This window comes from Diadema antillarum, unplaced genomic scaffold (assembly GCF_040938485.1).
Source record: "Diadema antillarum isolate AM-2024a unplaced genomic scaffold, OU_Dant_1.0 scf00000146, whole genome shotgun sequence".
Lineage (NCBI taxonomy): Eukaryota > Metazoa > Echinodermata > Echinoidea > Diadematoida > Diadematidae > Diadema > Diadema antillarum.
In genome coordinates this window covers 2,276,416-2,348,504 of record NW_027271035.1, presented here as the reverse complement: position 1 = coordinate 2,348,504, position 72,089 = coordinate 2,276,416, and the positions used below count along the sequence as shown (strand labels likewise).

The 72,089-nt window shown below is 39.4% G+C and overlaps 2 protein-coding genes across 2 annotated transcripts in view; both read left to right on the top strand.

Moving 5' to 3' along the window:
* Positions 1-32,327: 32,327 nt before the first annotated feature.
* LOC139721604 (exocyst complex component 1-like) lies at positions 32,328-62,747 on the top strand. The gene is made up of 23 exons (XM_071632936.1): positions 32,328-32,549; positions 33,159-33,286; positions 34,002-34,097; positions 34,529-34,598; positions 35,359-35,546; positions 36,067-36,192; positions 37,135-37,369; positions 38,334-38,443; positions 38,946-39,095; positions 40,192-40,449; positions 41,182-41,280; positions 43,050-43,126; positions 46,354-46,389; positions 48,328-48,363; positions 54,490-54,570; positions 55,382-55,517; positions 55,931-56,014; positions 56,754-56,907; positions 58,316-58,336; positions 58,862-58,986; positions 60,467-60,589; positions 61,411-61,482; positions 62,044-62,747. The coding sequence occupies exons 1-23, from the start codon at positions 32,426-32,428 to the stop codon at positions 62,194-62,196; spliced, it is 2,682 nt and encodes an 893-aa protein (XP_071489037.1). The 5' UTR covers positions 32,328-32,425; the 3' UTR covers positions 62,197-62,747.
* Positions 62,748-70,838: 8,091 nt separating this feature from the next.
* Positions 70,839-72,089, top strand: part of LOC139721603 (G2/mitotic-specific cyclin-A-like) — an 8,415-nt gene continuing 7,164 nt past the window's right edge. The window contains exons 1-2 of the mRNA XM_071632934.1: positions 70,839-71,215; positions 71,397-71,724. Of these exons, the coding sequence (XP_071489035.1) occupies positions 71,015-71,215; positions 71,397-71,724 (529 nt within the window). The 5' untranslated portion in view covers positions 70,839-71,014. The remainder of the gene's footprint in view (positions 71,216-71,396; positions 71,725-72,089) is intronic.

Below are 72,089 nucleotides of genomic sequence, written 5' to 3'. Positions count from 1 at the left end.
TCCCCACCCCCCTCCCCTGGGTCCCAAGGGGGGCACCCCTGATTCCGCCATGAACAAACTTGAAACTGCAGTCATCAATGTACTAATTCATAGTATTAACTTGGCTCTATCACTTCTGGTTCTAGAGAAGAAGATTTTTTAAGATTCCTTCATTTTGGGGGGTTTGGGCCCCTCTAGGGGCCCCCAGGTGGGGTATGGTGCCCACTTGAACAAATTGAGATCCTATCCCCCTAGGGATGCTACCTGCCAAGTTTGGTGAAAATCGGTCAAGGGGTTCTCAAGAAGAGGATGAAAATGTAAAAAGTTTACGCACGACGCACGCCGGACGCCGGACGCCGGACGCCGGACGAAGAGCGATCGCAATAGCTCACTTGAGCCTTCGGCTCAGGTGAGCTAATAAAAGACAAAAAATTAAAGTTCTGGCACACATGATGTGCAATATCATCATACTATAATGTGATTAACATTTGTCTGTCTGTCTGTCTGTCTGTTTGTTCCTCTACTCCTCCCAGGTCCTTGGTCCGATCTCCATCAAACTTAGTGGGTGGATGCAGGTTCACCGCAAAATTGCTCTTGAGGGGTTCATTTTTGGAAAGGTCAAGGTCACTGGGGTCAAAGGTCAAATAACTGCTTTTCGCTACTCCTTGGGATTCCCCCAGAAATATCCTCAATGGGGATTTCCAAGGTGTAGGCCTACTTATATGGGGACTCCCCCAGAAATATCCTCAATGGGGATTTCCCAGGTGTAGGCCTACTTATGCTTCCAGCAAGTTTGGCCAAGATCGGACCAAGGAGTAGCGCAAAACAGTCATTTGACCTTCGTTGACCCAGTGACCTTGACCATTTCTGGGGGAGTTCTCACTTAAATTGTAAGTACATACCAAACTACTGCGATAACTTCATCATAGCCCCCCCTCCCCCCCATGCCCCACTTCGGCTGATTCAGCACTCCACGAGTACATTGACTAGTTTAGATGAAGTCAAGTATTACCATCCAACATCTTCACTACATCAGGGGCGGATCCAGGAATTACGTAAAGGGGAGGCGCCTTTACAATATTAAAAGAGGGCGCAGGCGCCTCCCCCCCCCCCCCCATTTTTTTTCTTTTTATTTCTTTTGTTGAACAAAAAAAAAAGGGGCACGCCAATGCGCCCCCCTCTGGATCCACCACTGCAACATTTTATGAAATGTTGACTCAGTCAAGCAAAAACATATGGAATGTATTTTATACAGGTTGGGCATATATCTGAATGCTAAGGCAACCAAAAACATGACCATTTAGGACTGATTTTAGCAATGTCCACTCGTACACTCACCATGCTGCTTTGCCTTCTCTATGGTTGCACACAGCTTTTTGTACTGTTGTTGACATACCCCTGGTGGGAAAGAAAAATCAAATGGCAACAATCATTAGGAAGCTACCATATTTGATTTGGAAGAAATATGCCTCATTGCAAATCACTGCAGGGGTGGAGGGGGGGGGGCATGATGCATAAGCTTATAGGAGTTGAGGACCTGCTAGCGTGAGGATTCATGGGTAGCTCGATTCATTCGCTGCCAACTTGGGTAAATTTGAAACCACAAAAAGCACCAGTCAGTGAATAGTTGCATCGAGGCATTTGCTCGTCGGTTAATGGTCAACTCCAGTAGAGATTCTTAGGCTGTGTATGCACTTTGATACACATAGATCAGTAATAAAGCTGTATTGACCGATTCTGTGACGCGCTATGTGTATTTTTGGCATGGGCAGCGCCATTACTCGGTGTCTTAGCCGACCCCCCCTTCCCACTCCCCACCCCTCTCCCTACATTAGCACGCGCGCAGAATGAAAAACTGCTTTAGCCAATGGGCGTCTCGTACTGAGTGCATGAATGCTTGCTTAGTGCGCGAACCTTTGTTACAAGTGCGTGATAAACATGTTGCCCGGGGTGGGGGAGAGCAGGGGGGGTCGGCTAAGACACCCACTATGGCTGCGCCCAGTGCCATGAAATGTCTGCTGCCCTCAACGAACCCGAATCGGTCAATACAATTCATTACAGTGATTCTCTCTCTAAAAAAAAAAAAGAAAAAAAATCTTAAGGGACAGCCTCCTAACTCCATGGTGTTCCCATACTATCCGGTCTTTTGAAATGTATGTGATTAGCTGAACACAAGATATGTTGTATTTGCTTTGCACATTACATAATCTTGTACAAGGCAAAGATATGTTCACTGCAATACAGTGAGAGAGAGATAAGAGAACAATGGGGTATTTGGCGTAAGCAGTTCGAGAACAATAGGAGTTAGAAGTTTTTGAGGGTATATCGAGGCAGAAAATAATCCTTATAACAATAGATTACGTAATGAGAACAATAGGAGGTACGGAAGTGAGGGTATACGGAGGAGCAATATTTGAGGGTATAATATGCTCTTAGGCCAAATGAGGTGAGGAAAATGATGGTATGTCGCCGAGAAGAAAAAAGTGAATCCAGTAAAAGATTAAATTGTGAGGATATAAAGAGGAGATAATGATGGTATAGAATAGTACGCAGGACCAATCCCATCATCAACACCAACTGAGGTAGAGGGATGGGGGATGGTTGGCAGTAATCACTCGAATAGCGATAATTAGATAATAGTTAGATGCAAACAATATGAGCTCAAGATTGAGGTGTATGATATTATGTCAAGCTATAATGGCATGTCCGTACTTGAAGGTGCCCATGAAGCTTCGCAGATAACTAAACCCATAGACCAATTATCCAATCACTAGTATCCACTACTTTCTAGCATTAGTTTGTCTGTATTCATCATGACCTCGTCAAATTATTCAATGATTATTAGTAACGCAGTATTTACCGATTCCATTCTGACCGCTCGATTTTTATTCTTGAAGACCTCTTCGTACGCGAACGACAGCGTTTATCGATTAGCTTCGGAGTTCTATTGTCCCGATAAGATTCTACTCCAAACTTGTCTGGGCTCGATCGTTGTCCCCTCCCCTCCCTCCCATCGCTTGGGTGGTTTTCGATGACGTATGTCATCAATGAAGCGCGATAGGGATGAGTCAACAACACAGGGGATGTCTATGTATATGTTAGATATAATGCATCCTATGTACTCTTGTATAGGTCACTTTTCCGTTCATATTTTAGTTGTAGATCGCTGCTGCTTGTTTCTAAGGTAAAATCAAACTCTCTAAGAGAACGAGTACACACAGACGTGCATGATCACTTCTCTTAAATTATATCATTTTCTGTCTATGTTTCTTCGTTTAATAATCATATAATGCAGTCTAAACAACGTTGTATATTGCGAAGACCGTGTTTTTCTTTTTAGTGTAGAATACAGTCATTCCTTTGATCGTTAATCCCGCTCGAATGAATATAGGAAATGGCGCATTTAATAGAGTAAAATATGTTTACAAAATGAACGCAAACGTATAGATTCTAACTCGTTTGATATTTGGACGTGTAAGTCATTCATTCCACTGATCATTCAATCGTTTCATCATTCCATCGTTTCATCATTCCATCGTTTCATCATTTCATCGTTTCATCATTCCATCGTTTCATCATTTCATCGTTTCATCATTTCATCGTTTCATCACTCCATCGTGTAATCATTTCGTCGTTTCATCATTTCATTTCGTCATCATGTCCATCGTTTCATCTCATTTGCATTATCTACAAGTGGGAAGTAACAGATTGTAGCGTTTTGTACGATAATTGCGGAGTCTTATGCTTTGCACAATAGTATACGAAAAGGTGATATTGCATTCAGGCATAATTATGTGTAAATGTGTAAACAAGTTGATCGTAAGGTAATGACCGAGTACCCAATGAGCAATAGAGAGTTCCAAGGTGTTGCATGATGCATGAATGAGTGCTCATTACAGATATGACTAAGATGTGTGAGTTCTCTGTCGTGGTTGAGTGATTGATGTAATCGACGTTTTGATATTCCCAATGTTCATGATACATCTTTTACTCTACTACAAGTCGCACCTAGCTTCAATAGTTTACAAAAATGTATCTTGTAATATCGTGTTATGTATATATAGTTGAACTTAAAAAAAAAAAAAAATCGGCAAACCACACGGTCATTAACATACGTTTCGAGACGTAAGCATATCAGACGTTACACAATGATATTGAAGTTGTAAAGTATCGTGACTATCATGTCGTCGTTTATTTGTTAATTTTGTTTAAGAATGTGTTGTACAACATTTTTTTTTTTCGTAATACATGTACCCGTTCGCACCTCGTGGAGCAGTGGAGCTGTGGAGCGGTGGAGCTCCACAGCTAATGAATATTAATGAGCTCATGAATAGTAATGATCATGAATATGTATGAATATGTATTTATGTAAATGTACATGCATTATGTATGAGTGTGAGATATAATAGTCTGTGAATGGGTGTGGCAATAGCAATAGTGAATTGTGGAGAAGAAATGAACATTATCAATAATGAATTGTGGAGTTGTGGAGCTTCAAATTGGCCTAACATATGAATATGAAAGAGCTTAAACCATGAATATGTATGATTATGTATTTATGTAAATATGATTTGTTTATGCGTGTGCGGAGGTGTGGATGGTGACTCTTTGCAACCGATGACATGGCTTGTGTGGAGTGTTTGTTGTGGAGTCGTGTGATTTTACACGATGAATATTTTATTAATTCTAGGTAAACAGACATTAAAAAAAAAAAGAAATTTGCATGCGTTACATGCACAGATTTAAAACAGCGAAATGACGAAATGACGAAATGACGAAATGACGAAATGACGAAATGACAAAATGACGAATCGACGAAACGTCGAAGTGGTGGATATATGTACAATATGACGGTCTTTATGGACACAGTCATTTCGTCATTTCGTCATTTCGTCATTTCGTCATTTCGTCATTTCGTCATTTCGCTGTTTTAAATCTGTGCATGTAACGCATGCAAATTTCTTTTTTTTTTTAATGTCTGTTTACCTAGAATTAATAAAATATTCATCGTGTAAAATCACACGACTCCACAACAAACACTCCACACAAGCCATGTCATCGGTTGCAAAGAGTCACCATCCACACCTCCGCACACGCATAAACAAATCATATTTACATAAATACATAATCATACATATTCATGGTTTAAGCTCTTTCATATTCATATGTTAGGCCAATTTGAAGCTCCACAACTCCACAATTCATTATTGATAATGTTCATTTCTTCTCCACAATTCACTATTGCTATTGCCACACCCATTCACAGACTATTATATCTCACACTCATACATAATGCATGTACATTTACATAAATACATATTCATACATATTCATGATCATTACTATTCATGAGCTCATTAATATTCATTAGCTGTGGAGCTCCACCGCTCCACAGCTCCACTGCTCCACGAGGTGCGAACGGGTACATGTATTACGAAAAAAAAAAATGTTGTACAACACATTCTTAAACAAAATTAACAAATAAACGACGACATGATAGTCACGATACTTTACAACTTCAATATCATTGTGTAACGTCTGATATGCTTACGTCTCGAAACGTATGTTAATGACCGTGTGGTTTGCCGATTTTTTTTTTTTTAAGTTCAACTATATATACATAACACGATATTACAAGATACATTTTTGTAAACTATTGAAGCTAGGTGCGACTTGTAGTAGAGTAAAAGATGTATCATGAACATTGGGAATATCAAAACGTCGATTACATCAATCACTCAACCACGACAGAGAACTCACACATCTTAGTCATATCTGTAATGAGCACTCATTCATGCATCATGCAACACCTTGGAACTCTCTATTGCTCATTGGGTACTCGGTCATTACCTTACGATCAACTTGTTTACACATTTACACATAATTATGCCTGAATGCAATATCACCTTTTCGTATACTATTGTGCAAAGCATAAGACTCCGCAATTATCGTACAAAACGCTACAATCTGTTACTTCCCACTTGTAGATAATGCAAATGAGATGAAACGATGGACATGATGACGAAATGAAATGATGAAACGACGAAATGATTACACGATGGAGTGATGAAACGATGAAATGATGAAACGATGAAATGATGAAACGATGGAATGATGAAACGATGAAATGATGAAACGATGGAATGATGAAACGATGGAATGATGAAACGATTGAATGATCAGTGGAATGAATGACTTACACGTCCAAATATCAAACGAGTTAGAATCTATACGTTTGCGTTCATTTTGTAAACATATTTTACTCTATTAAATGCGCCATTTCCTATATTCATTCGAGCGGGATTAACGATCAAAGGAATGACTGTATTCTACACTAAAAAGAAAAACACGGTCTTCGCAATATACAACGTTGTTTAGACTGCATTATATGATTATTAAACGAAGAAACATAGACAGAAAATGATATAATTTAAGAGAAGTGATCATGCACGTCTGTGTGTACTCGTTCTCTTAGAGAGTTTGATTTTACCTTAGAAACAAGCAGCAGCGATCTACAACTAAAATATGAACGGAAAAGTGACCTATACAAGAGTACATAGGATGCATTATATCTAACATATACATAGACATCCCCTGTGTTGTTGACTCATCCCTATCGCGCTTCATTGATGACATACGTCATCGAAAACCACCCAAGCGATGGGAGGGAGGGGAGGGGACAACGATCGAGCCCAGACAAGTTTGGAGTAGAATCTTATCGGGACAATAGAACTCCGAAGCTAATCGATAAACGCTGTCGTTCGCGTACGAAGAGGTCTTCAAGAATAAAAATCGAGCGGTCAGAATGGAATCGGTAAATACTGCGTTACTAATAATCATTGAAATAATTTGACGAGGTCATGATGAATACAGACAAACTAATGCTAGAAAGTAGTGGATACTAGTGATTGGATAATTGGTCTATGGGTTTAGTTATCTGCGAAGCTTCATGGGCACCCTTCAAGTACGGACATGCCATTATAGCTTGACATAATATCATACCCTCAATCTTGAGCTCATATTGTTTGCATCTAACTATTATCTAATTATCGCTATTCGAGTGATTACTGCCAACCATCCCCCATCCCTCTACCTCAGTTGGTGTTGATGATGGGATTGGTCCTGCGTACTATTCTATACCATCATTATCTCCTCTTTATATCCTCACAATTTAATCTTTTACTGGATTCACTTTTTTCTTCTCGGCGACATACCATCATTTTCCTCACCTCATTTGGCCTAAGAGCATATTATACCCTCAAATATTGCTCCTCCGTATACCCTCACTTCCGTACCTCCTATTGTTCTCATTACGTAATCTATTGTTATAAGGGATTATTTTCTGCCTCGATATACCCTCAAAACTTCTAACTCCTATTGTTCTCGAACTGCTTACGCAAATACCCCATTGTTCTCTTATCTCTCTCTATTGTTTGGGGGCATTAAATTATCGATTTTCGGCGATATACCCTCAATTTCTGCGCCTCAAACCTCCCGAAAATGGTACCTATATGACGAATCGACGAAACGTCGAAGTGGTGGATATATGTACAATATGACGGTCTTTATGGACACAGTCATTTCGTCATTTCGTCATTTCGTCATTTCGTCATTTCGTCATTTCGTCATTTCGTCATTTCGCTGTTTTAAATCTGTGCATGTAACGCATGCAAATTTCTTTTTTTTTTAATGTCTGTTTACCTAGAATTAATAAAATATTCATCGTGTAAAATCACACGACTCCACAACAAACACTCCACACAAGCCATGTCATCGGTTGCAAAGAGTCACCATCCACACCTCCGCACACGCATAAACAAATCATATTTACATAAATACATAATCATACATATTCATGGTTTAAGCTCTTTCATATTCATATGTTAGGCCAATTTGAAGCTCCACAACTCCACAATTCATTATTGATAATGTTCATTTCTTCTCCACAATTCACTATTGCTATTGCCACACCCATTCACAGACTATTATATCTCACACTCATACATAATGCATGTACATTTACATAAATACATATTCATACATATTCATGATCATTACTATTCATGAGCTCATTAATATTCATTAGCTGTGGAGCTCCACCGCTCCACAGCTCCACTGCTCCACGAGGTGCGAACGGGTACATGTATTACGAAAAAAAAAAATGTTGTACAACACATTCTTAAACAAAATTAACAAATAAACGACGACATGATAGTCACGATACTTTACAACTTCAATATCATTGTGTAACGTCTGATATGCTTACGTCTCGAAACGTATGTTAATGACCGTGTGGTTTGCCGATTTTTTTTTTTTTAAGTTCAACTATATATACATAACACGATATTACAAGATACATTTTTGTAAACTATTGAAGCTAGGTGCGACTTGTAGTAGAGTAAAAGATGTATCATGAACATTGGGAATATCAAAACGTCGATTACATCAATCACTCAACCACGACAGAGAACTCACACATCTTAGTCATATCTGTAATGAGCACTCATTCATGCATCATGCAACACCTTGGAACTCTCTATTGCTCATTGGGTACTCGGTCATTACCTTACGATCAACTTGTTTACACATTTACACATAATTATGCCTGAATGCAATATCACCTTTTCGTATACTATTGTGCAAAGCATAAGACTCCGCAATTATCGTACAAAACGCTACAATCTGTTACTTCCCACTTGTAGATAATGCAAATGAGATGAAACGATGGACATGATGACGAAATGAAATGATGAAACGACGAAATGATTACACGATGGAGTGATGAAACGATGAAATGATGAAACGATGAAATGATGAAACGATGGAATGATGAAACGATGAAATGATGAAACGATGGAATGATGAAACGATGGAATGATGAAACGATTGAATGATCAGTGGAATGAATGACTTACACGTCCAAATATCAAACGAGTTAGAATCTATACGTTTGCGTTCATTTTGTAAACATATTTTACTCTATTAAATGCGCCATTTCCTATATTCATTCGAGCGGGATTAACGATCAAAGGAATGACTGTATTCTACACTAAAAAGAAAAACACGGTCTTCGCAATATACAACGTTGTTTAGACTGCATTATATGATTATTAAACGAAGAAACATAGACAGAAAATGATATAATTTAAGAGAAGTGATCATGCACGTCTGTGTGTACTCGTTCTCTTAGAGAGTTTGATTTTACCTTAGAAACAAGCAGCAGCGATCTACAACTAAAATATGAACGGAAAAGTGACCTATACAAGAGTACATAGGATGCATTATATCTAACATATACATAGACATCCCCTGTGTTGTTGACTCATCCCTATCGCGCTTCATTGATGACATACGTCATCGAAAACCACCCAAGCGATGGGAGGGAGGGGAGGGGACAACGATCGAGCCCAGACAAGTTTGGAGTAGAATCTTATCGGGACAATAGAACTCCGAAGCTAATCGATAAACGCTGTCGTTCGCGTACGAAGAGGTCTTCAAGAATAAAAATCGAGCGGTCAGAATGGAATCGGTAAATACTGCGTTACTAATAATCATTGAAATAATTTGACGAGGTCATGATGAATACAGACAAACTAATGCTAGAAAGTAGTGGATACTAGTGATTGGATAATTGGTCTATGGGTTTAGTTATCTGCGAAGCTTCATGGGCACCCTTCAAGTACGGACATGCCATTATAGCTTGACATAATATCATACCCTCAATCTTGAGCTCATATTGTTTGCATCTAACTATTATCTAATTATCGCTATTCGAGTGATTACTGCCAACCATCCCCCATCCCTCTACCTCAGTTGGTGTTGATGATGGGATTGGTCCTGCGTACTATTCTATACCATCATTATCTCCTCTTTATATCCTCACAATTTAATCTTTTACTGGATTCACTTTTTTCTTCTCGGCGACATACCATCATTTTCCTCACCTCATTTGGCCTAAGAGCATATTATACCCTCAAATATTGCTCCTCCGTATACCCTCACTTCCGTACCTCCTATTGTTCTCATTACGTAATCTATTGTTATAAGGGATTATTTTCTGCCTCGATATACCCTCAAAACTTCTAACTCCTATTGTTCTCGAACTGCTTACGCAAATACCCCATTGTTCTCTTATCTCTCTCTATTGTTTGGGGGCATTAAATTATCGATTTTCGGCGATATACCCTCAATTTCTGCGCCTCAAACCTCCCATCCGACAAGTTCCTTCGTGAAATGCCCCCCATGCGTGCACGTAATTTGGTATGTGTAATCCTGTCTCTTGAGTACACTCAAAATCAAAGAATATATACTTGGTAGGAGATTTCTTAGCTTTTCTGTCTTGGGACTGCGAGTCACTTTCAGAACTTTCACACTTTTGATCTTGTTGAGGAGGGTTTGATTCACTTTTCTTGACGTTTTTTGAGTGGAAGGGACTCTCTTTCGTCACTTGCATGTAGCAATCGTGATACCTTCCGTCGACCACAAGCTTACAAACATTGCATTTCATTTCGTTGCAATTGTGTTTCTTGGAATCGCCATCAACAAGATCCGTGTCAAAGACCTTGTTGCATTTGTTACATTTGAAATTCCTCTGACAAGCTGTTTTACCGTTGAATAATTTCACAGTATGTGCTCGAAAGCATTTCACGGTTAGAAACGTCATGTTACATTTCTCGCATACTAGCGTGCGATCGGTTTCACCAAAGCTATCGCGATCACAATCGGTCGATTGACAATCGCGACACATGTGGCAACACTCGTGATATCTGGGATCGCGATATGTTTCGTGACATTCGTCGCAAACAAATTTGGAGCACAGGAACGCCGATGGATTGGCAACCACGTCGTAATGACGGTCTGACAGATAGAGATAAATGGTATCAGAAGCCTGAGGACCGCTGTAGATTAACGCTTCTTCATATCGTCCTCTATAAATGACCAGTTTGTACTTTGGAAGGAGCACTTTTTGAAAGGAGTCATACTGTGAATGATCTACTTCTCCCTCAGGTACCCCTGCCAACCTGTGTAATTCCCGCGCCTCATTTCGGAGTCTTGTCGTGGTATTACGGTCATTTCTTGACCACAGTCTGTATCTCCTATCGTTTTCTTTTCGCAGTTTTGCAATGACAATTGCCTTTGCAAAGCATAGGTTATCTTCGTCCCTCGGCACTGTGATTATCGACTTCTTCTTGAGGGCCGCGAGACGCGATGGAAGGCCGTCGAATTTCGACGCCCGTCCACCGGCGGGATTCACCACATGATGGAATCTTATAGTGAATCCCGGACTGATGAAAAAGTCTTGGTTGCTATTCAACACTTGCTCGATTCGTTCTAGAATCAGTTCTACGTCAAAATCTCTTACCAGGGCCCAAGGGAAAGCGATCGGAACGTTGAGTTGTTCCGAAACTAATACGAGACGCATGTAATCGCGCTCTGAAGTGTTAGACACGAGTAAGGATTTCAGTTCATCGAGCGATGAGCGAATGTAGTCAATCATATCCCGTATGTTAGAAATACCTTTTGTGTTTGCTTTGAAGTCATACCACACTTCCCTCACCCCAAATCTCTTAGACATTCTTTGATCTATGAATTCCCAAGTGGGGGATGAGGGAAGTGAAGCTGAAATGTCCGAAAACATGTCTTCTTCATTCTCTTCCACTGGAATGTGATTTTCTTTCGATTTTTTCTTTTTTGGGTTTCCCTCTTCATTTTTCTCGGAAGATCTCTTGACCCGTTTTTTACCCCTCTTTTGCACGTTCCCCCCTCTCTGATTCCCAATGCTTCCTGAACGTTTCCTATTTGAATTCTTTTTCGTTTCGGGAGAAGAAAACATTTCCTCATCGCTCGAAGAAAAGTAATTCACCGGCGGTGGCGGTGCATCGCGAGGATTTCTTTTGTAATTCGTGCCAGGGCCTTGGTGATGAGACGGGCCCGGAATATCTTGGTTGGCAGGGACATTCGGGGAACTCCCGCTCCTACTATTATCTAAACCCACATCTCTCGAATGATTAGTATTGCGTTCACTTACCGAGGATGACTTTTCTCGACCCTTTGGAGTGGCTGGAGAATGGAGATGGCCTTGTAGTTCGGCAACGGCCTTGTCGACGGTTGTCTGTACTTGCGAGCTAGTTAACGAATTATACGCTGAACTCAACAAACTCTTTAACTGTGAAATGAAATTAGAGGTTCTCTGAGAATGAGACTGTGACTCTTGAGAAGACATGGTTCTCAGCTATAAGAGCAACGGCATGACCACAATCCCTCGAGTTGGCTCTCGAAACTGCTTACCCAGGTAACATGCCCATATGGGACCCATATGGGCATACTCCGGGCCACGTGGGCCATCTGGGTTAGGGTGAATCCCATATGTATTTAGCATCAGACCCATATGGGATAACCCATATGGGTTTTTAAATGGGACTGCCCATGTGGGTATCATAATGGAAATGAACTGGGCAAACCCATCTGGGTAAGATTGTTAAATGCCCATATGGGTTACACATGCGAAAAAAATGGGTAAACCCATCTGGGCGAGATATGTAAATACCCATATGGGTTTCATGTGGGTATAAAATGGGCAAAGCTATCTGGGTAAGATATGCAATGCCCATATGCATACCATATGGGAATCTACTGGGTGAATCCATCTGGGTAATAAATGTAAATATCCATATGGGTTTCACATGGGAATGAGCTGGGCAAACCCATCTGGGTGAAATAAGTAAATGTCCATATGGGTTACACATGTGAACAAAATGGGTAAACCCATCTGGGTGAGATATGTAAATGCCCATATGGGTTTCATATAGGTATAAATTGGGCAAAGGTATCTGGGTAGAATATGCAAAGCCCATATGCATACCATATGGGAATCTACTGGGTGAATCCATCTGGGTAATAAATGTAAATATCCATATGGGCTTCATATGGGAATGAGCTGGGCATACCCATCTGGGTAAAATAAGTGAATGTCCATGTGGGTTTCGTGTGAGAAATAAATGGGCAAATCCATCTGGGTGAGATATGTAAATATCTATATGGGTTTCATGTGGGAATAAGCTGGGGAAACCCATCTGGGTAAAATAAGTAAATGTCTATATGGGTTACACATGTGAAATAAATGGGTAAACCCATCTGGGTGAGATATGTAAATATCTATATGGGTTTCATATGGGAATGAGCTGGGCAAACCCATCTGGGTAAAATAAGTAAATGCCCATACGGGTTTCACATGGGAAATGAATGGGGAAACCATCTGGGCAGTACATGTAAATGCCCATATGGACTCCAAATGGGAAGTAAATGGGTTAACCCACCCGTGTAATACATGTAGCCTATAGGCCTATGCCCGTATGGGCTCCATATGGGCATGGAATGAGCAAACCCATATGGATGAGATATACAAATGCCCATATGCATACCATATGGGATACAACTGGGCAAACCGATCTGTGTGAGATCTGTCAATATACATATGGGTTTCATATGGATATGAAGTGGGTAAACCCAGGTGGGTTAGAGGTGAACATAATTATCTCTGTGGGCAGCATATTAGAATGAACTGGGTAAACCCATCTGGGTAAGAGCTGATCATATCTATGTGGGTACCATATGGGAAAGAACTGGGCAAACCCATCTGGGTGACGGATGAACATATCTATGTGGGTATATGGGAATGAAGTTAGCAAACCCATCTGGGTAAGAGCTGATCATATCTTTTTGGGAACTTTATGGGAAAAAAACTAGGCAAACCCATCTGGGTAATAGATGAACATATCTATGTAGGTACCATATTAGAATGAACTGGGCAACCCATCTTGGAAAGAGATGAACATAATTAAGTGGGTACCATATGGGAATGAACTGAGCACAAATCCGGGTAGGAGATAAACATATTTATGTGGTATACCATGTTGGAATGAACTGGGCAAACCCATTTGAGTAAGAGCTGAACATAATCTTTTTGGCTATACCATTTGGGAAAGAACTGGGCAAAGCCATCTGGGTAATAGATTAACATATCTATGAGGGTATACCATATTATTGGAATGAACTGGGCAACCAATCTGGGTAAGAGATGAACATATCTATGTGGGTGCCATACGGGAATGAACTTGGTAAACCCATCTGGGTTAGAGATGGACATATCTATTTGGGTACGTTATGGGAATGAACTGGGCAAACCCATAAGGGCATGAGATGAACATATTTATGTGGGTAAAATATTGGAATGAACTGGGCAAACCCATTTGGGTAGGAGATGATGTGGGTACCATACTGGAATGAACTGGGCAAACCCATCTGGGTAAGAGATGAGCATATCTATTTGGGTATCATATGGGAATGACCTGGGCAAACCCACCTGGGGAATAGATGTAAATGCTTATATGGGTTTCATATGGGGTCAACCTGGGTAGAACCATCTGGGTAAGATATGCAAATGCCCATATGGGATTTACATGGGAATGAACTGGGTTAACCCACCTGCTCATCATAACACACCCCTACCTAAAAATGGAACTGACCCAGAATTTGAAAAGAGGGTCTGGTTCATGCCCGTTATGCAGTGCAGTATATGCATTGGCATTAGGACTGATTGATCTCCTTCAGTACAGTCAGAGCTTGATGATCATCTGTCTTCGCCTCATTTTAGGTAAGTAAATAAACTTATTTTTGTCAGCATGTTGTATTTCAGGTAAAGATGTTGATTGCGAGTTATTGAAAAAGCTAATCCCAAGTCGGCAAGCTATATAGGCAATATAACAAATATGTAAGTTGGGATGGTATGTGAGCATGTTGCCTCAATGGATCATCCATAGAATTATACACAAGTCATGTTGATAGAGAGGTGTATTCTAAGGTTATATGCCTGCTGTGTTATATGATTTTGTTTAATTCTTATGTCAATATTGCTTTATAGATTTGATTTGGGGTTTAATCTCGTACTCTGTGTATAGAAATCAATGCTGTATACCGCTCAACCTGTCTAGCATTATTGCATTTTCATTTCAATACTTCATACCATTGAGCTTCATTTAAAAAAAAAATGCAGTAACAGTATTTGAGAAAGCATTTACGCATACAAAATTTTACAAATAATTGCAATGAGGGAAAACACTAGCTGTGAGCTGTATTGAAACAAAGGGAGCTGCTGAAAGCACTCAGTGATTGCAATTGCAGTTCACTCATAGTTTCAAGTAAAGTATACATTATGGTGATATCAAATCAGAAATTACGTTTTTACATACATGTATTATAATGGAAACATTAAAAAACTAGACTCGCTATTTTCGGGTTCACCACGAAAGCCCAAGTGGAGAATAAGTTTATGCGCAGTACTGTGTAATGCATTGGTTTGAACACGTCCCACACAGTAGTGGTAGTACAGCTGTGTAGTATTCAATCCTGAACCATCTAAACACACCCACACCGTACGGTACTTAGTATGAGGAGCTGGCAAGGTCATTCAACTCCCCAACTCCACAGCATCTCTGCAGAAGGCTGTGGTCAGTTGTTTGGGTTATAATAAAGTCACAAAGGTCACATTCCACTGCAGGGAGACTCACCTCCCTGATTCCATAAGAAAACACCAATTCTCAAATGAGTGGAAGACATATGCATATTTAGCTTGGCTCTATTACTAGATTGACTGTATGTCCTGACAATTTTAACTGGAAAGCACAAGTATTTTGCAGTTACCAAATACTAAGCGTGTGAGAAAGAGGCTTAGCTTCAGAAATACTGCAATTAGTTTTACTGTGACATGCATAAAATGTATTTAGGAGGAGATCTGAGTGAAGCCTAACTGCGATTTCCATGCTCCTGTATTATCAGAGATGTGTATAACGTGTACGTAACACTTTAAACACAGTATATACGTTTCACAGTATAGTAATCAGTATAGCAGTGGCATTTGGAAATATATGAAAACAAGTATAGGCCTACTGATATTTGTGTCATCATAGCTCTATATAGTTGGCATATTTTTTTTCTATCTACTATAAATTATTTATGTTGTTTAAGTTGTATTACTCCTTCTCTAAAGAGGTAATTGATAACCATAATGCATTCCCTCTTATGATAGAAGTACAATTGTAAGATAGTTTGGGGGGTTTAAAGGCTATCTATAGTGTATTGTTATCTCAAATCCTTTCTAAGAAATAAGTCATATATAGGTTTATAAATCATACCAGATTATAAGCTTAAATAGATTTAATTTCAAAAGGCCCTACTGGTAGTCAATATCGAGTAAATAGCAATTAATTGTAGGTTTAACTTCATATCGTTTGTCCAAAATATTTATTGACCACTCGCAATCTTTTTTTATGTATACACATATTCCTTTGTCTGTGTCTGTCTTTCTGTTCACTTAATCAAATTATACTCAAAGTTTACTCAAATTATAGCTTCTCCTAAATCTTAATTGTCATTTACCATTTCATGGATAATCAAAACTTGTCCTTTGATCTTCCTGGGTTTGTTTTACAATCAAATGAATTAAAAGATTCATTCAAAAAAAAATCCTACGTAATGAGATGAGGTGTAAGTTGATATCTTTCTACTCACCCTCAAGCAGTAACTTATTATGCAATGTTCTAAGTCGTTTATCCTAATTCGTAATTGTTGTAATTTCCTTTGCTCTGCATGTATAACAACTATATTTATCCTTGGACTGATTTTGTATCTCTCAATAATTGAATCTAGCAATATTTCTGATGAATAACATGTGTAACACATTCTATATGAAGATTGTAATTTCGTGAATATATTTCTTCCTCTGTCCTTGCAGATCTGGCGAAGAGAAAAGATGGAAAAACACAGCAAGACTTCACGCAGCACACATTTTAAGGTCTACACAATATTTTATAAGAAATCAGAACAGTGGAATAAAATAGCAGGATGGACAAAAACAGAGGCGGTTTGCAGCACAGGTTCAGGGAGAATTAGATAGCAACACCAAAATTTCAAAAGTGCATAATTTTTGACAGAATTGTGCAATTTTCTTCAAACCTTACTGAACTGTTCTTTTCATATTGCTGCATTCACTCAATCAACATGTTTAGTTTGGGTATTTTCCCCTTACAGAAGCTGTTAAAAAGATCTCACCATTTATAGCTTTTACGCTTGTTTATCAAGTAATATTATATGAATGCCTATATCCAGCTGAGGGACACAGGTCAACAGTTTTCAATTAGAACAATGCACAAATACACTGTACTTGTATATTCACTTTGAGAATAAGATACTTGATCTATTGACTACATACATTCAAGAGTGAATTGAGGGGAATAATACTTCTCTATGTGTAGGTCATTGGTGGTGGTGGATGTACAGTGTATATACAGTATGTTTACATGGTATTTAGGTAGATTTCGAAGATGTGCCACCTTACTAGGGCTGTTCATCGAAGAAATAAACACAAAATCTACACAATAAGTGGACTGCTCATAACAGAGGTTTGGTGTCAGTTTTCCATCAACTCAACGTGCCAGTGTCTCCTGCCATTGCCGCTGGGCAAGCTGTGGTTAATCATAATGAGGTAGGCCTGTTCCATAGGTTAAAGACACGATATGGTAAACTCACCGTTTGCAAAAATGTTAGCCAAATTACCCAGATGGGACCCACGGTGTACCTATATGTAACATCTTGGATCCCCCATATGGGTCCCATGTAAATCTTGGGTGCAAATTCCTAGGGGCCCCATATATGCATACCCATGTGGGACCCATGGTGAAACCCCATCAAAAGCCCATATGGGGAACCCACATGGTGCCCACATATTTACCACATACATTACCAAGATGCGTCCCATTGGGAACCCATATGGGTCATTTTGGATTGCCCATATGGGTCCCATGTAAATCTAGGGTGCAAAATACTAGGGGCCCCATATGGGCATACCCATGTGGGACCCATGATGAAACCCCACCAAAAGCCCATATAGGATAACCCACATGGTGCCCACATATTTACCACATACGTTGCCCAGATGGGTCCCACAAGGAACCCATATGTGTCATTTGGGATCGCCCATATGGGTCCCATGTAAATCTTGGGTGCAAAATCCTAGGGGCCCCATATGGGCGAACCCATGTGGGACCCATGATGAAACCCCACACAAAGCCCATATGGGATAACCCACACAGTGCCCACATATTTACCACATACGTTGCCCAGATGGGTCCCACAAGGAACCCATATGTGTCATTTGGGATTGCCCATATGGGTCCCATGTAAATCTTGGGTGCAAAATCCTAGGGGCCCCATATGGGCATACCCATGTGGGACCCATGATGATTTCCCAGCTAAAGCCCATATGGGAAAACCCTCATAGTGCCCACATATTTACCACATACATTACCCACATGGGCCCCAGCGGGAACTCATATGGGCCATCTGGGATCGCCCATATGGGTCCCATGTAAATCTTGGGTGCAAAATCCTAGGGGTCCCATATGGGCATACCCATGTGGGACCCATATTCAAACCCATATTGGGCCCATATGCAACCCATATGGGCATGTTACCTGGGTAGTTGATGGTGATTTCCCTATTTATAGGCAAAACTTCAAAGGAATGAAGGATTACGTTTCATAATGGATAGTCCCTTCACATAATAAGGCTAGACGAAGTTGATGATGTTTGAAAGAAACAGTCTCGACGCATCAAAGGTCAAGTCCAGACACGTTGTGTTGTATGTAACGCTCACTGCCGGACAGTAGAAGGCGGTGTCCAAACTCTTTGAAAGCATTTGCACCTTCTTCGACGCATTCCCATTATGGATCTCTCTTAGTTGACGTTGAATCAGACGGTCTAGTTGACGGCTATCGGGACAATTTCAGCGTTGTTGGTAGCGTGCACGGTAGATAGCAGCGTTCAGGATCTTTGATATCATTTGCAGCTTTTTGAAATCGTCGACCGGTAGCGTTATGCCTTTTTTGGTTGGAAAATGCTTGCCTCCCAATGTGAAAAATTCTCGGATATCAACGTAGACATTTTCCTTGAAGACTTTGACCGTTACGTATCTGATTTTCTTCGGCGTTGTGTTAATGGGGAATTTGCATACGTCGTAGCCATCACAATTTGTACCCATTTTGCTCGTGTTCCAGACACCTGCCTCGTCGGTTCCAGACGCTGTCTTGTCTTTGTCAATTTGTCCATTTCCAGACGCGTTGATTGTATTGCCATCTCCCCTAAAATCACGATCGCGACGTTGTTCTTGTTCCATTATCCCGACTGGTTCGGAGTTGGCCATAGTGTCTATTTGAAGCTCACCTCTGCTGGCTTCGTTATCCATGCCTGGCAGTGCTGCCGTTGAACGAGTATCGTAGGCATTGCCGTAGTATGAGAACATGTTGACAGCTTTTCACGTAGCAATTCCTTCAGGGTATTCGAATGCTCCGTTCTTTTCGGAGCTGAGTTTTTATATCCCCATTCCGAAACTATTCTTAGTAACTGTACGTCGCTTTCCAAAGTTATGCGATGATGTCATACTTTTTAATATTTCTGTTGTCATTATGTATTTCTCCATTTTGTATACATTACCCTGTGATTGTGCAAGGATCGGTCAGAGAGCATGTCCGAACTCGTTACGGGCTCGAGTCCCATTTTTATGTATTTCTTTATTTTATAAGTTCTTTTGTCTTTGATTGCGCAAGCGGCGGTCAGAGGGCACGTCCGAACTCGTCACGGGCTCGAGTCCCATTTTTATGTATTTCTTTATTTTTAAAGTTCTTTTGTTATCGATCGGGCGAGCGTTGGTCAGAGGACAGGTCCGAACTTGTCGGAGTGACGTCATCAAACAAACAAATGTCATGAATACGATTGCAATCGTCATTATGACCATTTCGACCATTGCCTTCGAAAATATCTCTCGATGTGAGAACAAAAGAATATGATGAAACAATGACGCGGATTCTTAAAACAATAGCATATTTTTCATAATTCATTCTTCATATTTCATATCGATCCATAAATATTCATATTTCATAAGCATCATTCATCGTTCATATTTATAATTCATATCTCATGAATATTCATCTTTCATTTTTCATATTTCATACATTCTTTTGTTCTTTCCAATTTCTATTGTTATGCAAATATCCATAATTCATATCTATTATCATAATTCATCGATTTATCATAATTCATATCATAATCCATCTTTTTATCATAAATCATATCATAATTCATATTTTTATCATAAATCATGCCATAATCCTTCTTTTTATCATAAATCATATCATAATCCATATTTCATAATTCATAATTCTTTTGTCTTTTCATATTTCTTTTGTTCTAGAACAATAGAAATATGAATCATATTTTTATGACGCTATACGTACACCTATACTACTGTCCCCCCTCCCACGGTGAGAACTTTTTGCATTTTGATGTTGTAAATGGTGCAATTTGATGCATGTTTTTGCGCGTTATATCGACGTGAAACAGTCCCACTTGTTTAAGGTAGCAGTTTATTTTGATGTAGATTATTATTGAACAATTTGCCTATAAAATGCTATAAGTTAAATACACTTCTTGTATTAACTCTTTTCACTGAATATCATGAACGCCACTGAACCCGAGAGAGCGGAGCGAGCGAGGGGGAGGGGAGGGTGTGGGAGGGGGTGTCCCCCTCCCACGGTAAGAACTTTTTGCATTTTGATGTTGCAAATGGTGTAATTAGATGCATGTTTTTGCGCGTTTTATCGACGTGAAACAGTCCCACTTGTTTAAGGTAGCAGTAATTTTTAGTGTAGATTATTATTGAACAATTTGCCTATAAAATGCTATACGTTAAATACACTTCTTGTATTAATTCTTTTCACTGAATATCATGAACGCGACTGAACCCGAGAGAGCGGAGCGAGTGAAGGGGGGGGGGGGGGGAGGGTGTGGGAGGGGGGTGTCCCCCCTCCCACGGTGAGAACTTTTTGCATTTTGATGTTGCAAATGGTGCAATTTGATGCATGTTTTTGCGTGTTTTAACGAGTTGAAACAGTCCCACTTGTTTAAGGTTGCAGTATATTTTGATGTAGATTATCATTGAACAATTTGCCTATAATATGGTATAATTCAAATACACTTCTTGTATTACTTCTTTTCACTGAATATCATGAACGCGACTGAACCCGAGCGAGCGGAGCGAGCGAGGGGGAGGGGAGGGTGTGGGAGGGGTGTCCCCCTCCCACGGTAAGAACTTTTTGCATTTTGATGTTGCAAATGGTGCAATTAGATGCATGTTTTTGCGCCTTTTATCGACGTGAAACAGTCCCACTTGTTTAAGGTAGCAGTTTATTTTGATGTAGATTATTATTGAACAATTTGCCTATAAAATGCTATAAGTTAAATACACTTCTTGTATTAACTCTTTTCACTGAATATCATGAACGCCACTGAACCCGAGAGAGCGGAGCGAGTGAAGGGGGAGGGGAGGGTGTGGGAGGGGGGTGTCCCCCTCCCACGGTGAGAACTTTTTGCATTTTGATGTTGCAAATGGTGCAATTTGATGCATGTTTTTGCGTGTTTTAACGTGATGAAACAGTCCCACTTGTTTAAAGTTCACATAAGAAGCCGATCGCCAAAAACTGGACTGTTTGTGTTTTTGAAAGGCTTATTAACCATACTTTCCTATCTCACATCTTTCAAACCCCTAAAAAGGTTGGTTTTTGAGGAATATGCGTTCAAATTTCGTCAAAATATCGAAGCCTTATTCCCCGTTGAGTCAAGACCCCTAGATTATGATGTCACGTAAGGGTATTCCCTCTTATGTCCACGCAAATGCAGTGCTGTCAAAGCTTTAAAATTGCGTCATATCGCTCTCTTATGATGGATTTTATGTTCTAATTTGTTTAAGAATTATTAGAAAAAAATGTTCTAGTGAACGATTTTTTGATACATCACATAATATTCAGAAAATTTAGAATTTTGAGAGGACTTTTTTAGTTTTATTTTGGTTGGAAAAATAACGTCCCGCGTAAAAGATTAATCCGCGAGTGATGCGACTCTGTACGTGCCAGCGCGCGGTACGGTGCGGACGCCAGATGCTGCCAGCAAAGAGCTACCTCTGTGTGTGTGTGTCACTACGTGTGTGTGTGTATGTGTTGTGTATGATGTGCATATCGAGGCAGGAAACTGGGCTGGTGTCGCTTGCGATAGCTCCTATAGGCCTACAACACGCATCACAGCATAGCACGCACCCTGTACTGTACATATCGGATACAGTCACGCTCACAAATCACGTACGTCTTGCAAAACAACCAGACTAAATTTCTGTCTACTATTATTAGTTTACTTGTGGATTGGTTATGATCTTATCGTTGTTCATTTATATGGCATTTATATTTCGAAAGTGCACTCGCGATGCTCGAGTCACTGGCACTATAAAGCCGAGAAGTCGGTTGTGAATACAATCATGTCCGCTTAGCCAAAGTGCGAACGTAACCATGCTCGCCATGCCGGCTGCCCTGGCTTGCAATCGCGATGCTCTCTCGTCCGCTCGGCTCCCCGAATTTTACCGGCGGGGCTGCCTAGCTGCTGCTAGCTAGCTGCGCCTGCATACATACGCGGGGTTCGTACGTGTTGTAGGGCGCTCAATACGGTACATGTGAATCGAATGTAAACTGAATACCGAGCACGTACGTACGCACGCAGCGCACACAGGGTATGACAACACATAGGGGGAGTGGCTTCTGCGCTTGTTACGCGTATTTTCTAACCGCTGTACGCTCATTATCTGATCGCTGGAGATCCACACGCGAATGCAGCTTTTCGGCGTTGTTTGCAAACATGATTTGGGTCACATTTTCATGCGTGCTCGTAAAAAAATGGGGTGATATTGCTGTGATTTCAAAGTTAAATTTCTCAAGATAGAAACATCATTTCGCCATGAAATTTGAAATATGTCTTAATGAATATGTCTAAAATCGAGACGAGGAGCATCCCCGTCGTTTGCCATTCCATCTCCATCGAAAGGCAGCGGCTCATGACAATAGGGTTGCGGCACCCGTGGCCCTGCCGCTGCTTCCCCGGCTGGATTGACGTCGACAGCACCTTGCTCTCCCACTTCTCCATCGTCCTCTCCCCAGCTTACATCTTCCCAACTTCCATCGTCCTCGTCTATATTCTCGTCCCCTTCTCTGCTTTTGTCGCTTCATTCCTCTTCACTAACGTACTCCTCAAAGTCCATAAAAAGATCACTCTGATAACTCACTGTTCTCGGCCATTTTCGGAAGGAGTGAAAGCTCAAAATTGATCGACGCGAAATTTCGAAACGAACCGCTATGAAAAAGTTACGATGATACAAATGTGAACCGCACGTACGTACGTACAATGCATACGATACGAGCTGCGAGGTGATACGTCATACCGACCGACGGCCGACCGGATCTACTTTCGCACCAAAACTATGAGGAGAAAATTGTGATAATTGTGTGAAATTTGGGCTTGTTGCAGATCATAGTAATACAAAATAATTGTTTGAGAAGAAGCAGTTCATGATAATACTATTAAGTGTAGACAAACAGTAAAGAGTTGGTGTCAAAAGTATAAATAGCAGAGATTTCAGACTTTGAAAAAAAATTGACAGAAATTCTTTCCCGATGCCAAATGCTTTTCTACAGAGCATCCGGGGCCCGTGGCTCTAACTACCCTGGCGTGACGTCACAACTTTTGGAGTCCCGTACTGTGGCTGGTTTTCGAGGGGGAGGGAGGGGGATGTTTGGGACTTGCAAATAGCGGATATCTAGATGCTTGCGGGGATTTGAGCCAAACTTTTTGCATAATTGGTCAATTACCAACATATATTTCATCTACAAACGAATTTTACGAACATTTATTCCCTTCATATAGGATCTTTAAAGTTGCAGTATAATTTAGTGTATATTATTATTGAACAATTATTTGCCTATAGAATGGTATCATTTAAATAATCTTCTATTAATTCTTACACTGAACATCATGAACACCGTCTGTTCAGCAGTCAAACAGAAAAAGCATGCACACGAGGGTGTAGATAGGGGCATATCCCCTCCCACACGAAGGTGATTTTGCGTTTTCAGACCTGAAATTCAGCGATCTGTTGCAAATTTTTGGTGCAATACTTTTTCATCGAAGTGATAAAATCACGGAATTTAGCTCTTATTCCGAATGTGCACCATCTGTGTGTATGCATAAAGTCTAGTGATGTATATAGAGGAAGGGGGATTCCTCCTCCCGCTCGCGGAGCTTTTGCGTTTTTAGAATTGAAATAAAGCGATCTGGGTATAGCCACAGTCTATACTTCTATGCATGGTGGAAGGGGGGGGGGAGGGGCGGGGGAGCAGGGAGAAGGCGTGGGCGAGTGTTATCCCCACCCTTCCCTTCCGATCGAGCTTTTGCCTTTTTAAGGTTGAAATTGAGATATCTCATCTACGCATTTTTGATGGAATCAACATTTGGGAAATACACACACACACACACACGCACAAACTGATGGGGGGGGGGGCTGAGGGAGGAAAGGGTCGATTAAAAGGGGAAATTCCCCTTATACATGAGGGAACCTTGAGTTTTCGGAATATAAGTGATAAGTCTTGTGCACTCAGAATTATTCATAATTTTTTTGTAAATCTAAAAAGTGTACTAGGCTAGGGAAAGAGGCACAGAGGGGGAGGGTTTGGGAGGGGGTATCCCCCTCCCAAGCACGAGAGATTTTGCATATTTTGAATTGAAATTCAACGATCTGGTGCACACTTTGAGTGAAATATTCAAAAAATATCTTATTTGATGAAAGGTTGCAAAGGAGACCCGCTTCATGTGCATGCATACACAGTATACACGCATTTTTTTTTCCGCCTCCCAAATCCCCGGTCCAAATCTTAGGGGGGGCGATCGCCCCCATCGCCCCCCCCCCCTGGCTACGCCAGTGATGTATGCCCTATTTTTCTTGTTTTATGAATGGCGATTTTTTTTATCATACAATGATAGATTTAGAACCCTTTTTCGAGATTAATGAATTCTAATCTGGCTGATGCAACTCTTGCATCCTTGAGGGTTTTAAGATATTTAGAATTCAAGATATTATACTTGCCTCAGCTACTTGATTCGGATTCACCACCTTCGAAATACCTTTATTTACCCCCTTTTTTTTTTTTGGTCAGCTTTTTATATCATCTAAAAGGAAATATTAATATAGGCCCCTATGGGAATTTCACTTGGGCGACCGGCATCTTGAATATCTTAAAATCCTCAAGGATATAAAAGTTGCATCTAGATTCGGACTCAGGACTCTAGAAATAAGGTAAACTTTATGTTCAATTTTTCACCATTAGTTACAACGAAATATAAAAAGATTTCAGATTTGGCAGCCATATTTGGAGGCCAGCTTGAATATCTCAAACCCCTCAAGGATGCAAGAGTTGCATTATGTATCCAGATTCAAATTTCCTCAAAAGAAGGTAAAGCCATTAAAAAAAATCGCGCCTATAAACCCACCAGTGCAGATAAAAGCCATATTAATACTCATTTAAAGTCGTACAATTTGATAGAAAGAATACTCAGAGAGCTAGAGCCAAGCACAATACATGATCCTATATGACTGTTTACCCGGATCCTTCAAAAGATTTAAAAAAAAAGAATAGTGTGTATATTATTTTCACGTTCACGATTAAAAAAACATATTTCATTTTCAACTGTAACAAATGGAATGAAAGGCCCCTATAGCAAAGTGAAATGACACCACACACACACGCACACATACACACACGAATGGAAGTGTGTCCCTTTTCAGGGAAGTGATGGGGGGGGGGGGGAATACGTCGATCATTTAGTACGTATGACGATCCCAACCATATGACAGAATAATTACTAGCCCCCTCATTTTAGGTTTTGCCATAGGTTGTTGTCGTTGTTGCTGTTGTTGTTTGTTTGTTTGTTAGGTTTTGTTGTTGTTGCCTTGTTGTTTTTTTCTCATTACAGTGACTTATAGGGAAGATATAGTTTCGGTTGAAATGGGGCTTCAGGTTTCCAACTTCTTTTGATGATTTTATTTTTAAAGATAATGAGAAATCTTTTTTGAATAATTTTGAAAGAGCATATAATTCTAAGAGGAATTCAAAGGGTTTTTTTTTAATGAAAATTAAATATGGTTTTGAAATGGCTGAGATATCCAAAACAAGGTGAATTTAGGCGATCATAATAAAAGGTGGAACCCACCTTTTATTATAAGGATCGCTTTAAATTGTTTTATTTTTTTAATAGATATCTCAGCCATTTTGAAACCGATTTTCATCAAGTAAACTACAAATTCCTCTCAAAATTGTATACGCTTTATTTTCATGAAGTGGTTCTACGTATCTCACATAAAAAGTTAAAAGCTGAATCCTCACCTCAACAGCACTGTATAGGCCTATACTTATCCCTTTAACACTCTTTCCGTGCATTTTCAAGATTCAAGATTCAAATTTATCTTCACTTCCATCGAATAAACAAAGATATTATATACAATGCATATGTACAGGATATTTGTAATGATTGCAGAATGTGATTTAACAAAGTACATATGAAAATGAGTAGCAGATGAAAAAAAAAAAACCCGCAATTATTATCTTTGTTGATACAGTATATACATAAAGCGTATAATACAAGTTAACTAAGGATGGGGCTGGAAATGGAGGGTTCCACTAAGAAGCAAAGCTTGTACGATATATATGGGACCCTCAGAAAATACGCAAGACAGCAATATAAAACAAATAAAACGAACCGATGTCAACTGACATGAAATCAAAATAATTGGGAAGGGAAAAAGAAAGAAAAAAAAAAAGAACTACAGCACATGCCATCGTGGACGCAAGCAAACTGGATTCCATGATGTAAAAGTCGTGATAAAATACACCCTGGATTGAATATAATGCAACAAATTTTATACGTAATTATACCGGTAAGAGTGCAGGAGAAGGGGAGAGTAGACACATCGGTATATACGGAACACTAACAGGACATGTAAGGAGGACTTGTGTTAAAAAAACAAATAAATTCATAATTGTATAATGTTCAAAGAAATGATGACTTGACTGAGATGGTAAACGAACCTAACTCGGTTGGATGTTGACTAAGATTTCAATAAAAACAATTTTGATTTATTCTCGAAGGAGTTCAAAGACTGAGCTGTTGTAATATATTGTTCTTATGAAGTGAATTCCAATACTTTGGCCCACCGTAGATGAATGTGTTCTGAGCCAACAAAGTTTTCAGAAATGGCAAATGGAAATCATTCGATCGCCTTGATGAATAATTATGAACGGATTGATTTCTTTGAAACATTTGAAAACATTTGGTTTAACGGTACTGTAACGGGTACTGTCAACTCCCTAATTTGTTGTGTTTTTGTAATGCATTTGTTAAACATACATGTTTTCATGTTGTCACCCGACCAGCTATGTTTCATCTTCACGTTTCTAATTCATCCCTAATTTATGATGTTTGCCGAGATTAGAGTGTCGCCCCATATATTTGTTCTTGCTTTATTTTTGCAATTTTGTTTACAATGTTGTTTTTCTGTTTATTTGTTTTTGCCCAAAACATGCGTCACTTGAAGAGTGCATAGTCTAGGCGATTGAAAAACAAAAGTGCGGTATAACCAAAGTAGGGTATTGATGACTAAAATAACCACGATATCTTGCACTTTGAATGAATGTGTACGGAGATTGTGATAGAATCACCCTCCCACAAACCCACCCTGACGAGGCCTCCCCTCGCTAGGTACGAATGCAACACACTACACACACACACACACACACACGTAGTCGTACGCACACACAACACACACACAGCACCCACAAATACAAGACCTCCGCCTCCAAACGAATGAACGATGCGGAAGCAGGTATGGTTACTTTTTATCATGAAATTTATTTCGATCTACTAAGCGCAACTTTTTCATTGTCACTCCCGGCTTCCAACAAATGCTGAACACTTTGTGTCAAATATGTGATAAACGATGTTGTTTACTTTTTGGGGGGATAGCGACCACTTTGAAGAAGGTATGGTGTGTGTGGTCCCATATATATGCAAACATGTAGTGCTCAAGGTATGTACAGTCTCAATTAGACATGCATATGGCTTTGACCGAAAGATCGGTCTGTATCTGTCCGTCGGGGAATGTTCCGCGGAGACTGCGTCTGGCTTCACGGATCCCCTCCGTATACAGACCGAAGTCAATGATCCCAGCTCCTGTGTGGAGCAACGCGCACAGATCAAACGTTACGATAAACCAAATTTCAGACAGCTTTTTTACATTCAAACAAGTTTGACATGACATGACACATTATGCAGCAATATTTGGGGTTAATTTCTCACATTTTGCAATCGAAATACTCACAGTAACGCGGTTATAATGCAGAAATTTTATCCATATCGCAACATCGCCGTTCGCTAGCCGTAGGTCGCCATTTTGAATCTGTAAACCAATCACATGCGAGGTACTTTATTTAGTAAAAAAAAACACGTAGAAACTACCTCGCATGTGATTGGCTAATAGATTCATACTGTATGTCTCTGCAGTTTGAACGTGACGACGCGACAGGCTGGTTGATGTGTGTTTTGCGTTGAAAATTCTACCGAAATATTGGATTATTCACTAATCTGGTGAGTGTAGTCTATTCTTGAATAGTTGATTTAACTATTCAAGCTTAAATTTGCCGACCTAGGGCCGTGAATTAGACGCAATCGAGAAGCGTGAGGTACCTCACCCAATTTTCCATAGAGACAGTGGTTAAGAACATCCACACAGCAATGGGTACTACAACCTTCCGTCTGTCTACGGAGGACAGCGTTAATGGCAAAATACAAAAGAGTCCTCCGGACAGACGGATCTTTCTGTCTAAATATGGCTTAGCCTGACCAGACCGCTGTGCAAAGCATGCGCGCACAGTAGTCTGCATCTATTCTAGCATCTGACATGTACTAGTGTTTAAACATTGTAAACGACCGTCGCTTTTGACAGCAAGACCACAAAAAATGTCTTTTATTTTGTTTGATTTTAACAACAAGCCTTGTAAATTACCCTAACTCTAATCTTCTTCTTCTTCTTCTTCTGGTAGCCCTGCGTCCTTCATACTTGAAGATTATTACAGGCGTGATTCATGCTGTGCGTGCTGTGCTTGTGCGGGAGTGCAGTTGTATAAATTATCTCATGGTGCAAGTAAAAATCAATTAGCAGTGTCAGTCTACACTGCATAGCTTGCCATCAGCTTAAGCCGGAAGGCTTCCACTGATGGGGCTGATAAGATGTCAGGGGGCAGTGAGTTCCAAGACCGCACAGTGCGTGTGAAGAAGGACTGCTTATGAAGCTCATTTTTGGAGATTGGTAGATGGTAGCCTTGACTATGAACATGTCTTGTTGCTTTGTGGACTGGAGTGATGTAGGGTGCAGTGCTGAATTCGACTAGGTTGTGGTGCATTTTGAAGAAGAGGACAAGACGCAGGACTTCTCTCCTTTGCTGTAAGGAGTGCCATTGGAGTTCGCGAATCATGTCTGTTACAGAAGAGGTGTTATGATACCTGTTGAGGACAAATCTCGCAGCTCTCCTTTGGATCATCTCGATTTTCCGGATGTTCCTTTCTGTATGTGGGTCCCACAGAGGAGCTCCATATTCCAGGAGTGGTCTCACCAGAGATTGATAGGCCATGGTCTTGAGTGGAGTGGAGGAGATCCTCAGGTTTCTGCGGAGGAATGCAAGGGTATTGTTTACTTTGTTGCAGGTGTTGTCAACATGCCTGTTCCAACGGAGGTCTGAGGAGATTGTGACTCCTAGGTATTTCACTTCTGGGAGAGCCTTGAGAGGTTTGCCATAGAGGGTGTACTGGAAGATCTTTGGATGTCTCTTACGGGTGACCCGTAGGACTTGGCACTTATCCGGATTGAACTCCATCAGCCATTTCTTGCTCCAATCAGCTAGAGCGTCAAGGTCAGCCTGGAGTTTTCTGGAATCCGTAGCAGTTTTAACAGTCATGTAGATCAGGGTGTCATCAGCGATCTAGCTTGCAGTCTTCCTCCTACATAAATACCACCCACCTAATATCGTATTTTGCTGATGGTTGAGTTGAATTTGGTGTTTTGTTGGTATCCAAAACCTTATCTATTGTTGAATTTTTCGGAGTAGATTGTGCGATGATTCACAAAATCAACGAACTACCACGAACGCTCAAACCGAGGTACCGTGGTAGCATTTTACGTACGCCCGTGCGTTTTGTGTATTACGTAAAGCTTGTCGTCTTCTACGTACATGTATTTCCGCGCGTGCTGCTCTCATGATGATTTGACGTCACTTCCGCTCCGACTAGCTACGTTGTAGTATAGGAGAGTGATTGCTATTCAATAACACGCAGAAGATGAGGAGTGAAGCAATACGGACGCTTACAGATCTGATTTTAAGGACGGATTTCGGTGGGTTTTTGATGTAATTAAAAAAAAATTCTCATACCGATTATTGAATGATTACTGTAAAAGTGGATATTTTTGCGCGACTAATTTTTCGCGCTTGGCCGGGTCAGAAGAGTTTCGCGTGTTTTAATTCTGCGGAATCAAGACGTCACGCACAGGAACATATGGCAACCAAAAATATTCGCGGGCTTTTATTTTCGCGCTAGTTTCTGGTTGCGCGAAATGCGCGAAAATTTCCACTTTTACAGCATCATAGATTACGGGGATTCCTTATACTTTAGTTTTCCACAATTAATAAAGATATTCATGAAGGAAACGTACACCCACCACTGAAAAATAACAACATCTGCGAAGGAATAGACGTGCAGCCGCTGTCGCGAAGCGACAGCGGCTGCGTGTAGTTATATGTGGTTTTTAATATAAAAATTATACAATCCTGTCACTGTACAGCTCTTTAACAACGTTACAGGAGTCGCTTCGCATGGTGGTTGGTAGGGCTAATCAGGGCCCAGCTCGAGCTGTAACGTGCTAACGGTAGATAAATTTACTGAACTTAAGGTAATATGCAACTTGTAAATTTATTGCAAGTATCTGCCAGCCCCCCGCCCCGCAACTTGTCTTTGAGTTTGAATTCTTGAGTTGTTAACTTGTGACTTAAACGTCTGTGTTTTAACACAAATTCTAGCAACGGGCCCCAGCCCCAGGTAAAAACGCTGGTCTCTGGTTAACTGCGATCAGCCCAAACGCGAAGCATTCGGGCTGTGCATTGTAGGATATATTGTATTGAGTGACGTACGGGGTAGTATTGCCCCTAAATTCCAACCTATATTAAGTACTAAAAATTGCTTCAATATGAATACATACAGATGTAGTCCAATTGTTGATTAACACTTACCTGGGAACGTTTAATTCCTCCAATAGTCCCTTTCTGTCAAAATCGATGACTTTAAATGATCCAGTCAGGAGGAATCTGTGAGAATGACAACTGCTCTGTTCGACGGATTTGAAACCTGTGCGCATATGCTAACCAGAGTGCAATGTAGCCTTTTCACAATCCCAGCTGCGCGCGACAGCGTTAGAGTGAAAGGGCCTTGTCCAAAGGCGAAAAACGTTGCGCCTTTCATGCATATTCATATCGCCAATGCGCAATGTGCCTTGCAAAGGTTGTTTAAAAAAATGAAGGGAGGAATGGGGAGAATGGAGATGGACTCGTAGAAAAACGTTTTTTTCAAGACCATGGGATCAGTCTGTAAATTAGCAAGTAAACGGCAGGTAAGAATTAGATAGGAAACGTATGTATAGTATAAAAGTAGGCCTTTGCTGGTGAAATACGTAACTTAAAGAGGGGCGAAAATTTGTGTTTGTCTTTCATCGTACTGAGATAGCGTTCTGTTCACTCAGGGCGCTCCCACAGTATAACTGTGTACAAGGAGCACCCCAGGGTTAGTCTGTGGTCTGATTCTAGACACTCAAAGATCAATCTATTACTAAACTGCATTGTGTTGTAATATTGTTGTTTTTTTTTAGATTAAAGTTTGAAGATAATGTGTAGGAACAGCATGTGGTCTTCATACAGCTACAGTAAACGTGAAAGTAGTGATCAGTATCATTAGGTATGATGGGGCATGGTCACTAAGAGTGATATATCCTAATTAATACTTAGCCAGGCCCAGGTAAAATAGCCAAATAGTCTATGTGCAAAATGAAAGGAACAAATGTCAAGTGATTTGTTGTGTCCTGCATTTCCGTAACCTTTCTTTATGATAAACTGTCCCTTAATTTGCACAAATAACACTTTTCTAATGCTAGTAGTATCCCCACAGTTCCCATCCATCTACCGAATGTTTTGCTTTCTACCAAAAATTGATGTGATGTGAAGCATGTGTTATTGGAGCAAACCACTTTGCATCAGAATTGTTGGCCATGATCACAGCTTCCTGCATATTATTCCTTATTGTGTTTTGATTGAAGCATTAAAGGTCTGGACAGTCATCCCTTTGAAGAAAAATCACATAAAGTGAAATCAAGATGACTGCCATTCGGCACACACTGCAAAGAGATGTCTTCCTGCCCAATGATGAGCGGTTAATTGGGGTTGTCCACGTCTCTAAGGCTGGGAAGAAAAAGAAAGTCAGCTTCCTGTGTGCTACAGGTAAGAAACTTGTGGTGCTTCAGGGGTTCAATTTATCACATATGCTGAGTTAATGTCAAATGTAGCAGTAGAATGGAGAGAGGTAGGAAACCATGATTGATACTGAAGTTCTCCACTGATTTAAGCCAGAAGCATACGTGAATCAGTGAGTAAATTTTATTGCAAGTACCGAGTGAATTTACAGAGTAGATTTGATTGTAGATATTCTATTGGCATGTAGTGTGTTTCTGAGTGAGAAGTCATACCTGTGATAGTTCTTGTAGTCTTTTCTCAAGGTTCATGTGGATGACATCTCATTACTTTCTTTTTAACAAAGCAAATGTCTATAAGAACCAGTGCTGTGGTGAGGTCATTATTTTTGTAGACAGTTTAAGGTCATGTTTGTGAACCAGAGTCCCATTTCATGAAAAGTTGATATGATAGCAACTCTTGTTGGACTGGCAGTTGTCACGGTAACAACAAGAATCTTGCTTCCTGATTGGCTGTTGCGATGGGAAGTTGCCATTTCAGCAGGAGTTGCCACCCCAACATCTTTCATAAAATGAGGCCCAGGTCATTCTGTTAGGATGTAATCTTTACTAATTTCCAACTATCATTTTTCCCTTTCAGTAACAACCGATCAGCCCGCCCAGGTGTTCCTTCACAAGGTAAAGAAGACAGACAAAGATGCGTTCAAGAAGAGGCAGTCATGGCCCCTGGCAGAGCTGAAAATATGTGATGGGAAAGATCCAGTTATTGTGAGTGAAATCTTTGTGTTTTCATCTTTCTTATGTTGACATGTCAAGAGTGGTTTCATGGATTTTGTCAAGAATAAAATCCCAGCAGTGTTTCATACACAATTTTGTACCTAGCTTTTGACCAAAAGGCACGAGATGTTTTGATTTTCATACAGCTGCTATCACATGTTTTGACCTAAATGTTTTACTTAACAAGAGGGAAACTGTGCCATAGTGTCAACTCGCGTCATTTTGGCAGTTTCCAAGACAGATTTTTAGAAGGGAAGCTACATGATCAATGGAGGTTCTTCACAGGAAACCTGCTTAATGCAAGCAGTTATTCAATGAAGCCTTCAGCAAACCTCACAAATAATTAAGTGCTGGTAATACATATCACTGGGGTGACAAAAGTGTGTATCTAAAATATATCAGTGAAAATCTTTTTTTTTTTCTAGGCATCTCACATTTTCTGTTAAAAAAACACACATAAAAACAAGCAAACATCTTTGTTACTTATCAAAATATGTCAAGGACATTATGTTCTAATACTTTTTAAAATCAGCATAAATCTGTTCTTCATAGAAATTTAAATTTGACAAAGGGTTATAAAATCTTTGATGTACGTGCACATATTGTGAATAGGAATGACATGTGACCCAAAAGAGTATATTTAGTGTACCATTGGGACACAGCACTTCGTCAAAGTTCGAAACCCTGTTTTCTTATGGCGTTGCAGGATGTTCCAGAATTTGATCTCCACTTCGAGAAAGTCTACAAGTGGATTGCAAGCAATGTTGCCGAGAAAAATGCATTTATATCATCACTATGGAAGGTAAAGTTCATCTTCTTTTCCTTTTTGCAATGTATAGGGCCATATAACAGAAGAACAGTTTTGTAGAACATATGTGTATCTCCTTATTTACCTGGAGCAAAGCATACATGTATTTATCAAGCATATGATTGCATCTAAGATGTTTTGACAATAGTGTCATTATGACATTTATAGAGAGAGCATGAGGCTTGCAATAAAACATGTCTGAAAATTTTGCATATCCTAGATACATCACCACATTCTACTGACTGTTGAATTAGTTTGTTTAGTGCCAATTAAGTGTTGTAATGTGTGTGTTTATGAGGCAGATTTCCAGGTGAAGATACACATAAATTTTTTCTTTCCAAGTCCCACTACAATGGCTTGTATGTAAGGATGAAATCTGTGATTAGGAGGACCTGCATGTAATCACATGCTGTTTTCTCTTACAGCTTAGCCAGCGCTACCTGAAACAACTCAAGAAACCAGATTTCAACAACGTAAAGTCAGCTCTACTCGAGGGTAAGCTTTGTGTTCCTAAATGTTATCAATTGGAGGTATCATTTTACTGCATGTGAGACACATTACAAAATATCCACAAATATATCTGTATAGATTTTGTAATATCCAATAGTCAATTTTCAAGCTTGTCAATGTGTCTCGACCCATCGAAGACGGACTGAGTGTTTCGTAACACACATTTCCCAATTGCCCCAGCCTGAGAATACTTCGGACTAGTCTTCAACATTAATAAAATGTTGATAGACATGAATAGACTGTAGCCATGCTCTCCTGAATCACCAAATAGATGGACATTGATCAGTAGTTTGTGTGGCTAGTTGGTGTCATCTTTCCATTTTACTGTCGAAATCCAGTCAACCCTTTATGTGTCCCTTATATTTGAGGCCCTCTGTAACAGTCAAGGTGCAGACTTAACAGATGTGAGATGAATGTGTATGATAAACAGTCTATTGATGATTTCTTTTATCTCTTCTACTGTAATTGCCTGTGGAAATAATCTGTGTCTACTTTGACCTTATTCTCATGTGTTCCATGTTGCTTTAGAACAGTCACTTTGCACTTGAAATGCTTGCATGTATTGAGAGAGAAAAGAAGAGAAAGGTATGGAGCATGAATATCAGGGATTTATGCTAAAAATTTGTGTTTGAAGGAGGTGTTTCAATCTTGTCAGTGTCATGAGTTATAGTGATTAGTGAGTGACAGGTAGTCAATACTTACTAAGGAAATGAAACAATCTGTTTAATGGTCTCTCTGTCTCCAGAATATGTATCTGTCGACCTAGCCAGGGTGGCCCAGTCCGAGGACGATCTCGCCAGCGATGACTACCAAGCTCTCTCGACCAGGGAGGAAGCGGACTTGGAGCGCATGATGGACGAGTGCGAGTTTGCCATCGGCAACGCCGAGGCATTCATCGAGCGACTAGCCAATGATCTGTCAGTTCTTGATGGGGTATGTAGTCTTGTCTAATGCTCTTTGTACTCTGAGATGAATGGTGTGACAGAATGTATCAATAGCACAATCTTGCTGCATTTTGTAAAGTGGAATGACAGGGTGCTATTCATATTTTGACCAATTCTAAAAATTGTACAGAAACTATCGGATGTGTTTACTACTCCCCCATAGTAATGATCACTCTCTTTAATGATAGTACTTCTCTTGCTGGGATAATGATTCTTAGAGGTACTTTTTTTTTGGTTTTCAGCTGTTTTGCTACACTTTATTTTTGATGTATTCCTCCTACCCCTCTAAAATCTATGCCTGGAATCTGCTAATGAGTTAAAGAAATAAGGTATTTGACTCTCCTCTTTGTGTTACCTAAACTGTCTCGATATTTATGCCTTGACCACCATGCAAAGTGTGTTCTCTAGAAACCACAGCAGGAAGGAGATACCGAAATAGGAAGATGGATGGATGTGACTTAAAAGGAACTGTATTATATCTGTACCAAACTGATGATTTCTTCTTCCAGGCCAACATCCACTCCATCATCGAGTCCCAGCAGGAGGTTGCTAGGCTGATGTTCCTCCTCGACGACAGTCTACGAGAGGTCAATAAGGTTGAATCCAGTCTCGACGAATATGACAAGATGCTTGAGGTAAGACCATCTTATAGTTTCTTATGTGCAAACAGTCACAAGTTGATTTAATTACAAGGCATATTAGTATCTGCCCAACTGTAGCAACATTCTGATGTGCAGTCTACCATACAACTTTATTTGCCAATCGACTTTGTGAGTCATTGTGATTGTATAAGGTTAATTTGACAAAGGTGTACCGTTACGTCAGACAGAACATGTTGATTGAATACATTATGGCTAGTCATATTCTTTAAAGAGACATCCAGTCCCTACAAACTGATATTTCTTTCCTATTCAGTCACAATCTGTCTGATAATCTCCCATCTTCCATTTACTCATAATTTCGTGAAACATCTTGTCCCCTCATTGTGGCACTTTGATCTACCCCTTTGATTCTGTTGTGTGTGTGTGTACACAATGCTACTCTAACTATTCCGCATTTTTCTCATCCACACCCTTCTCATCCCAATGCTGCTATTTCATGACCATCTTATTCATCTCACATCTTCCTTCTCTTCCTATCGTAATCCTTTTCCTTTACACCCCTGCTACTCCTTTTCAACTCATGCCTGGCTCCTCCCCATCCTCCACCTCCTCCTCCTCCTCCTCCTCCTCCTCCCCATCCCCTCCTCCTCCTCCACCTCCTCCTCCTCCCCATCCCCTCCTCCTCCTCCTCCTCTTCCTCCTCCTCCTCTTCCTCCTCCTCCTCCTCCTCCACCCCATCCCCTCCTCCTCCTCCTCTTCCTCCTCCTCCTCCTCCTCCTTCTCCTCCTCCACCTCCTCCTCCTCCTCCCCATCCTCCTCCTCTTCTTCTTTTCATCCTTCCCTTCAACTCCTCCCACTTCTCTTTTTCATCTTGTTCCCCCTCCCAGGTCTTTGCCTCCCTGTTTCTCCCTATCCTTCTCTCCCATATTTTTGTAAAAACTAATCTTCCTCTTGCTCATGACCTTTGACCCCCAGGGAGTGCGGGTGCACATGGAGATCATGGAGCAGAAGGACTCGATGATCCAGATCCAGAGTCACAGCCACAGTCAGCTGCAGGAGGCGCTGGAGACCCTCATGAGGAAGCTGGACATGCCCCACAAGCAGCAGCTGGCCCTCCTGGACCGGAGTCTGGGCTCGCCCGCCGGTATCATGGAGTGCACGGCCGCAGCCCAGACACTCCAGGAGAAGATGGATGCTGAGCTACTTCCAGGTAATTTACCCCAGGATCCCCTAACCATTTATCATGTTAAAAACATTGCAATTGTCGAGAGGATACACTAATTAAAGACCCAGTAGTGTGTGATACCATGGAGTGAGAATGCTCGCGCAGGTCGGATGTATTTGAGAATTCCTGTAATATGTTGTGTTCAACTTTATACTTATCTTTATGTAAATGCACGCACAGCGGAAGAATCTAGACTGAAGTCCACTGTTACAGATAATCATATGCTTCAATGCACTGACAGGTGCTATTCATGGTTTTCAGATGCACCTCGGTGGGCAGCAAATGAATCAGACCACCCGTGAATCTCCACACTACCAGGTCTTTTAACCCGTTGAGGACAAGTCCCGAGTATACTCGGGCAGGTGTCTATGGGAAATGCGTGTTGCAGCAAAATCAAACCATCCTCAACGGGTTAAAGTCACCACAGTAAACTACTGAAATCCTCTCAGATATTGAGTGGTTGATGTCTGGTTCCACAATGGAAACTGCAGATATTGTTTATTACTATAGTTTGATTGTTTCATGGCTTTCACTTTACTTGCACAATAAGAGAGCACTAGACTTGCCTCTTTCAGAAGGCGGGGGGGGGGGGGGGGGGGGGAATAACATTACCCTTAACATATATCAGCAGCGAGTCGAGGGAATGTGCACTTTTTTTCAAAAGAATGAAATTTTGTGGAATTCTCTTCGTATTTTCTTTATATTGTTCTGCACATGTGACATCATACACTGTAGTAGGCTTCCCATCCAGCAGTGACTGCGCATCCAGCAGTGACTGCGCAGAAACTTTAAAAATTCATAACTTGTGAACGAATTGTCCGACTTTCCCCAAACTTTCACTGATGTGTTCTGCAAATATTGCTTCATTCACTCAATCTTCATGTGAAAGAAGGTTGACCGGTCCTTTAAGACGTGTGTCTATCTTTTGTATCCCTCTCCATGTCATCAGGCATGGGGAAGATGCGAGCCGTGGTGGAGCAGAGAGAGCTGCTCACCAACCTCCAGGAGAAGTTTGCCCAGAGACTTGCCATCCACCTCAACAACATCTTCATCCAGCAGGTATCGCTATGGCAACAGGATCAGTTGGGATTGGGGGTGGTGGGCACTCGATGTCAACCTCTTACAGGAGTGTATAGCCACAGAAAATTATTGTAATACACTGAAACCAAGGACAGAGTAATCTGTGCATCATGAAATGTAGAGCCAAATAGTGTATAGGTCGAAATGAAATCATTATTAGTGATGATAGTAATTATGATAATGATGAAAATAGCATTTGTTTCCTTAATAGATAGCACCATATCACCATGTGGTTCTTAACAACGTGTATTTTGAAAGTGTGAATTGAAAGTGTATATTCAGTGACATCACTGATTCTCTCTAGAATAGCCTTCTACTTAGATTAAACTGAACATAATCTGATCCCGAAGTGGTGATTGGTTGCAAGCTAGAAGGTCACAAACACAGTGGTTGAAAAAGGCAAATGTATGAATGCCTTTTTGCATCAGTCAGTCGTCATTAGTGTCCGTGTCATTGTTGTTGTTTTTGTTGTTTCCTCTAGGGTGCAGACATGAGCGAGATGATGAACACCTTGAGCTCCCGTCTCACCCTGCCGAAGCACCACACCTTCCACCGAGACCTAATCCCCTACGCCGAGCTCATGCAGTGGCTACGGAAGGCTGACAGAACCAGCTTCCTCCAGCTGGGAAAGGTACTGTAAAACATGATATTTTTGTGGCATGAAATTTTCGCGAATTGGAGCAGACGGCCTTTTTCGCGGCAGGAGGGTTTATGCAAAGTGTCTCTGGCATTCAATGCATATAGTGTAGATAAGAACTTTTGTATGTGTTTTAATTTTTTTGAATCTTGGCTCTCATAAAATTTGTAGAATTGAAATGCACATGAACATTCCTCATTTTGCAGTGTGATCCATCACACTGCATATCTATGTCAAAGTCTGTGGACTGAGCTTGACCTTCACAAAAACATAAACAATAAGATCTACTGCTACCTCAAATGCAAGAAATTTCTTGAAACCTGTCAAAATTTTTAAGTGTGGCTTTTGTAGCAACATCCCCACGTTATGTTACGAATATGGTGGTAACATCATTGTGAATGTTTTTGACAGTGGGTGGGCACCCATTGCATCGTAATAATAGTGTCACGGGAAGAGTTATCTTAAAGGTGCATGGTCCCAGTGTTTTAGTCGGCGCAAGTTTCCTATAGAGACCTACGCTATCGACTCCTCTTTAGCGCTTACACTGTGGCCCACTTCCCCAAGTCCGAAGAAGTCCGATTCACTGTAGTCAGTGGTCCGATCACAGTTTGGCTCATGATTCGGCTGAGGGGGATGACAGCTTCTGCAAACTTCTTTTGTGATGTCATAATAAGAAGCACATATGCACGCACCCTGGCATTACTACAGACTGCGCGATGCGCGGAGAAGACAACAAAGACAATGTTACTTAGCAACACCTACGCACTTTACTCTTGATGACAGCTCAACTTCGGTAATCTTTGTATCAATACTAATGGTGATAGGCAGTATCATCAACAGCAGCCTGTACACTACCGGGACTATGCACCTTTAACTTTTGCCTTCCTGAACACTGTGTCTAGTTTTTCTAAGAAGTCTCAGATATGTCACTTTGATTTCAACAAGTTTGTTCAAACCAAAGTTTTTTTACCTCCAATTTTACACTTTATTCATGGTTGCTATTTTTTAACATACCTTTAGAGTTATATACATGCTTATACATTGTGTTTGTGAGAGTTTTGATATTGATGTCTCTTATGAATTATTTCAGATCTATACAGACAACTTGAAGAAAGTCTACGAGCGGGAGCTCAAAGACTTCTACGAGAGAGCCCGACATGTGATCCTTTCAAAGGCCAAGGCAGCCGAGACAAAGAAGTTTGGCTCCAAGGGGGACAAGGGGAGTGCCACGCCCGACCCCCCGAGAATGGGGGCCAAGGGGATCAAGAGCGCCCCCTCCCTGCAGGAATTCTCCGCGGGGCTGCGGGCTACAGAGTCTGATCTCAGCGACAAACAAAGATTTGACATGGTAAGTGTTCCCATCATTGTCACAGTCCAACTACACCCTTTTAATCTTTTCTTTAATTGGAGCATTGTGATGGGTTGGATAAGACACTGGAACTGCAGATTCAAAGAGACATTACAATTGTTGAGAGGTATGTTTATGTAAGTAATATTATATTTAACCACTTAAATGCTCTCAGATGTTCCGCATGCGGGTCAACATTGAAAACTGCAAATTGAATGTTACAATTTTGGATGTGCCGTAAGAATCATCGAAACCGCACTGCTATGCAGTTGATGTGCAATTTTGAGGTCTCTGTTCAGTGTTATGGGCCATGTGTTCACATAACTTCATGGTCTCACTGCTTCCTTTCAATCTTTTCAAACTTTAATTCATTTTAAGTTGAATTTAAATCCTATCCAGTTCAACCGTATTTAAAGACAGAAATGTCTCAACCACTTTCAAGATGTAAAAATGGGTATCTTGCAATGACAGGATAAAATTGATATAGTCTACAGGGCCTTCACTAAGCTCAATTCTGTCACACTGAAGAGGCTACCCTGGTGTTATATAGACTTTATGTAATTTCTAAAATTTTGATGTTACGCCATAATTAGATGTTTTTTTCAAATAAATAGAATGGACAAGATAAAGCTAGATTGTGTATGCAGGCTTTGGAAAAAAGCAAGGAGGAGTTGGTCATGTAATAAATGAATCATTATGTATGTCTTCTTGTTTATCATTTTCCTCCACAAGGTATTCACACAGCTACTGAATGAGATTCAACCCATGTGCAACGCTGAGCAGGATTTCTGCACCAAGTTCTTTGGTTATGGGCTGGACCTGGAAGGAACAGTGAGTAAATTGGAACAGGGAGACTTGTCAGGGGGAAGGGGGGCATTCTTCAGCCGGGATGTGAAATAGAAAGACTTGTAATTTTACATATCAGTATGCAAGCTTTGCTCTAACATTTACCTTGCAAGGAGCAAAAACTCCATTGGCATTTGTGCCATTATTTTACATAATTGTATGCATATTTTGTTTGTTTTGTTTACATCTTCCATGTACTGTATGCCATGTTCCTATTCAACATCACACGCAATCAGAGATTATATGCTCGTGCAAATTTATTTAAAAGATTAAAGATATAATGACTGTATGTTGTTGATTGTCTAAAGATTGCCTACTCAGGTTTCTCTAGTTTCTGATTTGTGTCAAACTACATAGTGGTGTTGTGATTGCCTAACAATTAACCCCCTCTTTACAGTATACAAATAATGACTGCTATGAGGGGCACAGTTAAAATTATGGGCCCAAGGTGATGTGAAAACCGTAACTATGCCCGAAACGAAGCTGAGGGCATGGTTATGGTTTTCACATCACCGAGGGCCTACATAATATCAAGCAGTCATTATTTGTTTTATAAACCGAAAATATAGATTCCGAAATATAGATACCGAAAATATAGATTCTAGTCTCTTTTACAGCACTCGTAATCAATGCTGATCGACAGTGCGGCGGTCGTATCATTGGTGCGTACACAGTGATCATCTATATGTACAGTGTACATGTACTACCGTAACAAAGTAACGGGGTTGCGACTGTCTCCAAACCAGTCCGCTAGTCTCTTTTACAGCATGCTGATTGAATGCGCGGCGGTCGTATCATTGGTGCGTAAATATGAGCGATCTATGTGTATGGGGTCGCGACCGTCTCCAAACCTATTTACTAACTGTGCCCGGGCCCCGGTCACAGTAACTCAAAAATAGGGCACAGTTATTTTCATGACTCCCCTTTTAACCAATCAGATGAGAGGATTCTAGAAATGAGGTATATAATACCTTTTATATCCTGGGCTTTACACTGTGGGGAACTTACATTTCAGAGATATTGCTCTATCTGTAGGAATTTGAAATTGACTGAAATATACTTCTTGTCTTCCTTTATCATACGTCCTTCTTTGCTATTGTCAGGTTTGTTAACAGATATTTTTTTTTTTCATGAATAGTACGGATTTGATAGTTAACCTGAGTCTACATCTCACCACAACTTAGAGAAAAAAAACAACAACAAGTATGTTAAGGGAAATGCTGTACAAGCTGAAATGAATGTGAATTAACTTTAGACTCCAAATGTGTGATGATCATTGGAAGATTTGCATTGTCTATCTTATTCCTATTTGTATTTCATTTCAGTGTGAGATTCTTTCTTTTTTTTTTTACAGGTCTAAGATCTCTATTTGTGTTTGCCTATGGTTTTAGTTAATTCTATTTTTTCCATTGGTATTTTCTCCTTTCTTCTTTCAATATTTGTAAGATTTAAGTCAAATCAGGATGATTAAATGTGCAATGCTGCACACTGGCACTGGTCTGACGGTCCCAGACAAGTAAAAATCACTGTCGGACCAGCAACTTTTAAGGGATTGCTAAATTTACTGGTCTGACATGACAGGTAAAATAGAAATTACATTGTAGGGGCCAGTTGAAAAAAAAAAAACCACACACAAAAAAAAACACCCCAGGACCAGTAAATTTAAGGTTTGGACCGATAGTAAAAATAGGTTAGTGTACAGCCCTTAAATATGATTTCTCTTCTCCCTCTCTGTCTCCCTTTCCACTATAAAGGATGCAGAATACTTCCCAATGGCTGACCAAGTTGATGGGGGCATGTTCAGCAGACAGAGGAAGCAAGTCGGACCAGAGTAAGGCGTCAATATAATTACATAGCACTTCAGTCAATGGTCAAGGGTGCAATTAGTTAACCTGAACACACCCAACCTTAGTCTGGTCTATGACCCAGTCTGTCTAGCAAGCACTCCTGCCAGCGTCTTGTGCCAACAGGGTGGCAAGGATGTTGGTTTGAGGTTCCTGCTGTATCCTAGCACAGGGCACTACCCCCATCCTCTGCACAGGACTGTTTAGTTTAGTTTAGCACAAAGGCTCTTCTTTTTTGGTCATTTTTTTCTCCCATGCCCTGTCCCAGATGTGGCTGAAAGAATCATGTTTCAGGTTGTTCATCAGTTCGTTCATTCCTCCCCAGATCTAATTAATATGATGTAAAAAGAACCTTGGGTGGATTTTCATGATACTTTGCCCAGGATTGCTACATGAGATGTAGATGGGCTTACTCGAGTGTAGGCAAATCTGTGATTGTCAAATGTCAGATGTCACTGTACTTTAATTTAAAGTGTCATCCTTGTCCAGATCACATTATTGACCCATTCTTTGCAAACAATCTGCAATCTGCTACTACTTTGTGTCCTGTTTCACAACCGCATGTGAAATACCTATGCTGCAGAGTCACATGGTTCTGTGTAGAAACTTGAGATTAAGGCTTGAATCAAGACTAATGGAAAAAAAGGAGAAGGGATGGTATTTTATCTTTTTTTTTTTTCTTTTCCTTTCTGCATGCTTCAGCACATAAGAGGAAAAGTATCAGAATACACACTGTGCAGAAATGAAGCAGGTCCATTTCACTTTCACGCAATACACACATACATAAATATCTACATAAAAGATCCGGTCACATCACAGTTTACTGTTCAAGAGGAATCTGTGATTTGTAGTAATTATCCAAGGCAGCCACAAGCTGTTGTTGGGTGCCCAGCCTGTATGAGTCAATCACTTCCCTCACTTAGCACACTGCCCACTCACAGTGGTGTGCTGTTTGCTCTGCCAGAAAGAATCAGATTATATTCAATTTTCTCTCCATCATATGGAGAAGATATTTCGTCTTTTCTCACAAGGATGATCCCTGCACATGTCAAGCTTCTCCCTCCCCTTCCCTCTCTCCACGCTAACCTCAAGGTATCACCTCAGCGTACCATGTCAAGGTACCATGTCAAACTAACAATGTCCCTTGATGTGAACTAACCCCAAACTGCTAGCTTTACAACTGATTCCCCTCTCTCCTTCCTGGAAGTATTATAAATGTTGATACCATCTCTTCCTGACCCCAATTAATCTCAGGAAATCTCGAACCAAAGATAAATCACTAATTGCAATGGTGTGAGACACACTCCTTTCCATATTTCCTTTCCCTTGAGTGACTAACTGAACTTTTTTTTGCAAGTTCTGATGTACCTCTTGCTTACATTGTATTATCTTGACATCTGCCACCTAGTGTATCAAAACTGTGTATTGTATGGAAATACAATTTTGTATTTCCTTTTCCACTGTTCCAACATTTTATGGAGAATATCATACATGAGAAAAGATGTTTATAGATATCTGAAATTTTTAAAATTGAAGATTTCTAAGTGCCAGTTTAGTGAGAATATTTTTCAATTCAGTTAGATCAAATTTGAGTGATGATTTCAATATCAATTCGATTCAATTTAATTCAGTCTGAGGGATATTACAAGTACAAAAAAGTTGTAACATTGTGACTGCTTACCACAGGAATTTTTGTGGTAGTTGTGGTCAAACATTGCCAAAACACAATTTGTCTTGAATTTGCATAAAGTAATCAACTTCTCAGGTCGTGGAGAACATCAAATGTGAAATATATCCACAATACATATGGAGCATATATCTTATGTCTTTTGACAGTGGATGAAATTTAATTCACTGAAAATCACTGTCACTTGACCAAGTCTATTTCTTCATCATAGCAATGAATCATCATATAAGATGGCTTATAAACCATATTCAAATGATCAAATCTCATCAGATATTGCCCAAATATCATTAATTTGTTTTTGTAATTTCATTGCCTTCGTGCTACATTCACTATCTCTTAAACTGATGTCATCAAAGACAAAGTTGAAGTCTGAAATATTTCAGAAAATGAAGTATTTTTGTCCATAGTTTTTTTTGTATTCTGTGTAATTAAAGGACAAGTTCACCTTCATAAACATAAGGATTGAGAGAATGTAGCAATATTAGTAGAACACATCATTGAAAGTTTGAGGAAAATCAGACAATCCGTTCAAAAGTTATGATTTTTTGAAGTTTTTGTGCAGTACCCGCTGGATGAGAAGACTACTGCAGTGTATGAATAACTTAGATGTCACATGCGTACAACAATATAGGGAAAATATAAAGAGAATTTCACAAAATTCCATCTTTTGAAAAAAGTACACATTCCCCTGACTCGTTACCGATACATGTTATGGGTAATATTATTACCCCTGTCCTTAGAAAGAGGCAAGTCAATTGCTCTTTTATTATGCGAAAAAAGTGAAAATATGTTGAATTTTCTTTTATATTTTCTTTATACTGTTGTACGCATATGACTCACAAGCTGTAGTAGTCTCCTCATCCAGCGGTTCCAACACAAAAATTTAAAAAATTCATAACTTTTGCATCGATTGTCCAATTTTCCTCAAACTTTCACTGATGTGTTCTACTAATATTGTTGCATTTTCTCAATCCTTATGTTTATGAAGGTGAACTTGTCCTTTAATGTTGATTTTGTAATTTTAGTTTAGGATTGGTTTTTTTTTTTTTGGTGGGACAGGGAGAATAGTCGATAGAAACATTGTAAAACGTATCCTTCAATGTAATGAATGAATTCATAAGATGTGTACATATGTTATACTCTGAGAGTAGAGGGTAGTGTACTACACATGTCATATATTTCATGCAGCTTGATTTTTTGATATGAGACAAAGTTAAGGAACTGTGATTTCATTTGATGATTGAACTTCAAATGATTCTGTCATTGGACAGTATTAAATATTTCGTGTTTTGCTAGTCAGCGTTCCTTTTTTTTCCCTACAAACTTCTCATATTATATGTTTTCCCCTTTGAAAGAATTAACAACTTTTTTTCTTCCTCAACTCATTATTTACCCTCCAAAAGTTTTGTTCATTTGCCTCAAGTCCTTTGTGATTTCATTTGCTTTTCTTCCCATCACTCGCTACACTGATTGCATGAATGATTTGGATCAATTTTGTGATCACCTTCGACTTATTCCTGTCCCTAGGGAAAAGAAGGGATGTGCATTAAACCCTGAGCTCAGGTAAGATATTATGCAGTTATTTGCAGTTTTACCACATCTGTCACTTTCTCTGAATTATTTATTCCCCGCAGCAAAACACTACTGTTCAGATTTCACATAAATCGACAGCACCATCATATTTCATGTCACGTCATCAATATGATTTACGTAACACGTTTTTAACATACAAATTGGATACATGAACTCAGTTCTTTGAAGCTCATATTGCTTCCACACTTGCTATGTTCCAGTTATATCAACATCACAGCACATGCCCATGTTTCTTTTGTTGTTGGTGTTGTTTTTTCAATGTTTGTTCATGTTTGAATGATTGTACCTCAGACAAATGAAGTGTGGTGTGATTGATGTTGCCCAAATAATGACTTGAAAGAAACCGACTTGCACGCAGTCAAGTGGGCATGCATTGTGAGCTGTTGTTTGAACTGTGAGATGTTGTGCCAAAGACACAGCCAAGCATGATATCAACAAAAAACCCAAAATGAGCAGATATTGAGGGTTGATGTGATTTTTTAAAGCATTCTCTCCCATGAGAAAGTGATTAAAGTTAGTGTTTAGGTCATCTGTAAGACTGAATGCTTTAAAGTTTTGCAAGCTAATTGCTGTTGCTGTAACAACAATCACAACACCAGCATTTTTGAAAGTCAAGCCCATGAACTGTTTCAAAATTGCTCATTATGTGGGTAATTTTTTCTCGACACCTATTTACAAAATCACCATGTAAGTTGTTAATGCCACTTTCACACTTGCACTAGCAAAACACTTTTCCTTTTGTTTTGTTTTTCATATTTTTGTCATGCTTCTTCTTGTCAAATGTTTTTTTTTTTTTCAAAATGCAAAATTCTAGGGGAAAAAAATTGGCAGAGTAAACAATTTGAAGTTGAAAATACATTTAGAGAAAAAAATAGTGAACATTTAGTAAGTAAGTAACTCCCAAAGGAGAGCAAAAGTACTCTAGATACAGTGATGCAACTACTTTAGTCTTACAGCCTGATCGTTTCATGCAAAAATGGGGTTTATTTGCAAATTGTGTGACTAGGTTTCTCTCAGAAATAGGAAAAGATGTCCTCATGAATATGTCAATCCTTCATTCCACTTTTGGTTTGGTGTCTTCTACTTTTGTTCAAGTAAACTGAGGATATGTCTTTGTATTTGAGAGAATAGTTATTGAGGCATAAATCAATTTCTTGAAACAAAAAGTTTTTAACAACTTGTCTCTGTCATTTTTGTGTCTTCTTGAAATGTTTGAATGGTTTTTCTCAAAGTTTTCCACATTGTTTATATGTATCTTGTTTGACAGTTTGAACTGGCATGATTTTACATATGAATGCTCCTCCAAAGTCAACTGCACTAAATAGTAATCTTTGAGCAAGAACACAAAAATTCATAGTAAAGAGCCTTTGCTTATTTTGGAGATAAAGAATAACTACTTTGTGTAAATTGTCTGAGAGTACATTTTTGTCTGGTTTACCTCATCTAAATCAGAAACAATATGAAGATATTGCACTCATAAGCTCTGCTAGAATGTACTACAGCCATAGAGACCAATCATGTTCCTTTGTTATAAGCTACCATAAAATAGGTGAGAGATACGGTGCTGATTTGCAGACAAAGATCGACGTTCTTTTGATACAAGTGAACTTAGTTTCACGGACTGAAACTTTCTTTATTTACCATCAGAAACATATTTTTGTGTAAAATTGATACAGATATATATTCATACCCTTGACACTTTATCAGGAGGAAATTGTACAGTGTAGGACGTTGACATATTTGTTCAATGCCAGTGTCTTCCAGACATTTTATAGCAGTTCTAGAAATGCCAGTCTGGCAAGTGCATGGTGTTATGTACTGAAGGAACTTGCTTGCTTTGCTGTTGTCAGAATGCAAGCAATTAATCAGAGTTATCGTGTTTGCATTTCTGTGTGATAAATTCAAAAGTGAGATTGACGGAAAGGTTACTACGCGAGGACGAAGGTAAAAATTTTGAGTGTTAGATGCTGCTGGTTTCTGTTTATTTTTTTCTTGTGCCATTCCTTTCCATTTTCTTGTATACTTCTCCATTTGGATATCTCGCTTGCTTGCACTAACACACCACCACTGAGCCTCTTACATAAGACTTTGATTCACAAATGAATGTCCCATTCATTGCTTTTTAGCTATCAGACAATTAAAATGGCTAAAGATTATAATGTGGACATTTTGTTTGAATCAAAGTTTTATGTAGCAGGGCTATGCTTTATATTTTGATGTGCTATCATGTGCAAATTTATGAAAAGCCATTCCTGTATTAAACATATTTTGTCCATCCTCATAAGAGGTTCGTGGTATAACCAAAGACTGCATGAGTGAACCCTTCAATAGCATTTTTAGGGACATTTGCTGCAGAAAATCCCTTGCCATCACTAAATTGGCAACATTAAAGTTGACTGTGTATCTTATATTGGAGGATGATTTGATGACATTGGCTAAATTCATTAGATCTTTACAAAATCTGAAGGCAATGCATGAGAAATTGCCCAGTGGGAAAAGACAGGAACTGTAATCTTAAATGAAAAAATTGAAGAAACTCATCTTTTCAGAATATTGCCAATTTAAGAATGAGTTGTAAATTCAGCATTGTGGAGGCTTTTACTTTAACCACCTAGAACAAGCAAATATGAATGAATGAATAGCAGTGGGCTCAAATGACAAATTTTCAAACTCTACTTTATGAAACATTGACAAGGTAAGCATTTAAGATTAAGAAAAAAAAATATTCAGCACCCAACCATAGAGACTTAGTTTTTGAGACTAGATGGGACAATGATGCAGTATAGTGGAAGCCAGAGAGCTGGATAGGAACATTGCGTAACAATCCCACAATGCAACAGTCCTTTGTTGTCCATTGAGGTTGGGTGTAAATGAATAGCAGGAAGTGACTAATGAGTCACATTATCATCTGCTTTCAGATACATCCTTACAGGAAGTATAACCTTTATTGGCAAAGCATTGTGGGTAGTCTGGCTACACTGTGAAGTCAGTACTACTTTGTGAACTTAAGTGCCAATGGCATCAAATTATGACACTACATCATTTTGTGACATGAAAGTCATTATTTTTATCTGGAATATTAAGAAAGGAACTTGGACAAACTGTCAAAGTTGAATCCTTAGCTGACACTGACAGTGACTGTAAAGTCATGTCATGAAATAATTATTAAGAGAGATTTACTTTCCTTCTCAACTCCATATGGGACATGTTGTAAAGATAGTTACCATGGTAAGATGTCAAACCGCTATTAAAAATACAAACGTCTGCCTTTTCATGAGGAGATTTACACAACATTCTGGTTAACTAATATTTAGAAATGTATGGGTAGTTTCAGTTTTAGGACCTGACTAGAAACTATTCCACTGACCTATAAAGAGTCAGTGCATTTGAACACTTGGAATCCACTTTACGTGAAGTAGTAGTTTGCTATGTTGGGCAAACCATGGACAGCTTTCTAGTTATTATGAACAACCCCTTGATATAAAAGTTTGCATAAAATTTGAATATGTTCAGTAAACTGGTATGGTCTGGTTAGACAGTGAGGGCTTGTCATAAATGTGCATTATATTTTCCACTGCTCATTATTGTTGCCTAGTTCATTATTTGTTGTTGCTGTAGTTTGAAGTTGATCAGTGAAGAGCTTATATGTAATGTTTTCTAGTGGAGTGTGCTTATTGTCATGGTGATAGCACCTTTGTCTCTCTCTCTCTCTCTCTCTCTCTCTCTCTCTCTCTCTCTCCAAGCTTTGATGTGTGGGTTGGGCTTTCCTTCTCTTTTTGTGCACCTTTCTATTATCCGCATTTGGGCGGTGAGGTTTTAGCTGGAGCGCATCAAAGGCCAAGCTTCATAAACAATGGTCAGCAAATGTAATCAGTATGATTTCTAATGTGTAGGGAGGGATTCAATGTAGATACCACCAGTAGGAAGTAGCCCAGATATCATAGCTTGCATGTGCTAGCAGTTTAGAACGGTACCTTGTGATAGCTTTGTAAGAAATTGCCCTATTTCACATACTGTCAAGATACATGTATGTAAACCTGTTTCCCCTTTACTTCTGACTCATTGGAAGTTTTGTTCATATTAAAGTAGATAGCACCATTCACCGTTTTGATTTGATCTTGCAATTCAAGCCATGATGGTTCTCTGATTGAAATTATGTGCTTGAAGAAGGAAGTGTTTTGTGCTAAATTCAATCATGCAAAAGTAGAATTATGTCTGCCATTGCACAATTTTTATCTGGCTGTTTCATTTAATAAGAAGCTGTGCTTCTTGAAAGTGTTATTATGACTCTGTTAAGAAAAAAAAAACCAACACAACAAAGAATAGACAGCATTTTATCCTACATCAGGTTGTAAGGAACCTAACATTGTGAAAGCTAGCTTGTACCTGAAGTACAATGTATTCTTTTATGAAAGTTCTGATTCTGAGAGCAGTGTGCAGAAAATATGTTGCCTCTCCTAGTGTATAGCAAATCCTTGAATACCAGTAATGAAGAACCTCAGTGACATCAATCATTTCATCACAATTTCTGAACAGCGAAGCATTATATAAGTACAAGTTAATGTTTTGTGTCTGTCACCATAGTGGAATACTGTTGTTGTATTCAGGTCCCTGTGTGTTAGTAGGCTTTAAACATTTTAGATGCAGTATGTGTCTAGACACTGTCAGAATTCCAGACCAACACAACTACCATGTAACTGAAGTTGTTTGAGGTGTGTATTAGAGTCATAAAGAAATCCTTTGATGTAAATCAGCAATTCTTCCAACCTGTGTTGACTGAATTTCCCTTCCATATCAGTAATTGAATATGTCAAGTACAGTATGTCAGTCAAAACATGTTCTGCTTGCTCTGATACAGTGGCTGTAGGCATGTGATGTAACCAAGGCAGAAATAGTACATCTAGAAACTTCCCATTATTGATTTGACAACTTTCTAGAAATGTAAAGAGGAAAATATGATAAAAAGCTGGAAGGCAGACTTAGAATGAAGATAAAGTGGAAATGTATTTCCAGAGATGAGGCATGTAGTTGACATAAAAAGAGGTGACTTTTATGTTGTAAGTTGTGTAGTATGCAGTAAATACTTATTATTCAGATTTTGTTTTTCCTTTCAGAGAGAGAGTAACAAAAGGTTTTCTTTTTGTTTTACTGTTACTCTACGTACATGAGATCATGTGTTTGATCTGTGTTGTCATAAACCAGTGCTGCACACTGGCACTGGTCCCTCACCAGTAAAAATCACTGTTGGACCAGTTACTTTTCCAGGAATGGACCAGTAAAAAATGGAAAAACTGGCTACCTACTTATTAGACGGACAGGTTAGGCCAGTAGAAAAAATGGACTAATGTGCAGCCCTGTTCAAACACCAAATGTTTGTAATAATGCTGATCAAGCACGTACATGATCTTATACCGGGTACTCTCTATGAATAAGATTGTGTGCTTGATCATAGTAACAGTCAAATAAAAAAGAAATCCTCTATAGACCGATTCTGTGACGCGCTATGTGTATTTTTGGCATGGGCAGCGCCATTATTGCGGTGTCTCGGCCGACCCCCCTCCTCTCTCCCCACCCCTCTCACGCGCACGGAATGAAAAACTGATGCATGGTTGTTTTAGCCAATGGGCGTCTCGTACTGAGTGCGCGAATGCTTGCTCAGTGCGCGAACCTTTGTTACAAGTGCGCGATAAACATGTTGCCCATGGGATGGGGGAGAGGAGGGGGGTCGGCTGGGACACCGCAAAATGAGCTTATGGCTGCGCCCAGACTGAATCAGTCTAGTGGTTGTCATTCATTGTTGTATTCTTTGAATTCAAGTGCAGTAGCTGTGAGTTTACATTTCCTATGACATCATTCTTCATGTATTCTATCACTTGCCTTTGCTTTCCTCGTGTGTATCTTATCTTGGTTTGCAGTGTGTCTGAAGTGAGAATGACAGATGCCACACTTATCTGTATCTCGGGAAAATTTTGATATCTCCTCTCGCTTTTGTCTCATTCTTGCTGATGATTCTTCCCAGACCAAGATGACCACTGCTTAGCAGACTTCTTTATGCATCTGTCCAAAATAATTTCAGTTTTCTAGACATGTTATGTTCATATCATGTCGTAAATATTGTCTGTAGATATTTGATTTTAACTATTAAAGGACAAGTTCACCTTCATAAACATAAGGATTGAGAGAATGCAACAATATTAGTAAAACACATCAGTGAAAGTTTGAGGAAAATTGGACAATCGATGCAAAAGTTATGAATTTTTAAAATATTTGTGTTGGAACCGCTGGATGAGGAGACTACTACAGCTTGTGAGTCATATGCGTACAACAGTATAAAGAAAATGTAAAAGAAAATTCAACATATTTTCACTTTTTTTCGCATAATAAAAGAGCTCTTGACTTGCCTCTTTCTAAAGGCAGGGGGAATAATATTACCCATAACATTTGTCGGTATAGAGTCTGGGGAATGTGTACTTTTTTCAAAAGATGGCATTTTGTGAAATTCTCTTTATATTTTCCTTATATTGTTGTACGCATGTGACATCTAAGTTATTCATACACTGCAGTAGTCTTCTCATCCAGCGGTTACTGCACAAAAACTTCAAAAATTCATAACTTTTGAACGGATTGTCTGATTTTCCTCAAACTTTCAATGATGTGTTCTACTAATATTGCTACATTCTCTCAATCCTTATGTTTATGAAGGTGAACTTGTCCTTTAAGTTTAAAGGGGAAATCAAGTCCAAATATAAGTTAGTCTGATAAGAAAGAGTGAAATATTACGAGTTCAACGGTGAAATTTTGATTGAAATTGTGTCAAAAATAAGGAAGTAATGACATTTAGAAGTTTCATGAAGTTTTGAGGTAACAGTTCTTGAACGGTCAATACGAATATGCAAATGACCAAGTAAGCATATCAACCCCTCACAACTTGTCATATACACATTGTAGTTTGTACATCAAATTTTGAAATTTCCAGTTTTTCATTCAAATGCAATTATGCCGGAGGCTCAAATCCTGATATCTCTAACTGATTTAAGTTATTCAACCAGGAATATCATCATGTTTTATGTTTTCCTCTGGTGCTACTTTTGAGATTATCTTGTATCCCCTGGGTACTGTATATGTTTGATTTCAGTGAAGACTGATTTGCAACCACGGATTAGGTTTGACATAGAACAAAAATTGGAGCATCTTATCAAGGAGTTTGGTGTGATGATATTGGTGATAAAGTTAGCAAAGTTACAAGTTAAGCTGGTGGAAGAGCAGAAATAGATATACAGTGACCATAGACTCTTGGCATTGTACAACTCTAATAGGAAAAAATGAATAAAGTATCAATCCCACCCTACTCAGCTTTCATTAGCCTTTAAAGCAAGTGAACATGGTACAAACAGTATATTGGTGATGGTCGCTTGGTTTGGGGCTTGCTTTGGGTTGTTTTGTGAGTGTTTGATATATAGTTTCATTGCTGTGCTTGGTATTGCAGGGCTTCAACACTCCCATTCAAGAGTTGTAATTAGGATCTGTTTTGTCAGCTTGACAAAGTAATATCATTTAGGAATTGGTGGTAAAAAGAGCAAAGAAAATGGGATTCCATCCGGATTTGAACCCCAGCCCTCCGGATTGCTAGCCCGGTGCTCTACTGACTGAGCTATAGAAAGCCCTAGTTCAGTGTTCGTCCCAGAAACCCTAAATTCTCAATGCTCAGATGGTCAGAAGCTATAGCAGTGTGTTTGTGTGTGACACATGCGCACACACTTCACATACAAGAAATTCTTAGAACGAGATGTTGTACATAGACTTTTTATGAATATGACCTAGAAGATACATGTCTGATTTGTTGATGGAAAGATGTTTTCATTCATACATATGAAATCACAAATTGGGGACGGTTTAAAGTCGAAAAGATTGACTGGTAATTAAAAGACAAGTATACAGAAGATACCCATGACTCCACTTAATAAGAATGCATCTTTTCATTGTGTTAATATTATGTACCCCTCTTTCTTCACTCAATTGCACCCTCTCCCACCCCACCCCCTTCCTCCTCTTACTGCTCCCTGACAACAGGAAAGTGATGGGGGAACTCTTCCAGTGTCTGGAACCAGAGATCAAATCCTTCATCACCTTTTCAGAGAGGATGGATAGCTTGTAAGTATATTTCCACAGAACCTCAGGAGAGTTAGTTTCATGCATCCAGAGCAAAAATTACAACAAACAGAACAAACATGAAAAGAGTAATCTCAAAAGGCAAACACATCACCATATCCAGAATGTTATATCAGATATGTCTATGAAGTGTCTAGGTGAGCAAGTGAGGTAACCTAGGTGAGCAAGTGAGGTAACATTGAAAGGCACTGTAGAAGAAAACAAGAATAATGATAATGATGTCAGTGTTTTCAGCCAGCCAACTTGAAATGACAACAGGGAGCTTGAGAATTTGATGCACGGATGTTTGAGATGATGTTTGCGCTGGACATTCTCCTTTTCCCTGCATTGTGTTGAAAAGTAGTTTTTTATTATGCTGAGACGCAATCTATAAAAAATAAAATGGCGCCCCCATATGATTGGTGCAGCAAGTAGCTCTCTGCGTCATAAGATTGAGTGGACGTAAAAATAGCCCAGAATGCGTAGTGAAAAAACTCAGACGATGCGAGCTATGAATAGATCGACTTGATTGGCATTTTTTTTTCCTCTGCATGTCCCTGTCCCGAAAATCTAAAGCTCCCTAATGTCTGCAAGGATTACTATGGTAACTTCATGATAAGATGATGGTAATGATGATGGTTTGATGCTTGGAGTATATTACTGGTCAGAATAAACGATTTTACTTTTGTCTTACATGAATGTGAATACATCTTCGTATTGAACTTGAGGTATAGCAAGACAAAGGGAGGTTAATATGTGACCCATGTCTTGATTGTTTCTTTCTCTATGATTATTTTTTTAACCCACTGTCCAGCAACTCGGTGTACATGCTGGTGAGGATCAGTCCCCACGTCATGTCCAGCGAGAACCAGACCAAGTCTGCGTCCTACTTCAGCATCATCATGGCCAACTGTCTGGTGGAGGTCAAGCGGCTCTTTGACAAGTACATGGTGAGGGCGCCCTCCATTCTTCACAGTTCTTGAAATAACAGTGCTGAATTTTGTGACCAATGTCACAGTGATGTTATTACAAGCCCACCATGAAGTGATGCCAGTTGTCCTTCTAGTATTATCCTTTTGTGTTGCACAGGAATTGTGCATCACAGATTGGGGGAAAATGAAATGTTATGAAATGTAAAGTTTTTCAAGCTTCTCCAGATATTAATGTAGTACATTGTTGTGCTGACATTAGCACAAAAATTGAGAATATTGAACAATGTACCACGAAGTACCGCAAAGTGTAATTGGTCCATGTATTAAATATCACTCGACAAACCTGTAATAATGATTACCAGTGTCTGTCCGAGTGTCATGTGGCCTACACCTGACACCTGTATTTTGCCTAATTTTTCCAATTCGTGCAGGAGAGCCTAATTCGGTCGGTGGAGGAGACAAGAGTCTCCAAGAAGAGCAAATGTGGCATCCTTCCCTTCGTCAAGGAATTTGAGGTATGTGTAAAAGAAAATTTAGCATATTTTCACTTTTCTGTCATAGGAAAAGAGCACCTGACTTTCTTCTCTCACAAAGCAAAGGGAATGATCTTACCCCTAACATAACTCAGTAACAAGTCAATAGGATATGTGCTTTTCATGAAAAATGAAATTTTGTTTAATTCTCCATATTTTTGTTGTGACTTTTGTTGTCCATAATGATGTCATGAACCATAAAAGGCTCACTACACTCCTTAAGATACTGAATGCAGAGCTAGACCTATCTTCAGAGGAAAAGTCTAAAAAGTAGACAAACACACGATAAGCAGATAGCTGTGTTCCAGTGCTCATCAACACCATTTGCAGAATCCTTTTACTCCGAAGTCATGAAACTCTGGAATGATCTCCTTTAGCATACAGTGGACAACAAATGCAGCATGACCTCTAAATCTACATTTCAAAATTAACTTAAACTGTTTTATCATGTAAAATCCACTCTCCTTGTGTCCCGAATTATACTTCCAGTTGTAGTTCCTAGCTAAACCTTTCGGAAGTGATGAACAGAAGGTACAAGGTACAAAGTACTAGTTTTCTTATACAGCGGTGAAGGCAGTGAAACTTTCAAAATTCATAACTTTTGAAACGATTGTCCAATTATCCTCAAACTTTCACTGATGTATTCTGCTAATATTGCTGCTTTTACGCAATCCACATTTATATTGGGGTTTTGGTTTCCTTTAATCTCCCCTCGTGGCAGACGTTTGCTGGTCAGGCAGAGTCTGTCTTCAAGGGCTCGGACCTGAGAGGGAACCTAGACAAGGCCTATGCCAAGCTGGCCGACGCCCAGTTTAGGAATATCCACCGGGTGGCGAAGGAGCATCAGAAGACACCAAATGATGTCATCATCTTTGGTAAGGTCGTTGGACCAATCAAATCTGTAGCATCCCCTCTTGGAGAACCTACTTCGCTGATGTCCGATTGCATTTGCATTCTATTCTTATCTTCTCTGATTGTAGGCCAGAGATCTGCAGACCAAAAACTAATTTTGATATCTATTAAAGATTTCACTAAACCCATGAATAGGGTCAACAAGAATTAAATTTTGGGTGAAGAGGTCAGAGGTTAAAGGTCATAGGGGTCATAAAGTACATAAGATAAGGTTAATCTCCCAATAACTCAACAATAGATGATCAGATTTTTCACCAAATGTATTGTGTCGATGTTCCCATACCTCTGTTTGAGTTGAAGATACTGCCTATGAAATAGCAATATTATCATTGTAATCATGGCTGCATGGTAGAGGTCTGCCCCTGGAGTGCTCCTCTAGTTATATAGCTTTTTTGGGGGGAGGGGAGGGTACCTTTGTATGGTCAAATTTATCCTATGTAACAAATATGACAAATGATCTTATTGTGCATATATTTTCACCTTACAATGTACATGTCATTTGCTTGCTACAGAAATAGTTTTAAGATACAAGATTCCAATGCCCACAGTCACCAATTACATTGTACCTTCACATGTAATTGATTCACAATAAATAACTCCTTTTCACTTGCTGTACTATTAATGAAGGATATCATGTCTCCCAAGTTTTACTCGAAATATTTTCAAGAATTGGTTACAAGGCATGAGCAAAAATTAGAACTCAGGCAATGTATGGGATCTGTTACCTTTTTCATCATTTCACCAGAGACTCCAACTCTCCCGTTTTCGACGGGAGATCTCCCGCCGAAAGCCCATTTTTGCAAAATCTCTCGATCTCCCGTTTGAGGTTTGATTTCTCCCGCCCTGGCTCTGTGTCTCCCGGTGGAAAGGATTTCTTACTTATTGCTATCGTATGTTGAAAAAAAAAGCCTTAGATAGCACCAGAGACCATCTAGAACCCTTGGAATTTCATGCTTCGCACTTATCAACTTGGAGTCTCCCGTTTGCTAGGGGTTTCGGGCGGGAGAATCTCCAGATCCGAAGGTGCTTGGGGTTGGAGTCTCTGTTTCACCTGGAGCATAGAACATAAGTCTTCCTTTAAATCTGTGGTCTTCTGCAATGCTCATGCCTGTAGTATCCCAATATACTTTTTTTCAAAGGCTTGAATGGAGTCTTGAATATTGGAGAATATGAAATGAAATAATGCTAATATATCAACAAGTGTTAATATAGTAAGGCAGTGTCCTTTTTCTTGCACTTGATTTTTAGGGGTTGGTATTTTTATCCTAGAGTAATGAAACATTGATTGGCCGAGTTTCTGTGAATTTGATATTCCGTAATTCATCCCAGCATTCCTATTGATAAGTCTCTACAATTATTTTTCCCCCACAGAAAATTTCCATCATCTTCATGGTAAGTTTTTAACTAATATATTTATTCTGGTAAGAGATGCTGAGCAATCTAATTTGAATGATTCTATATTTGAAATGAATTTTTGCCCACTGCATCCGTAATGTGTAAGAAACTTTACTTGTGATTCACAAAGTAAGCGTTTTCTTTTGTTTGAGCTATGTGTTAATTATTCATTTTAATTTAGACACTTATCAAACACCTCTAAATCACTGAATATGTAACTGATCTTCCAATTGGCAATGCATTCCAGAAGATTGATATTAATTTTTCTGTCGTAAACTTCCATTCTTATTTTTTTTTCTGTAGTGTGTTATCTGAAAGTGATGAGGATGCTGATGATGATGATGGTGATGATGATGATGATGATGATAAAGGTGATGGTGATGGTGATAAAGATGATGGTGATATTGATGATGATGATGATGATGATGATATTGATAACGATGATGATGATCATGATGATGACATTGATGATGATGATAATGATAATGAAGATCATTGATATTCATTGATGCTTTGCTGTAGATGTCCTGTCGAGGCTGAAGATCACTTGTCTTGAAAGTGAGCGCAAGGAGGCGAAGCAGCAGTATCAGGAGCATCTCCAATCCTACGTCAGAGACTCCCTTGGCAGGCCCATGGAGAAACTCAATGTAAGTTCTTCCATCTATTTCTCCCTCTTCCCACTAGAATCAAGTCCCTAGCACAGAAAAGGCTAAACCATTCCCCACTAGACTTCATTGGTAGGCCCATGGAGAAACTCAATGTGAGTTCTTCCATCCATATTTCCCTCTTTCCACTACAGTCCTTTTAGTGCCAAATTGCCACAGAAAACCTCATAGATTTATATACACTGTCCAAAGTCCCTGACAGAGAAAGACTTAAACCCTTCCCCACAGGACCCCCTTGGCAGGCCCATGGAGAAACTCAATGTGAGCTTTCCATCCATTTCTTCCCCTCTCTTTATGTAAAACCTTTGTTGTGCTTTGAATACCAGTTGGTACTGAAAACCCCATAGCATTGTGCACACTGTCCAAAGTCCCTGGCTGTGAAAGAGTTAAACCCTTCCCCACTGGACCCCCTTGGCAGGCCCATGGAGAAACTCATCGAGAGCTTTCCATCCATTTCTTCCCCTCTCTTCATGTAAACCCTTTGTTGTGCTTTGAATACCATTGGCACAGAAAACCCCATGGCATTGCGCACATTGTCCAAAGTCCCTGGCTCTGAAAGTTTTAAACCATTCCCCACTGGACTTCCTTGGCAGGTCCATAGAGAAAGTGGATGTGAGCTTTCCATCCATATTTCCCTCTTTCCACTACAGTCCTTTTAGTGCCAAATTGTCACAGAAAACCTCATAGATTGATATACACTGTCAAAGTCCGTAGCACAGAAAGGGTTAAACCATTCCCCACTAGACTGCCTTGGCAGGCCCATGGAGAAACTCAAGGTGGATTCTTCAGTATATCGTCCCTCTTCACCCTTCCCCTTGCCCCCTTTTCCCACCCTTAACAAGCAAAAGAGAAAGATTCAAAGAAAAAGAGGGAAAATTCAAAATCTTGAATGTAGAACTAGAAGAGAAGGAATGACATCATCATTGCTATCTCTAAAAGTAAGACAGAGAAGTGTTGAATCAGGGCTGTTCTATATGTTTTTCTGTAGGTAGGTATTGTTCAGTGTCAGTCACCATTTATTTACTTGAAAATGTTATATACCTTTGGAGAGTATGTCAGAATTTTTTGCCATTAGGTGATCATAACAAATTATTCATCATCTTTTAGTCATGTTTGTTTAATGGCTTTAACATAATTTTGTGTTCCATCAAATATTTCTTCGGTGATTTTTATGTATTGTTAGAAATGTGATTTGTTTTATATGACTGCTTGGAAATCATTGAAAGCTTTTAAAGTGTGGGACTAACTTCTTTAGCCACCTCCGAAGAACTGGGCAATTATTAGGGAAAGGTGTCTTGCCTAGAGGCTTGTAGCCAGGGAACTCAATTCAGGCACCTTGTATGTTTACAGTGTGCAGTGTGAAAGTTTTGAGCTGTTTTGTGTGTCGAGATTCTGAGTAGATAAAACCATCCATTTATCTATCTATCTTTCTCTCTTTCTTTTCTTGCCCCTTTCTCTGTAGCATTTCTTTGAGGGGGTGCAGGTGCTGGTATCCCAGGGGGTGAAGGAGGAGGAGGTGGGCTACCAGATCCAGTTCAGCAAACAGGAGCTGCGGCGGGTCATCAAGGAGTACCCCCAGAAAGAGGTGGGGTTCAACTTCCTCATTCCTTCCCATTACAGTGACATGTTGATTTCATGCCATATTGTCCAACAGGGGCAGATCCAGGAATTCCGTAAAAGGGGGGGGGGGGGGGGGGGGGGGATGCGCACACGCCCCCCCCCCATTTCTTTTCTTTTTATTTCTTTTGTTTAAAAAAAAGGGGGGGACGTGTGCCCGGTGCACCACTGTCCACAAGGATTTATGAGACATAAAATTTTGTGAATTAGGACCTGTTAGACATTATGGTGAGTGGTGTAATTCATGCATATCAGTCAACTTGTGAAATTTGTATGAATAACACCACTGTTATTAAAATGAACAGTGGAGTAATAAAGTATTATGCATGAATGTAGTAGAGTGGAATGATACATGAAAGTGTATACCAGAAGCAGTTTGAAAGAATATAGGTAGTACAATAGTGTGGCATGGTACAGAAATACCCATTATAGCAAAAAAGTACCTTGCAAATTGAATTTGTTTTACTTTTTAACACAGGCTTACCTGGATGGTTGACTATAGCAGGTTCATGCACTGAATTAATTTCACTTCTAGTGCATAAACTGTAATATTCAAGAAATCCAGGCTGTTGCTTTTCCCAAGAGACACTTAATGATTTCCAGAGAAGTAAGGTATTGCAGGTTCTGGGCATTTGGCGTACCATATCAGATCACGTTTAAAATTTGATTTGCATATAGTCATTGGACCAGTGCATTTTCCATGATATTTCATAAAAAATAGAGGCTTTATTCTATTGCATTTTTTTTTTCTAACAAGTCTTCTGTTCTTTTTACATGGATTCTCTCCAGGTCAAAAAGAACCTCGAAAACTTGATCAAGAAAGTTGAGAAAACACTCTGTGAAGAAGAAAACCTGCTTCAGGTAAGTTTAATCAGAAACATGTGGAAGGTATATTTTTCTGTTTTAATCTAATATACATTCTTGGGTACGCTCAAGATTGGCACGGAACGAGTTAAAGTGCAGTAGCACTCCATGTTAAAGGTAGCTCTAATATACAGGCAAACACATTGAACATTGGCAATCACTCTAGAATTTGAGGAGTTATTAGAAAGTTATGGCATATCAGAACTCTAATTGCTTTTACAATACATTGACTTCAGTCACAAACACACATGCAAATTATGGTAGTTAATGATATGATATGATTTCCTTGCATTATTTAATTTGTGCGTTAAATATTAATTAAGGAGTGAAAAAGATAACATGCTTCAGAAAATACTAGATTTGTATGTGTTGAACAGAATAACACTTTGAAAGTTGGAACGAAAGATGTAGGATTAAAAAACTTCAATTCTCCACCAAACATTATTGTTCATATTTTGTGACTCAAAACGACCCCTGAAATCCCGTGCATATTTGCTGTCTTTTACTATCAGAATTAAGAAGTTTCTTTTACATTTGATGTCTTCTTTGTCCTGGCAGGTTGTGTGGAGGATGCTACAGGAGGAGTTCATCAGGCAGCACAAACACATCGAGATGATGATTGCCAGGTGCTACCCCGGCTCCAAGATTTCCTTGGAGTTCACCATCGAGGACGTCCTCCAGTTCTTCACCGACATCGCCCAGTCCCACTAGTGGGACCAGGAGATGTATCCAACAACTGATACTCCGGGGCACTGAAAAGGCATATTTTTCCCACACCTGCCCCATTACATTCATTTTGCTTGCCAAACCTTGAGTCCACATTGCCCTGGGCAAGTGTTCAGGTGGATCTGTCACACTGTGACCCCTCCAAAAGGATCGTTTTCCTGTCTTCGGAAGTTCTCTGTGGCTGCTTGAGAAAGTGGCTTCTACATGACGACATTGCCTATGTTTCACTGGACTTGTGTTGCAAGAGCTTGGCTGGTTTTAATATCTGCTTGACTTAGTGGGTTGTTTGTTTTTTTCAGTTGTTGGTGGATGCCATCCTGGAAAGCTTTACAAACTAGATTGGCTCATCACAATCTGGTAGGCATGCTGTATGGTTTTCATGGGAGCCGTGCATGGACCTCGCTCATTGTGTGTCTGGAATATGACGAGAGATGAAAAGTTTTGAGCAGAGTTTGTGAGAATGTTTGTATTAAAAATGCTATGTAATATTTTTAAAATATCTGTGATTATATGCATATGATGCCAAACAATTTCATTTTCTCCCCCATCATGTTTGATATTATCCTCTCTACGTCACTTGAACTTAAAAAAAAAAAAAGATAATAATATAGAATCTCTGAGCAATCAGCAAATTTTCATATATAAGTGCGATGACATTTCTTTGCAAGTCATGCTAACATAGTGCTTATTGTCTGATATTTATTATTTGGTGCTTTTGTGCACACCCCAAAAATAAGAATAAGTGGAGAAAAGGGTCTGAGTGTATGCTAGCTGGTGCTGCATGATTTAGCCTATATACCTATTTGGTTTTTATACACTGTCACTTACGTTGGCAATGGCTGGGGGTTTCCAAAATAAGAAGAAAATATGATTCAATGGGTTATGTAATAAGTCAGGTGCATTTTTTGCCCTCGTCTGCAAGAAGTCTGCAGATTTATATTTCATCAGAGAGTGGTTGATGAACAGTTAACTTCCTGTGATGGAGAGAATATTAGCACAGATCTTAGTTGAATACATTTTGGTTGACTGGTAGCTTTGATCAAGTAATGTATCATTCATACTACAATTTTTCATTATTGCCAGCTGTTGGTCACTATCATTTCTTTGTATTTCCAAAAGAAAGTATATCATGGGCAGCTTGAGCCATGTTTTCAGGGCAAAAGTAGGAGATTATACTCTGTATTTCTTGAATGAAAATCAACCGTGCATCCATTCAAAACTAATTTAGGTCAGAGGTTAAAGGATCATGACAGTCTATTCATTAAGTGACATTCTTGTGAAGATTTGTTATGAGTGTGCCAGTTGATGGTGAGACTGTCTACATTGCATTGGACACTGGCTTTCACCCACATGATAACATGGAAACAAACTTTAAAACCATATCAAAGGTGGTATTTGACTTGACCATTATATATATATATATGGCTTAGAGAGAAAAAGAGGATTATATCTTTAATCATCTATCCCATTTGAGTTTCTTGAATGGAAATCAACATCACGCCCATTTTGGAAGCCCATTTTCTTTACTCGTCTTCCTTCATATTACAGTATATATTTCTGGTTGGTTTCCCAATTTCTTAAAATTTATTATGCAGTGTACTCTCGCTTTAATGTACGCAGTTGAAACAAAATTCTGCATACAGTGAAGAAAAGATTTATCCACTCTATGCTATTTTTTTTTTTTTGTTCGTTTATAAAGAAATTTGGATATAACGAAAGAGGACTGCTATTCTCGAGGACATCGTTATAACGGGAGTCCACTGCATATGTACAGAAAGCTGCATATTGTCGATGAATCTTTGCTTTTATCCCCAAATTGATTTCTATCCTTTGGGTTTATGTCATGTGTATGTTAGCTTCAGACCACACAAGCAATAAAAATTGAGGGGATTCTGGGATGAACGCCATAATAGGACTTTCCATAGCTCAGTCGGTAAGAGCACCGGTCCAGCAATCCAGAGGTCTCGGGTTCAAATCGTGCTGAAATCGCATCTTATTTACTAATTTTCATTCATATTGTTTGTTTCTGGTCACTTTCCTTATTTCTTTTAATCCACGTTGGTTTTCATGTAATAGGTGTCAATTATCAAATTTTCACTTTATTAATTAGTTTCCGCCTAACTAAAGCTTAAAAAAGACAGAGAAAAGAGTGAAATTAAACACACTGATAAACGAAGTCAAAACAGAGAAAGATATTTTGAGATTTAGGAAAAAAGACATTTCGAAAGAGTAGTGCAGAATATATTCCTTGTTCACTATTGAAGAATATCTCTCATATCTGTATTCATGTACTCTTAGGATGAGCTTATAGTTACTAGAGTATCATCAGAAAAGGGCAGATTTTGCTCATCTTTTACATTCCACATGCAGAATGTAGTGTGATGCTTTGAAGCTTGAGTTTTAGAGTGCAGCCATTTTCATTGATTTTAATCCACAGAATTCGAGATTCCAGAGACACATTCCTGGTATTTATTTCTTGATAGAGTAATAATTGGTGTGTTCTCTTGGATTGTCTTCTTAAAGGCATAATTTACCATTTGCAGATGAAACAAAAACCCAGCATTAAGGCTGAAAATGTGAGTTAGGAATGGAATCAGCCAATGTAAAGATTTGAATCAGTATAATTGCTGTTAAGTATTGTTAAATATACAAAATGTGAACAATAGTTATAATAAAAATATTTCCAGACTAAACCATCTAGAGTCATGGTTTATTTGAGAAAAATAGTGATATTTCCTTATATTGTAGGCTTTATTGCGATAATGTTATATGGTAGGATGTTTTGTGATACAACTGACCTACACATATGCATCAAATGTGATATCTTGAACATTTTTTGAATCACTACTCCCAAAGTTAAACATGACCTTTAATCTAATACAACAATCATAAATCTGAGAATATCTTCCGCTTTGTTATCCATTTCATTATTATTTTAAATGCCGTACATGCTTGGAATTCGTTCCAAGAAATTTATGTGGTAAATTTGTCAGCATGTACAAACAGTGTAGGATTGCACGTGTAACTGCATGAATGGATGTAAATACTTCCTCTTATAGCATTTAGTGTCGGAGAATTTCTTAAGAAATTGTTTTTGATGACTGTGGTGTAAAATACATTAACATGGATTTCATCAGATTTTTTTGTGAAAATTCAAATTTAAATCTGAGGCTCTCACACATGAAGAGTTTTCATGAGATGACATATCTCTCCCAATCAACTTGAAGAAAAATAGGAAATAATAATTCTCTAAGCACTTTTCAATCGAAGCGGTCGATGGATGCATATTGCAATTCACCTAAATTGAAAAATGTCTGGTTATGCGTGATGATTACTGCAAAATTAGATATAGCTTGATCTGTTACAAATTATACCTGCCATGTTATATTTATGGGGTGCTGTTCGTTATTCCGAAGGTTCGCTATTCCGAAGGTTCATTATTCCGAAGGGTCGTTAATCCGAAACACGCAAATTCCCTTTACCTACAGGTTCATTAATCCGAAAATTTGTGGCGTTATTCCGAAAGTTCGTTATTCCGAAAATTGGTTAATCCAAAAATGAAATTCAGAACAATGAACCTTCGGAATAACGAATCTTAGGAATAAAGAGCCTTCGGAATAACGACCCTTCGGAATAACGAGCTGTAACCGTATTTATGTCCCTTGTGATATTCTGTCTGTGACTATCATCTATTACACTTCTCTTTCACAGAAGTGAAAAGGCCATCGAAGGACTGTGTTGTATATTCAAAATAAAAAGTGCAATGATAAATACTTAATGTTATATCCACTGAAAATTTAAACTCCAACTGCACTGTTTATTTTGTACACATCGTATTCAGTTTTTGATCTGTCGGATGATTGCGTATGTTTGTGCATGTTTTTAATGGTTGTCCTTTATGCGTGCATGCATGCATGGTACAGCCTGTAAGTGTGAGCGTGTGTTAGTTCTGTTCTAAGCAGTAAAAACACTTGCCTGAGTTTTTGGAGTTTCTTGATGTTGTGGGTTTATTATTCATGTTTTTATCAGGTACTATGCAAGCTTCCAAAGAGGAAACATTTCCAAAATGCAAGAGGGGTTTATTTTAGCAATAATCCATTCTACTTTGCACACACACACACACACAAGCACACGCACACGCACATAAAAATCTTCACAAAAAAATACAATCACAAGAAAACCCATGACTAATGACAAGGGGGATCCTACTGTTCCTTGACCCCTGCCCCATTTGCCTGCAGCCCCCCCCCCCCCCCCGCACTAAAAATGTTTTGTGACCCTGTATAATGCACAATTCAAAGATGTAAAGAGGCCTGCATGCAAATTTAATGAACAAAGTAGTACATATGTACCCCGAAGTAAAAAACACAAACAAAAAACAGAACTTGTATTTTTTTCGCTTTTTTAGACACACAGACGCACACAGAAAAGAAAAACACAAAGCAAACATACTAGGTTTAGTAGGACCTTAGCTCTCCATAATCAAAGTATTTGCCCTTTATTATTCATTTTTAGTTTCTATGCGTAAGTGTGTTTGTCTACAGAATTATGTATCAGGGCCGACGAAACGGCGCAAGTGGAACAAGAAAAAAAAAAGTTGTACCAGAGGGTTTTTGTTTGTTTGTTTGTTTGTTTGTGGGGTTTTTTTTCAGCTGAAGAAACCCGGAAGTGGCACCTGCAAGCTGTGCTGCGCTGAAAGCCCTTTGTTGTTGTTGTTGCTTGTTAGCTGATAAAACCCGGAAGTACCACCAGAAATTAAAAAAAAAAAAAAAAAAAAAAGGTCCCCAGCTCATCTCTCCCCTTCAATTTCCGGGTTTCTTCAGCTGACAAGCAAAAAAATAAAAAGGTTCTTAGCTCATCTCTCCCCTTCCATTTCCGTTCTTTTTTTTCAGCTGACAAAAAAAAAAAAAAAAAAAAAAAGGTCCTCAGTGGAAAAAACATAACTTCAAGATTTCCATCTATTTCTATTTAGTGCCACTTACGTACTTCCGGGTTAAAAAAAAAAAAAAAAAAAGTGTGGGGGCCCAAAGTGATGACACCTTATGTATTCCTTTGTATATGATGCACAAAAAGTGTGGGGGCCCGAGCCCCCATAGCCCCCACGGTTCCGCCAGCCATGATAATAAACTGCCCCCTCCTCACACACGCACAAACACACACTTCTAAAAACGTGGCGCCGGTGCACCGGCGCCATGTTTTTGCACACCACCACCGCGCTGGTGTGTATTTTCGTATACATGTATATACTGTATGGGTGTGTCAGGGCCAAATTATAACGAGGGAGAAAAATCTCTTTGGTCAGGGCTTACATCTTTCTGCAACTTATTTTATTTTTATTTTTTACTTTTTGGCTGCCCTCCACCACTCTCTCGAATCCTTTCCCTTCCTCTCTCTCCACTCTCTCCTTCCCTCTCTCTCTCTCCCTCTCATTCTGTCGATCTTTACTAACGCGCGCATGGTACTGAAAAGCGGAAATTAGGCGCGTCCTTTGTCAAAAAGGAATTTTACCGCGCGATTTTTGTCAAGTTGGCGCAATGAAATGTGATACATTTCTCACTCTACCCCCCCCCCCCTCTCTCTCTCTCTCTCTCTCACAGCTTTTACATTCTGGGGCCGTATTCTGAGAGCTAATTAAGTGTCTGATTAGCACTTAATTACCGAATTGGTATTCTGAGAGCATGATTAAGTCGGGGGTATATTAACTACCATAGCAACAAGCGTTTTGGCGGGAAGGACGTACGCGTTTGCGCGTATCAATGCGCGTGCACCTCTGAGAGGACTTAATCACAGAGTTAATTACGAATCGGTATTCTGAGGGTGTAATTAAGTATGAAAGTTAATGGAAAACTTAATGATGCCAAAGAGTGTCATTAACTACTCCGATATCACGCATTGCATCGTGTTTTCTCTGCCACAACGATGCTTACCGTCTTCGGTAACCGAGGAGCGGTTGAATCTTGTTATCATGGTATCCGTAGAATTCAGAGAAAAAAAGAAATATAGCCGATCTTCGAGGAATTTTGTCATTTTATGTGAGCAAAGAGGTTGAGATCTTCGCGTGAGTAGGTGAGGGGTTGTAATCAAATACCGGAGTGTGCGCACGGAGCTCTTGGGTTGTAATTACAGGGGGCGTGCAGGAGCGCGCATGGAGGGCATATTTGCGCGTGTAATCATCATTTTGGCTTCTAACAACGCGTCTGATTGGATGGAATAACAATTAGATGGGAGGGACCTAAGATAATTACAGGGGACTTAATCATACCTTAATTACGTCCTCAGAATACCGATTTTGCCCATGATTAAGGGCCTATTAACTTCACGACTTAATCACGAAGTTAATTACAGACTTAATTACGACCTCAGAATACCACCCCAGGACAACATCGATTTTGAAATCAACTTCATACTAATCAGCATTTAATTGTACTTGAGTGAATATATTAATAGTCTTTTTTTTTCTTCTCTTATTGCCTACATACATGCATTGAATTAAGATCAAAACCGAATGTAATTGAAATTAATATGAACGTGTCAATGAAGTCAGAATGTTTGCCGGAATAAATGTTTTCACAACAACAACAACAATAAAAGAGGCACGTGAAAGAAAGATATAGTACAGTATATAGCAGCGAACTTTTAAACCTATTTTCCCCCCTTTTTTTTTCTTCTGTTATAACACTTTTAACTGTTACTAGCTTACCTTTAAAATATCCAACGATGATGCGGGACGATACCTGTTCATTGATCAAAGCTTGTTTTCAATGTTTATACATTTTTCTTGGGACTTGTCAAGTTGAATGTGTTGGAAAGACTCAGATGTGTATTAGAACTTGAACTACAGCCTAATAGCATATCTACTGGTTCATAAACAATATCATGGTTTTAGACAAGTGTTTTGTTTAGTCTATTCTCTATTTTCTAGCTATTCTCTATGCTGAAGTGACATAATTCAGGGAGACTATTCCACAAATCGACAACTCTGACTAACTGAAAAGGTATTTCCTGGCGTCAAGTCGAGATTACATTTATTGTCCAGTTTCATACTACTTATTGGCTCTACCAGATATGCTTCCTGTGAGCTAAATGGGAATAACACGGATCATAATCGAGTATCGCGTGTACATTCCAGTCAAATATAATCCACTCTATCACCCCTCCTATATACATACGCCTGTGCGGCAAGATTGTTGATACACATGCCGGCGTTCGATCGCGACATGACAAATTCCTAAAGCCGAGGCAGCTTGTATCAGTCCTCCCCATCTCCTGCATTTTCTAAATTTAAGAATTTTTTTTTTTCAAATTACGTTATGCTTTTTTTTTTCACCTTATCATTTGTTTATCCATAAATATCATTTATCATATTTTGTTAATGTTGACACATATATCATGTACTTATGTTTTATGTGAAAAAAAATGTGGCAAAAAAAACTGCTGAAAACTGCTTATCCAATAAAGGCGAGCCAATGGAGTAAAATGGAGTCAAAAGGGGTCTGAGCTTTCGATCCTAGCAGAATCTTCGTCAGAGGCAAAATGACAAACAAATGAAAAAAAATGTATTAACAAGTTCTGTTGGAGGTGAAAAAAAAATGAATGAATGAATGAATGAATGAATGAATAAATAAATAAACAAATAAATGAATTATAGTTTTCAGTCTCTGGAGTCTGGACACTCATTTTTATATGCATTCAGAAAACTAGATACTCGTGAGCGTTTAAAAAGAATTTGTTTTGGAAGAAATGAATTTAGCGTCTTATGGCATTACAAAGTACGTAATATATCTGAGTAGGCCTACATGTATTTGCAGTAATGGTTTCCGTCCATTAACTTTATTGAGGGATTTCTGGACACATTCATTTGACAAAACTTCGTATTTATTTCTTTTATTGTTATGTTATGTAACGTGATACTAGTATTCATTCTTTCGAAGTTGGAGCGAATGGAATGATAGCTAGCGTGCCGCGCCAGCCTGTGTTCGCGTAAGCAGAATTTTCATTTGAGGCGCACCATTACCCGCGAAGAAAGAAAACAAGGCCCAGTGATAAGAGCGTGAGATACGCAAGGTCATTCCACTATTTATCAAGGTAATTTGAAATCCCATGTAGGTATACTCTCGCAATCTACAGAAAATATCTAACATTACATATATTTTCTTAAATTACAATGAACATTTCCATAAGTCTTAGTAATCTTTGATTTGCTTTAAGAATGTTTTATTTTTCATCACAGGTTCTTTGAATCATTGCACTTAATCTTTTCCCCTTGTGGTAGAATGGTATGTCCCACTCGCGTGCAATTGGCTAATGCAGCTGGCAGCGGGTAACTCAAAATGCGATGGTATCCTATGCGTGCAATGATTGAATGAATGCATGAATAGCGCGTTATTGTGGGCGGCTACTGCGTACTGCGCCCCAGCCCACCAGCAGGCCCCCTATCCTTACCTTTGCGTTGTGTGTGACATCGACACACAGCTAGCTACTATACGTGCAAACCAGCTGGTCAATTTGCGAGTGGAATGTTGTGCCATATTTTGACACCATCGTCGCTGGAGTGCATTCTTTTCAAGGAATTTACATAGAATTTATATTCATTTCCTTCGCCATTTGCCTCGAGAGGAATTGGGAGAACCACACCTTGCCTCATTTCCTGGCCCTGAGCTCACAAAGTGAGCACAGAAACTTATCGCCATCTTCTAAAGTCTCATACGCGGGGTTGTGAGCAGTTGGCGAAACCGTTGCTTGTTCATTTCAAGCGGGACAAGCACACATTCAAAGAGAGCAAAAAGGCGCAGAAAGAGTCAAGATGTCGTTCCCGCTCGGCAGCTCAAATTCCAACATCGGCAGCAATATCCTGACGAGCTTACCCCAGGGAGGAAATCAGTTTAGGAAGACAAAACGAGACGATAACTTCGGTCGAAATGGACCACAGGCTGCAAAAAGGGCGGCCTTGAGCACGATAACGAACACTCGTGTACAGCCAGCCCGTGCAGCTAAACAATTCAGGGTAAGCTACGTGCCTACGCTACGTAGGGAATTTACCAACGGTAGGAACCTACTTCGCATATCGCTTACAAAGCCGAAATATTTCACCCTATTTCACTTTCACTGTATTTTGTTTCTGTAGGTTTTCTCGTACGTTAAAATTACTGAGCCCAAGGGTGCCTATTCACTTTTTGCTTTTGCAGGTTTCGGGTGGAGAAGGGTCATTTCCCATCTTTCAAGATGAGAACGCGCAGTCAAGGCTCCAGGCGGGAAAAGCGTTCGCTGTCCCAACCGCTACGGGCGGACCAAGTTTCGCCGTTCACGTCGACGCAACATCTTCATACGTGCACCCACAAACCACACAAAGAACTGAGATTGTCACTTCGGACAAAGAGAATGACCGTGTTTTGCTGGACACTGCCCTAACGTTACCGGTTCCCCAACAGCTCCAAAGAGTACCTTTGTCATCAGTCACAGATATTCTAGACAATAATGTCAGTTTACATGAAGAGAGTATAACTTCAGCACCAGGTAAAAATTTTACTAAATAAATTAAACTTTTTTTTTTGGATGGGGTTGCATTCACTTACTTAAATCTGTCACTTTACTAAACTGTAATTTGACATAGGGCTTCTAGACAAGACTTGCATGATGAAACATGTGAAATAGATTGTTATGAATTGATTTTTTTTTTCTTTTTCCAGGCAGATTTTCATAGTGGTCTTTTTAATGGTCTTTCTAAACCTGCACGGAGATTTGGTCCCGTACCGAAATTCGACCACACGCAAAAGGTGTTTTTACATGCTATAGCTGGCCGTCAAATTTTGGACAGTGTTATGTTCGAATTATTTGCAGCTTGCTTTAGTAGAGTTTAGAGATTGATATTTATATTTTGA

Coding starts and splice junctions, on each gene's coding strand:
- LOC139721604 (XM_071632936.1), top strand. CDS start 32,426: ATGACTGCCATTCGGCACACACTGCAAAGAGATGTCTTCCTGCCCAAT. Junction 37,370..38,333: donor GGATGCTGAGCTACTTCCAG/GTAATTTACCCC, acceptor CCATGTCATCAG/GCATGGGGAAGATGCGAGCC. Junction 56,015..56,753: donor CCTTCGTCAAGGAATTTGAG/GTATGTGTAAAA, acceptor CCCTCGTGGCAG/ACGTTTGCTGGTCAGGCAGA.